General features: G+C 39.0%; 1 protein-coding gene, 1 long non-coding RNA gene and 1 pseudogene across 3 annotated transcripts; 1 reads left to right on the top strand and 2 right to left on the bottom strand.

Moving 5' to 3' along the window:
* Nucleotides 1-9,789: 9,789 nt before the first annotated feature.
* Nucleotides 9,790-10,690, bottom strand: LOC132638403 (17.3 kDa class II heat shock protein-like). The gene has a single exon (XM_060355297.1). It carries the CDS (start codon nucleotides 10,446-10,448, stop codon nucleotides 9,975-9,977), a length of 474 nt encoding a protein of 157 aa, XP_060211280.1. The 5' UTR covers nucleotides 10,449-10,690; the 3' UTR covers nucleotides 9,790-9,974.
* A 13,034-nt stretch (nucleotides 10,691-23,724) lies between these two features.
* LOC132637446 (17.1 kDa class II heat shock protein-like) lies at nucleotides 23,725-27,658 on the bottom strand (annotated as a pseudogene).
* An 11,767-nt stretch (nucleotides 27,659-39,425) lies between these two features.
* Nucleotides 39,426-48,111, top strand: LOC132635955 (uncharacterized). 2 transcript variants are annotated; one of them, XR_009580866.1, is made up of 3 exons: nucleotides 39,446-39,883; nucleotides 39,999-40,071; nucleotides 47,817-48,111. It is a non-coding gene; the product is annotated as an uncharacterized LOC132635955 (long non-coding RNA). The 2 variants fall into 2 exon arrangements; XR_009580865.1 differs by lacking the exon at nucleotides 39,999-40,071 and having other exon boundaries at nucleotides 39,426-39,883.
* The last annotated feature ends 23,978 nt before the right edge of the window (nucleotides 48,112-72,089 follow it).

Genomic DNA, 72,089 nt, shown 5'->3' on the forward strand with positions numbered 1-72,089 from the left:
GGATCTTCGGACCCATTCCCTTAGGCATGGACAATACCAAGGTAGCTGACATCTATCATGATAACAATCAACACCTTCACCTCATCCCCTTTGAGTTCCCCATCAACATCATTGAGGCAATCCAAAACACTTTCATTCCTTCCTACACAGCCAAAGATGACACCATTGCTTGGAACCTTCATAATAGTGGCAAGTTCAGTACCAAATCTGCCTATGACATCATTGACACCAATGCCAAGAACCCTCAGCAAGCTATTACTAAGGACTTTAACTAGATTTGGGAGCTTAAGATCCCTAATAAGATGAAATTCTTCATGTGGACCTTCAACCATGCCAGACTCCCAACTAGCAGCTATCGTTCCTCTATAGGAATCCCTATCCCTAACATTTTCCAGCAATGTAATACACAAAATGAATCCTTGAACCATATCTTCTTTGAATGACCCATTGCTATCTCCTTTTGGGATGAAGTGTGTGCTCAAAGCACTACTGGAGCAACCATAATTACCTTTGATCCTGGTACTTGGCAGTCCACTTCGAATACCTTAAAAAACAAGCAGTATAACACCTACTTGAAATGGAATGATCTTATTCTCTACTGTCTCTGGAACATATTGTTAAGTAGAAATAGGAACCACTACAACTACCTCCACAACCTGTTAGCTACAACACCACTCTCAGTGCTACCATGGAGTATGTAATGCTCATAAGGAACCCTACTACATCCAGCAACAATGTCACCATCAACCTGAAAAGGAACCCCCCACCCCCCGAAAGAGGTTTCTCTAAGCTTAACACTAATGAAGCCTTTGATGGAAAGCTAAGATAGGAGGGATTGGGGGAGTCATTAGAGATAGCAGTGGAAACTGGATTATAGGTTTCACCAAAGGACTGCCATTTTCTTCTATTATTCATGCAAAACTAATAACTCTAATGCAGGGATTGAAGTTAGCACATGAACATAAGCTAATACCCCTTGAAGTGGAATGTGACTCAACAGAGGTACTTACAATCCAACAGCAAGGCCACGACACTTACACTCCTTTGATTCTTGAATGCAAGTACTTGCTAGAGATGATGGGCAGGCCGGTTGTAAGAAATGAGTACAGAGAGCAGAACTCAGTAGATGATGCACTAGCCAAGAGAGGAACAAAGGAGAAGAGTTTTGGAGAAAAGAAGACATTGGTAGTTCCACCTGTGTATGCAGTAGCTAGTTTTTGGGAAGACATGGAAGGAACTACATATGCTAGATCTTTTTGTGCTTTGGATGATCCAAATGTAATTGCTACTACCAGATATTCCCGGAACCTTTCTTCGAAAGTTTTTATAAATGCTACAATGACTACTGTTGGGGTCCACCGAGGCAGGACCGCCAATTTAAATTATGAAATGAAGATCTTGATTTACCGCGAAAAAAAAAGTATGACTCCACTATAATAATGGCATCTTAATTTGAATTGGTAGTTGTTTTTGCTTTTTTGTTTTTTTGGGAGTTTGCACTTTTTATTTTATTTTTTGTTTTATAATTTTAAATTTTGATTTTTATAATGATGACACTTGTCATCCCACCATTCTTCTTTTGCTTCTCCTCTCCTATTCTATACGGATAGAAGATAGATTGGCTCTCTTCGAGTGACCCATTGAGTCCTTTTCAAAGAATAAGAATGAATGTGACCACTCTGCCTAAAAAAAGGTAATAATATATAAATTAAAGAATACCGAAGGCTTGAAAGTTCCTAGAACACTCTGCAAATTATTCGGACTCAGCTCCTCTCTAGTGACCATGGTGTCCAGTTCCTCTAGTGCCATTTTAAAAACGTGACACGTGTTCCCTTAGCAAATCAATGGATCTGATTTATTTTATTAACTGAAACATCTAAACCATGGTTAACAATTTTCTCACATTTCTCTCTCTCCGTTTTACTGTCAGATTTCGCAAATACTTTGTGAAAAATATGCTCTGCTCAGCTTAGCTCAACCGGAGCGAGAGCCTTCTCTGATTAAAAAAGAATTACTTCCATCTATTTTCTTTCCTTCACGTTCTCCGTAATTAAGGCGCACTTCTCCGTTCATCAAAGGATCTGGGTCCAGTCACCATGTCTAGTAAAAATTGTCCTATTATTCACTACACCAACACACACAAAAAAAGCTTCTTGAAGGAGTTCTTCCCAACCGTAACTTCACTTGTAAGTGTGGAATCTAAGAGGACAATTTATCAATCTACTGACTTGGAAGCAATTATACTGATGGATGCTCCTCGACACTATCAATAGAAATCCATGACAAAGTCATAGATCCTCAATTTTCAGTTCCTTCTAGATCGATTGATCGTTCCATGGAAGCAAACTCAACATTTGTTCAAGTTGAAACTTAAAATTTCATCTTGATTTGCTCCTTCTAGTTTGACTTGGTATAGGAATTCAATTTTCTATGTGAACTTTTTTTTTTTTTGGGATAAGATCAATAATTAAGAAACAAAAAGAAGTTTACTGAAGGTATTCCGGCAAGTTTCGGATTTCAACAATCGGAATTGGTAAAACGGGTTTTACCATTGGCAGAACATTAGTAAAGATTATCCTTTAACTATGATTAAAATTATTGGTTAATAAAATAAATCAGAGCCATTGATTTGCTAAGGGGACACGTGTCACGTTTTTTAAAATGACACTAGAGGAACTGGACACGATCCTCACTAGAGGGGAGCCGAGTCCGAATTATTCTTTCTGTGGTTATTTTTTCGTTAATGGAAGTAAAAAGATCTTTTCACTCTACACCTGGGGTGTCAAAAATGGAAGTCCATCCTTCCATGACAGTTGGCTTATAACTTATCGCACATTGTAGTTTAAGTTAATTTGTAAGAGGATATTATTAGCTAAGGAACTAAAAGAATAAACAGACCTCACGATATATGATGCACACAGTGCAATCGAGGTGACGAACAGATCTAGAAGTTGTGAAACTTGAAGAACTGTAATGCTAAGTCAGGGTTTCAACCGAGAGATTTATATTCATGAATGAATTGATTGTATGAGTTACAAAGTATATATGAAATGAATCTAATCAACTACTTAGCTGTTAATTGTTTTGCTAGCCACTGTAACTGAATTCTGGACTTCAACTAACTTGGGACTTTAACTAACTTCTTGAACAATACTAACTCTGCCACATCAGCCAACTAACTTGGGACTTTAACTAACTTCTTGAACAATACTAACTCTGCCACATCAGCCAACTAACTAATACAGCTAATAAAATGTTGACTTTAACTAACTTCTTGAACAATACTAACTAACTGAACAATACTAACTCTGCCACATCAGCCAACTAACTAATACAGCTAATAAAATGCTAATTCAACTACAATATTGCATCAATATATTCCTACTTGATGATAAAGGAATCATTATTTAGCAATCCGATTATAGAGTCTCATTAGAAAAAAATGTGAATGAAGAAAGTCATTTTACTTTACTACTATTTAGAAGCACCAGTTGGGTGCCTTTTCGTCGTCTGTCGTCGTCCAAAATATTGGGCTCCATATTAAACAGGCCCATAACAAAAAAAAATTGTAAAAAAAAATTGTGGGCCCCATATATATTAAACAACAACTAATATTAAAAAATAATTGTGAGTCGCATATTAAACAACAACCTGTATTAAAAAAAAAAAAGAAAACCGGTGGAACCCACCACATCCAAATTCACGGGAAAAAAAAAGTGGACCCCATATTAACAAAATCAAGCAATATTAAAAAAAAAGTGAATCCCATATTAAAAAAAAAAAATTCAAAAAAAATTGAACCAGTATTAAAAAAAAGGAGAAGAAAAAAAAGTGGAACCCACCACATCCAAACTCACGGGAAAAAAAAGTGAACCCCATATTAACAGAATCAAGAAAAAAAATTGTGGGCCCCATATTAAACACCAACCAGTATTAAAAAAAAAGGAAGAAAAAAGTGGAACCCACCACACCCAAACTCACGGGAAAAAAAGTGAACCACATATTAACAAAATCAAGCAATATTAAAAAAAAAAAAAGTGAATCTCATATTAAAAAAACAAACAATGTTAAAACAAATTGTGGGCCCCATATTAAACACCAACCAGTATTAAAAAAAAAAAAAAAAAAAGTGGAACCCACCACATCCAAACTCACGGGAAAAAAAAGTGGACCCCATATTAACAGAATCAAGTAATATTAAAAAAAAAGTGAATCCCATATTAATAAAACAAACAATGTTAAAAAACAAATGCTTAGAAAATCAAACGATTAAATCAATAATGATGGACTCATTGTCATATGTGTATCAACCTATTAGTGGGAGCAAATGAAATTATTGTACAGCAACATACTTAAAATACTTATATATTAAAATAAGATAGAATTTAATTACTTTTTCATTTTTTCCTTACTCTAATAAATGTGAAAAGAGATTAATGTCATAAAATAAAAAATAATATTAAATGGAGATCAAATAATTAATAAGCTAAATTAGTGAAATTATAATTCTAATTAATGTTTCCTTAAAAAACCGTGTAAAAAACAACATGACAAGTAAAATGAGTTAAACAAAAAATATTTAATAAAAATTAAAAAATAGAAGTTCTTCATGGCCCCATATTAAACACCAACCAGTATTAAAAAAAAAAAAAAAAAAAAAAAAAAGTGGAACCCACCACATCCAAACTCACGGGGAAAAAAAGTGGACCCCATATTAACAAAAGCAAGCAATATTAAAAAAAAAAGAAAAAGAATCTCATATTAAAAAAACAAACAATGTAAAAAAAATGCTTAGAAAATCAAACAATTAAATCAATAATGATGGATTCATTACGACATGCGTATCAACCCATTAGTGGGAGCAAATGAAATTATTGTACAGCAACATACTTAAAATACTTATATATTAAAATAAGATAGAATTTAATTACTTTTTCATTTTTTCCTTACTCTACTAAATGTGAACAGAGATTAATGTCATAAAATGAAAAAAAGAATATTAAATAGAGATCAAATAATTAAAAAGGTAAATTAGTGAAATTATAATTCTAATTGACGTTTCCTTAAAAAATCGTGTAAAAAACAACATGACAAGTAAAATGAGTTAAACAAAAAATATTTACTAAAAATTAAAAAATAGAAGTTCTTCATTTAGATAAAAAATTAAATTTCTACTTTGTTTCATCTTAAACATGTAAAATTAATATAATAATTTGAATTAGAATTATCCAAATCAAAATTTGATAAAAACATTATATGTATTACTTCACTATTACTACTATATAGAAGAGCCGGTTTATAGAAGCAAGATTGTCGTCCGTGTTCGGTCCTACTTTTTTATTTAAGAGTAAAAAAATCTTTTGTGATCCCACCCACTTTTTTATTTAAGGGAAAAAAAATGTCGTTTTATACTTTATATTACCAACTCTTCTAAAAAGTAGATAGAAATACTTTATTATATTTCTATTTTTCTACTATATAGAAGCATCGGTTTATCCATGCTTCGTCGACAGTCACTCTTAAAAAAACAAAACCTGGACCCCACCCTCCCTAAACTCATAAAAAAAAAAGATGGACCCAATATTAAAAAAAAAATGTGCACCCCATATACTAAAAAATCAAACAATATTCATGTAATTCCCAAAGTATCCCCATCAAGTCAATAATAGTGGATTCATTGCCACATGCATATTAACCCATTAGTGAGAGCAAATGAAATTATTGCACAACAAAAAACATGGACCTCATATTATTACTTTTCTTTCAAAATATTTAATTGTTGTATTTGCTTGTCACACCCTAATCTCGCTAGGGTGTGATGGGCACCCGACCCTCATTTAGGGCCGAGCGAACCCGCTGACTCTTACTACACACATAATCTCTTTGGACTCTTAAATTAAATATAGATGAAATACATTGTAAAGGCTTTCAGAACCATTCCTTTCGTCATTCTCAAATCAAGTAGAATCTATAATCATAGGAAACTTGCAACATAATGCATAATGACACATCGGCTGGTGGAGCCGCTTACAAGACTGACATTCTATACACGTGACTCTGTCTGCAAAGTCTCTAACATCAATCAGGAATCATAACATATATACTCCGACTCGGCAACACTCCGGAAGGAAATGGAGCTCGCCAAACCCGCTGGAACATCTTCTAGCAATGTCTTCTATTCATCTGGGTGTACCTGCGTGGCATGAAACGCAGCCCCCGAAGAAAGGGGGTCAATACGGAATATGTAATGAGTATGTAAAGCATGAACACAGCAAACAGAACCACAAACGGAATAAAAGTACAGAAAGTAAGTATACTACTCAGAATACCAAAATGCTTACTTTTAAAACACAAATCATGCATGTCAACATCATATATCATATATACATATAACAGATCCCAGCCCTCTAATGAGGGACGCGGTGAACAGAATCATCATATGTCATCCTGGCCGCCACCCCCATATCATCATATCATCATATACATATAACAGATCCCGACCCTCTAGTGAGGGACGCGGTGAACAATGCAGTGGAAAACGCACGATAACAGACCCTGGCCCGGGACTCAGTGAAAGATACATTGAGGCATGCACGAGCAGAGTAGTGAGAAACTGTATGCACATAAATCAATTTTTAAGACTCGATAGATAGGTACGCTAGCCGACACTTGAAGGATCACAAACACGTTTCAAGTCAATCCGAGTTAGTAATGGACATTTTAGTACAAAAACCTCTACGAACGTTCCGAAGCAATCCGAGACCGTCTACGAAAGTTAGGGACACTAATACTTACAGAACTCTTTTAGGAACAGAAACTCTTTATGCTTATTCATTAATTAATCATACGATAAAATCGACTATACTAAGCATGCTCATAACAAGAAGTGAATAAGAATCGTAAACAAGCTCGGAATCAAAGAATAGAGTAACCCCAAGGTGCATATCATACCTTACTTGGCTCTACGACATGCCAAAAGAAAGAAAGGGTAAGCCTTACATACCTGTTCCACCTCCTATTGGCTATGCTTATGTGTCCGATCTCGTAAGTCTACATTTAAAATGATTCACACTAATGTTAACCTTTTCATCGTACATTTGTACCATACTTCAAATTATACTATTTTATATTCTGCCGAAAATCGGGCAGCACCTCCCCTCTTTATGTGCCTAGCCCGAATTCTCAATTCAGCAACCAACAACTACAACAACAATACCAACATCAATCATAATGTTTCCAACTCCAAAATGTCTCATAAAACAGCCCACACGCTGTTTTCCAACTTTCATAACTAATTAACTCAGTATACAATCATTTAATCACGCTTTCTTCGTAAATAATCCCATATTAACACAAGTAGAAAGAGATTCATACCTTTCTCCCATTGATATTGTTGTATCTTCACTTTTTCACCTTAGTTTTATGCCACAACGCACCGCCATACGATTCTGCACCAATAACTATACGCTACTCGGACTGGAATTTGGAAATTATACCTGGTTTTGGGCTAAAAAGTTGGCTTGGGTGTTGGGAAGGCTCTCCAGATTTTTGGGAGTATTTAGGGGTGTTTTGATTTGAAAATAAGGGGTTAAGCCCCTTTATATAACGTTTTAGAAGCTGCCAGAACCGACTGGAAAAGTGTTCAGCGCGTTCGCGCTGGCCTTTTTTTTTTTCTGCCTGGACCTTCGTTCCGTAAAACGGTCATAACTCTTGATACCGATATCGTGTGAGGGCCCACGACCTATGGTTGGAAAGATCTTTCAATTATATACAACTTTTATTTCTGGGAGTTTTCCGAAATTCCAAACTTATAATGCCGTTTTTGCCCTTCAAAGTCAGATCATCCGAAAATGTTTCCTTAAATCGCCCCTTTGGAGGGATTATGCCCATTTTTGGCTTAAGGGTCCTTCTTAGAACTTGCTCCACTTTCCATATGCTATTCATATGTCTCATCATATGTCCTTTATGAAGCTCCGGTATGCGGTCCCCGCTTAGCTTGCCGCAGCAAGGGCTTTTCGTCAAATAACATATGAACTAATTTACACCATATGGTCTCCAAATGTCATATATATGTTATTATTACCTTCTTATAACACAACCTTCATTCCGAACTTGATTTTCAATTTTTTGTGCAGCGCGTTCGCGCCACGTGGGGGCGCGTTCGCGCTGTATTGGCCCTTTGGCCTTCTGCGCGTTCGCGCCACTCCCTGGCGCGTTCGCGCAGACCACTTTCCTGGCTTGCCCATCCAACTTGTAATGTCCATATCTCCTTACCCCGATGTCCGATTGAGCAGCCGCTTGTCCCGTTGGAAACTAGACTTCCCGAACTTCACTTTAAGCTTTTGTTTTACTTCAAAACCCTCAATATACTAGAACATATCATTTCCTCCATTTAGACCAAATTTTCGTATCAGACCTTGCCCAACTTTCTTTCAAAGCCTCGGAAGCTTAACCTCCTTAATCTTGGCATAACTTTACTCTTCCTTTGGCCCATACTAAGCCGTCTACAATTTTGGTAACACGAAATTTTTCCGGGGTGTAACATTGCTATTCCGCCATGTCATTTATTTGTTATGTTTACTAAAATAAATATACTTAAAATATATATATTTAAAAAATAAGATACAATTTAATTACTTTTTTATTTTTATTCTTACTCTAATAAATGTGAAAAGAGATTAATATCAAATGAAGATCAAATAGTGAATAAGGTAAATTAGTCAAATTATAATTCTAATTCATGTTTCCTTAAAAAACCATGCAAAAGACAACATGACAAGTAAAATGAGTTAAACTGAGAATATTTACAAAAAAATAAAAAATAGCATTTCTTCGTTTAAATAGAAAATTAATTTTACACTTTTAAATTAATCGAATTAAAATTGAAAGTATCAACTGATGCTTAAATATTGCTATTGTTTTATCTGAAAGAGAGAAAAATAGTTTTCTTATAAACAAGTCTTCTCTTTTAAAAAATATTAATAAATTTTTGTAGCAAACACGAATAAAATAAAGTTTTAGATACGGAACACAAACTACAATGTTATATTAATCGTATTTTGAACATAGTACATATATATATATATATATATATATATATATATATATATATATATATATTATCACTATCTAAACACAACTAAATATACATAGATACACTATAATCCGAAGTGTTGAGCCCGTGCTGCCATCTAGTAGAATTGAAAAAAGCCGCACTAACTTATTGTATCCCGTGACGGAGGAAGGATTTTCATAAATGAGTTCAAAATATGAAGAAATGAACACACAAAAAAGCCAAATAAATTTAACATCTACTAATACACATAAAAAATAATTTTAACCATATATAAAAAATATAATTTTTTGCCGAAAGGGGTTCGGATGAACCTTCGGCCCTTACCTGCTCTGCCCCTGCTTGTATCCTCTATTCGCCTTCTCATTTTCCGCTGTAAGTAACATAAACTAATTTGCTCCAACTTGACCTCATCTGTATAATTGACATCCCTAATCTAATTTATTACTTGGTGTAAAGTTCATTACACCTTTAATCCATTTATCTTAAACTATTTTTAAGAATGAAATTTATGAATGACAAGGACATGTTTTTTTTCTTTAGTTACAATTGGATCAATGTTACTAATTCCACTAAAAGTAGCACCACTTATACTTATCGTCCGTTATTTATGGACTCACGCACCTCAATTAGAATTATATAGAAGGGGGGAACCATCATAGGCTAAAGTAAAAGTAATGGGCATTTGATTGCCAATGAGCAAACAGAACAGAATATACTAGAAGAAGCATTTCACTGCACTAAACAAGAAACATACAAAAGATCATGCCCAATAAATGGAGTACAATATCAGTACTACATCTCTACCATTTTTATTACGTACCACATCATTCCACCGAACATCAAAACAAATAACATTTCTTTTCCATGTCCAAAAAAGAGTCATAACTTCACCAATATTTCATGCAATTTTGACCTCAATGGTTTTGGGTTTCTTGGGCTCAGGAGGAGGCAACTTCTGTACCGTGATAGTCAGAACCCCATCTTGACAAACAGCAGAAATAGCATCATTATTCGCATTCTCCGCAAGTGTAAACTTCCTCATGAATTTGCCGACCCTTCTCTCCATTCTGATATACTTTGCTCCTTCTTTCTCTTCTTGCCTTTTCCTTTCTCCACTAATCATCAGCACATTGTCAACTTCCACCTGCACTTTGATATCTCCAGATTTCAACCCTGGCATATCAACAATGAAAACATACGAATTAGGGTACTCTTTCACGTCTGCGGGTGTGGCAGCCATGGCCTTAGTGTCACGGACATAGTTCCTTGATGGGGCATTCACGGGCTTGTCGGAATCGTCGGTTTCAGCGTCCATGATGTGCTGGAGTGTGTGGAAGAGTGGTGCGTCGATACCCATCAGCCTCAAATCCATTTTTCTCTTCTTTGATCAACTGGTTTTAATTTTGATGTGTGATTTGTGTTTGTAACGTTCAAATTGTGTGTTGGATTCTGATTGCAGGGAATGTTGGGGTAGAGGGGGGTGATTATATAGCGGAAATGTGGAACTTCCGGAGGAAAATAGAAGAAGAATGACGGAAGTTTCTAGGAGCTTCTGCTCTTCACATTGTCCCTGTGCTACATTGTCTAGAACTTTGCCGATTGTTAGTCCCTCCGTTACACTTTTTTTAAGGTTTTGGTACACTCGTTAAAAAGTTACTTAAAGTGCTTGTTTGGAAGTGATTTTATAATGGAATTTTTTAAATGAGTCTTATCTTTACAACATATCGTGTATATTCACACAAATGGAGTTTATAGGATGAGATGTACAAAGGCCTTTACCTTGAAGCCTCTTTCGGGTAAACCCTCTCGGCTTAAGAAAATTATTTTTTAGAGAACATTTTGAAAGAAATGTGAGTAAAAATTACTCTTTTTATTTTAATTTACGTGAACCTATTACTATTTAGGGAGTCTTTGAGGTGGTTCTTTAACGACGTTTTTGTTACATTTTTTCTAAATTATTTGAATTATAAATTATCATGACTTATTGTATTTTTATGTAGTTTCCGAATATATAATTTTTATTTTTCTAAACTTGAAAAATTTATGTCAAAATTTACGATCAAAGTTATAAAGTTTGATTTTCGTATTGTGAAAAGGTTCACATAAATTGAAAAGTAGGATGGACCAAAATATTGAACAAAGAAAATGCAAATAATATAAAAAAAAAATTATCTTTGACTTTGACTTAATATACGTAATAATTTGCTGCCAAAAGGAAAACATAGACTTTCTGCCTAAAGTACCGAAAATTAGATATTTCAGCTATCTTGTTATTACAATTTATTCTCAAATGAGTAACTAAAACTTAGTGTCATTGGCTTAAACAGATAACGATTTTCAATTGAATGTGTAGGCGAAAAGTTGGCAGTCATCAGTTCAGAATTGCTTACCATCTTAATTCTCACAGAGATTGATAGCCGAGCTATTTATAAACAGTGGCAATCATTTCCAAGAGCACACATGTTAAAAATATGAATTTTAGTCTTGTTTACCCTGAATTTGGATAATCAATTAAATTTGTGGGTGAGGTATAAGATATGTGGTTCTGCCTTGAATCCCTTTGATAGAGAAAAGAAATATATGAATATGCTATGAAGAAGAAACTAATAATCGGTGGTTTGCTATGTACTTGTATGTTTACTAATATATGGGTGTTACTTGATTGAAGAAATGTAATAGAGATGAACACAATGAATTCGGATTGCAACACGATAATGAGAGAGATTTATATATATTTCTAGTACAAAAGAATGTTCTTGATGTTAAGGAGTCAACCCCTTAAAAGTGGGCAATGACCCTTATTTACAGTGTTGCCTCATGGGCTCCATACAATAAGAGAAAACTAAAAATAAAGAAAAACTCTGACTTGGATTAGGTTGGGTTAGGTTGGCCGTACGGTCTGACACCCGTACGATTGACAGTTGAGCATGGCAGGACGTTATCGACGCGTGGCAATCGCGCAACGGATCTCCCGGACCAACGGCCACGAATAAGCGGACTAACGGCCACCACCAAACGGACCAACGACAACGACCAACTCGGCCATGAAGAAACCGGATCAAATGATGCCCTTCCTTGGCCCCGGTCCAAGTGTTCCTCCGGTTCAGAATGAAAGTCCTCGTGCATGTTCTTGTCCCCTTCTTCCTTCGGTTCCTGGTCTCACCGGTTTAAAGCGTATCCGATTTTTACAGTATACAACTAGTCCCTACACTTCCCGGACCGTAGATTTATCGGAGTAACGGGAAGTGAATGAATCAAGAAATCGGCGACTCCGTTTGTCCGTCATTATCTTCTCACTTTGGCGGGAACAGTTGCGTCACGTCCCCTTTTCATCGGCCACGTGTCTTATCCCGGATGGTCCGCTCTGACAACCGCCGCACGCACGTCGTTTCAAGTCATTCCTCATTAATTATGGGACACGTGGCGCCCCCTATTGGCTGGAAACCGTAACCGCCTGAACCTCACGTCTATAAAACGTCTTCAACTTCTTCATTCTCTCATTTTTACGATTCATTTCTCTTCATCTTCACTCTTCACTGCATTTCTTCATCTTCACCATATCTAATTATCCTCCATATCAAGTTTGTTGCTGATTCATCGCCTATACCACGTGAAAGGAAGCAACTTTGCCACCATCTTTACTAGCTGCTCTTGTTTGAGTGTTGCTGCTTCTTACTCTGTCATTCCTTGAACCGTCTGTTCCCTTACTATTTTTTAACTTCCTTTCTGAATCCACTCAACTTCTTCTTTTCATATTTTCAAATTTCTGAAACCACTTCCCATGATATTCCCTCGGTTTCATCTCAAGGAATCGAACCTGCATCTCCAACTAAAGCAAAGAGCACATTCGAGCCCACTGCCTCGGACATCATACCGGCCAAGCCTAACTTCAACAAAGATTTTGAGGTCGAAAAACCTTCTTCGGTATCCGATAGGGGGTTTGATGTGAGGCGATATCCCTCATCCATTACTGAGGAAAAACTCGACTTAGTCCGGGCTAATTGCGGGTGGGACACCCGTCCAGTTCAAGTTTTTGCCCCCGGGCCAAGTGAATCAGTCACTGACCACCGATAAGGTTTTTTATATGTGTATACTTACCCTTTCACTCTCAAGCTCGACCCTCCGGTCGATCCGGTCATCTTGGACATGTGTCGGACCTATGACGTGACCTTGGCACAGATTGGTCCGATCGTTTGGAGGGTTGTGGCATGCCTCCGGTTGTTGGCCAACAATGCCGGGAAGGAGCTCACGCAGGCCCACTTGATACGCTTATATTCCCCGAGGTTGTTCCGGGGATGGTTGGAGCGATATGTCCGGGTGAGGACCTCGGACATCATTCCGGACAATTACATGCCTTTTCCGGAAACGTGGAACAACAAGCGTAAGCCTGAACTCTAAGTAATTGCTTTTGTATGTTTTATCGAACTTTGGTTCCACTTTCTCATCGCTTTTCTTATTTATATTAGCCAATGGATGGATTCCCCCGGTCGTCCGGGATCTGAACGAATGGGTTACTGCACTCCTTAGCCAGCATGTCCACGACGACCGAACGTGGGGCCACCTGTCACGCGGCCGATGGGTTGCCCAGAACCACGGTAATACTCTGCTGCTACCCGTGTTCACTGCATCTTCTACTACCCGTATTTATTGCGTCTTCGATTTTCAGGTTTGCCCAAGGGCTCGGTGGATCCCAGACCAGAGTCAGCAGCCGAATCCACAACGTCGGCACCGGAGTTCGATTCAGTAGGTGCATCTCGTATCCTCGCTGCTGCTGCTGCCAAGAGAAAAAGGCCCTTGGACAAAGGGCAGAAACCAAAGAAACGGGCGAGGAGCGTCGTTAGGACCTTAAGGGACGAAGCAGAGCCCGAGCTCCTCGTTCGGAGGATCAGTGAGGCCTCTTCCGTGGCCCCTATTCCGGAAGGGGTTGTCACTGTTTCACCCCTTCCTTCAGCCGGGGAAGGACTCTTGGCTCCCGTATTATACACAGGTGAGGAAGAAATTCATTTCCTAACTCCTCTAAGGTCGATTAAATTCATCGATATTTCAGGCGACGCTTCTTCCGAGGAGACCCCCCTACAAAGGACAAGAAGATCTAGGGAGGCGGTGGCTGCCGAAGACAGTCAAAAGACCGAACCGGTCGCGGAGACCGAAGTCCCTTTTGACGTTCATCCGGTGCCCGAGCACGAGCCTGCTGCGTCTTTGGAGATCCCTGCTTTTGCTGAAGCTGCTGAAGTCCTTTCGAGTTCCCCAATTCAGCCCTTGAGATCAGATGAATTCGAAGACATGTTCTTGGATACTCCTCCCGAAACCGGCGAAGCTGCTGGATTCGTTCATCTCCCGATTCCCCGGGCCACGAGGGCGGCTAGTCGGACCACCGAGTCCGGTGCTAGGAACAACTTAGTCCTCACCTTCCCGGCCCCAAGTGTGGAGCCGAGGAGGACAAGATCGGCTGTGATCACCGTTCCCGAGGATTGCAGCTTTCTTTCTCGCCCGATGGGTGTAGCCAGCTATCTCAGGCCGCTGGTTTCGGACGCGGACAAGCGGAAGATGAACGGGGTCCCTTGGCAGTGCCTCATTAACGAGGGTATGCACGCGGGTAACCGGGTAAGTTTATCAGCCTTCTTTGCAGAATTCCACCGAGAGTTTTAGCCTTGTTTGCTCAAGTTTTTAACTTGCTTCATTTGCAGAGTGTGGTGCTTGTCAATGAGGCTTTCGTCCGTGCTCAGCAAGAGGTGGACGATCTTAAGGGCCAACTGGATGCCTAAGGTCGGGAGACGGAAAATTTCAGCACCTTCTGTGGGTGAAGGAGGATGAGTTGAGCCGAGCAGTTTCTCTCTCCAACCTCCAACCCGAGCTCGATGCAACAAAGGCTGAAAACCGTCGATTGAAGGGAGAGCTGGCCGAGATGGTCGAGTACAACCGGAGTCTCGAAGTGGACAAGATCGGCCTTAGCCGAGATAACGCTCAATTTTCCTCGAGGCTTGGTGAGCTCGAAACCACCCTCTCTCAACTCCGGGGGGAGCTGGATTCGGCGAAGTCTGATGCTACGAGCTTGGCCGAGAGGAATCGGCTGCTCGAATCTCAGAGTGCCCGGGACAAAGAGCGTATGAGGGTGCTCGAGGAGAAGGCGGAGAAGAGGGCCCAGATGTGTGCTGATCTAAAATCCGAGCTCGAAGAGACAATCGGTGCAAATGACACTCTCAAGGCCGAGCTCGAGTCGGCCATTCAGATGCAAAATGTCCTCGGAGAAGCTCGGGATGTTCTGGCGGCAAAGTTAGCCCGGGCCGAGGCCGATTTGGAAGAAGCTCTAAAGAGCGTGGAGGCCGCCGAGGCTCATGCCACTATTGCTGCTGAGTACGAAAAATGAAAGTCTCGGAGGATCACCCTTGAGCAAGCCGAGCATGGCTTTACGAATCTTCCGGCCCTTATTCTCGAGGCTAGAAGAATCGAGGAAGAGGCTAAGGGTGCCCTCGGGGATGACTCCGACGACTCCGAGCGGACAGTGTCTGAACACTCCGGCTCCAGCCATTCCGGATAGATTTAGGGCCTGTACTTAGCTTTTTATTTTTTTGCCTTTGTAGGGGTCTCTGATGTAAAATCCCTTGTATAAATAGAACATGTGTTTTTCTTGATTCTTTTCTTCGAATGATTGTTTGTCATGACTTTCGCCCGAATTGCCGGTTCGTTTAAATAGTCGTTATTTCTGACTGTGCTTATATATCGGCTTTTTTCTTCATCCGGTACATGTCGTCCGGGAATGTTATGGAGATTTTGCCCATGGGACTCATCCTACACTTTGTGAATTTGGATGTCTCCGAATCACGACGGGCGTTTTTAGGGCCGGTATTTTTCGGCTATTTCTTAGGGCCGGTATATTTCAGACACCTGAGTCTCAGCCTTAGCGGGATTTTGGTGTAAAAGTCCCCGTTTGTGGGGTTAACGATTTTGGCTCGATTCGCTATGACCTTGTTGCCTTTATCGAATTTCGATCGTAGTGCCCGGTATAGGTGTATAAATGAAATAGTGCCGAAATACGGCAGTTATCATCGGGAAGCCATCCGAGATCTCGTTTATCCTAACTTTCGATAACTTTTGCATTGCAAATGTTTGTGTACATGAGACTGAATTTTTCCCTTCCGCCTTTGCCGTAGCAAATACTAAATGGACACGATTCATTCTGATCGTTTGGTCCTTACATTGGAACCTAATGCGGAAGATCCGGTTCTTGGTTTTGCCGTAGCAAGTATTATGGGGACATGATTCATTCTGATCGTTTGGTCCTTACATCGGAACCTAATGCGGAAGATCCGGTTTTGTTTTGTTGGGGGCGGCCTCCGGTTTCAACTAACCAGGGAAAACTTCGGAGTGGGTGTGATAGTCCCCTAGCTCTTATCCGAGCTGCAAGATCGGGTGAGTGCTATTAAGTCCCCACTCGTTGGTCGTGACCCCGAGTTTTCGGGCGTCTGTCTTCGTCTTTGTCGAGTAACACGTTATACTTGTTGCCTCATTAAAAAACTTGTCGGAAAACCCATTTTGGGACAAAACTGTACTAAGGAAAAGAGTGCAACATGTGTTTGCAGGCCTAAATTATAATTTTATCCGGCTCTCGATTTTTCTGCAAAAGAGAAAGGTTAAATAGACAACATGGGGAGTCCATACCTTAACAGTAGTATCTTTTCAGATGAGCCATGTTCCAATTGTTGCGCAACCGTTGCCCGTCCATGGACTCCAACTGATACGATCCTTTGCCCGTTATCCCGGTTATCTTATACGGACCTTCCCAGTTCGGACCCAGTTTTCCTTCGTTGGGATTCTTGGTGTTCAAGGTAACTTTTCGAAGCACCAAGTCCCCAACTTGGAAATGCCAAACATTGGCTCTTCGGTTGTAGTACCTTTCCATTCTCTGTTTCTGGGCTGCAATACGGACTAACGCGTTTTCGCGAAGTTCATCTGTGAGGTCGAGTTGTACGGCCATGGCCTCCTCGTTTGACTCCCAGATAGTATAGCTGAACCGGAGAGTGGGTTCACCAACCTCTACGGGAATAAGGGCTTCAGCTCCGTAGACCAACGAGAAAGGAGTTTCTCCCGTACTTGATTTTGATGTGGTTCTGTATGCCCACAACACCTCCGGTAATATTTCCCTCCAGTAATGCTTTGACGCTTCAAGATTTTTCCTGAGATTTTGGATTATTGTCTTGTTCGTGGATTCTACCTATCCGTTTGCACACGGGTGATACAGGGTTGATACAATTTTCTTGATCTTCAATCCCTCGAGAAAATCATTGACTTTGCCACCCATGAACTGGGGTCCGTTATCACAGATTATCTCAGCAGGGATGTCGAAGCGACAGACGATGTGGTCCCATATGAAGTTAATGACTTCCTTCTCTCTGATTTTCTCAAAGGCCTGCGCTTCAACCCACTTAGAGAAATAATTAGTCATAAACAGAATGAAACGGGCTTTACCTGGTGCCCATGGTAATGGACCAACGATGTCCATCCCCCACTTCATGAAAGGCCAAGGTGAAACCACCGAATGCAGCAACTCCCCGGGCTGGTGAATCATCGGAGCATGTCTCTGACACCCGTCATATTTCCGGACAAAATTTTTCGAGTCTTCGTCCATCCGGTTCTAGTAGTAACCAGCCCTGATGTTCTTTCGGACCAGAGCTTCAGCACCGGAGTGGTTGCCACAGGTTCCTTCGCGCACCTCTCTCATCACATACTCCGTCTCTCCGGGGCCCAAACACTTAGCCAGGGGGCCGAAGAAAGATCGTCGATACAATTGGCCGTTCACTAAGCAGAAACGCGCAGCTTTGGTCTTTAATGACCGTGATTCTTTTGGGTAATTCGGGAGCTTTCCATCACGCAAGTAGTCGATGTACTTGTTGCGCCAATCCCAAGTTAAACCCATTGTGTGTATCTCAGCATGTCCGTTTTCTATCGCCGTGTTCAACAAGTGCACCGTAGTCCTGGGATTGATTTCTTCCCCTTCGACCAAGGATCCCAGATTTTCCAATGCATCGGCTTGGCTGTTCTGCTCCCTCGGTATATGTTGCATGGTCCATTCTTTAAAGTGATGTAGTATCACTTGGATTTTTTCAAGATACCTCTGCATCCGTTCGTCCTTGACCTCGAAAAAACCGTTCACCTGGTTTACGACCAAGAGTGAATCGCACTTTGCCTCGATTGTTTTGGCCCCCATACTTCGAGCCAATTCCAAACCTGCAATCATGGCTTCATACTCGGCTTCATTGTTAGTCAATTTAGCAGTTCTAATGGACTACGGCATCCCCGGCCGAGGTTCTAAGGACGATCCCTAACCCGGAACCTTTGAGGTTTGAGGCTCCGTCCGTATGTAGCGGCCAAATACCCGAGGCTTCCCCCGAGGTTAGCAGAAGCTCTTTCTCAACCTCGGGGACCATAGCCGAGGTGAAATCTACCATAAAATCGGCCAAGATCTGGGACTTGATGGCCGTTCGAGGTTTGTACTCGATATCATATCCGCTAATTTCGACGACCCATTTAGTTAGTCTACCCGATAATTCCGGTTTATGCATGATGTTTTTCAGGGGGTAAGTAGTTACTACACATATTGGATGGCATTGAAAGTAGGGCTTGAGCTTTCTAGAAGCACTTACCAGTGCCAGTGCCAATTTTTCCAAGTGGGGATAACGGGTCTCCGCATCCCCCAAAGTTCTACTTACATAATAGATAAGGAATTGCGTACCTGATTCTTCTCGCACCAAAATGCCACTTACCGCTACCTCGGAGACAGCAAGGTAGAGGAAAAACGGCTCGTTCGCCTTTGGTGTGTGCAACAGCGTGGGGCTAGACAAATATCTCTTCAATTCTTGTAAAGCTCTTTGGCACTCCGGTGTCTAAACGAAGTCGTTCTTCTTCCTTAGTAAGGAGAAGAAACAATGACTCTTATCCGAGGACCTCGATATGAAGCGACTCAACGCCGCTATCCTTCCGGTGAGCCTCTATACTCCTTTGACGTTATTTACCACCTCGATATCCTCGATGGCTTTGATCTTGTCCGGGTTGATTTCGATCCCTCGGTTTGACACCATGAAATCTAAAAATTTGCCGGACCTTACCCCGAAGGAACATTTTTCCGGGTTGAGCTTCATGTTATACTTGCGGAGCACGTCGAAGGTTTCCTGCAAATGTTTTAAATGGTCCTCTGTTTCCAGGGACTTGACCACCATGTTGTCAATATAAACTTCTATTGTTTTCCCTATTTGTTCTTCGAACATCTCATTAACTAGGCGTTGGTAAGTTGCACCGGCATTTTTTAATCCAAAAGGCATGACATTATAACAGTAAGTCCTGTATCGGGTAATGAAGGATGTTTTCTTTTGATCCTCCGGGTGCATCCGAATCTGGTTATACCCGGAGTAGGCATCGAGAAAACTTAACATCTCATGCCCGGCCGTCGCATCGATCATTCTATCGATGTGAGGCAACGAGAATGAATCCTTCAGGCATGCTTTATTTAAATCCTTGTAATCAACACACATTCGAAATTTATTACCTTTCTTGGGCACCACTACCATGTTAGCTAGCCAGTCCGGGTACTTTACCTCCCGAATAGAACCAATTTTTAAAATCTTTGTTACCTCGTCTTTTACGAAGGCGGGTTTTGCTTCCGCCATGGGCCTTCTCTTCTGCTTCACCGGGGGAAACTTCCCGTCTAAGTTGAGCTTGTGAGTTGCTACCTCCGGTGATATACCTGTCATATCTATATGGGACCATGCGAAGCAATCTGCGTTAGCTCGAAAAAATTCAATTAACTTGTTCCTGAGCTCCGAGGTTAACCCCCTGCCCAGGTATACCTTTCTGTCCGGTAGATACTCGAACAAGATGATCTGCTCCAGCTCCTCTACTGTCGACTTGGTTGCATCCGAGACATCCGGCATGACGAACGATCTGGGTACGTCGAAATTATCCTTTTCGTACTCTGGATCCAGTCCCGAGTGCTTTGATTGCTATTTGGTGTTCGGTTCCCCGGTTGGATCTCCTTCTTTGTGATCCGATTTTTCGGGCTGAGGCGTCGCCTCCTCGACCGCGAACATCTCCCTTGCAGCGGGTTGTTCTCCTCGGATGGTTTTTATTCCCTCTGGGGTCGGAAATTTCAGCAGCTGATGTAATGTTGAGGGCACGACCCTCATGCTATGTATCCAAGGTCTACCCAGCAATGCATTGTACTTTATGTCCCTTTCGATTACATAGAACACCGTTTGCTGGATAGTGCTATCGATGTTGACCGGAAATGAGATCTCCCCCTTTGTGGTTTCGCTCGCCATGTTGAACCCGCTGAGTACCCGGGCTACCGGTATGACCTGATCGAGCAGCCCTAGCTGTTCGACCACTCTCCACCGGATGATGTTGGCCGAGCTACCTGGGTCAATCAAAATACGTTTAATCTGAGTTTTAAAGATAAGAATAGAAATTACCAATGCATCATTGTGCGGTTGAATGATGCCTTCTGCATCCTCGTTGCTGAAAGAGATAGAACCCTCGGGTAAATAATCCCGGCTGCGTTTTTCGCTAACAACAGAAACCTTGGCCCGTTTCATCACCGGCCCTCAAGGGGCATCGGTACCCCCAACTATCATGTTGATTATATGCTGGAATTCTACTGGCTCGTCCCTTTTATGAGTCTCCCTTTCCTTGTAGTGACTTTTGGCTCATTCACTCTGCGATTCTCGGAGATAACCGTTCTTCAGTAACCGGGCTACCTCCTCTCTTAGCTGGCGACAATCCTCGGTTCTGTGACCATGGGTTCCATGGTATTCACACACCATGCTCGGGTCCCGTTGGCACGGATCCGGCCTTAGAGGTCTCAACCATCTTACATCCGGGACACGGCCAATAGCCGAGACGAGGCCCGAGGTACTGACGTTGAAGTTTTACTCTGATATCTTTGGCAAATCCTTATTGCCGGCGGAGCTTCCGGCATCACTCCTGAACGAGAGACCCCGACTGTTCGACGGGCGCTCGACCCGTTTATTACCCCGATCGGAGAAATGGCTTGGGCTAACCCTTGATTTCTCCGACCTAAAGCTTGGCTTCTCCGAATAGGAATATGGCCGATACCTCTCCCTCGACGGCTCGGCCTTCGTTTCGTAACCTTTTCTTGGTCTCTCAAAACTTTTGTTCACATTTATTGGCCCCGGGGGAAGTTCGAATTGATCATCCTCCACCCGAATCTTCGACTCGTATCGGTTATGGACATCAGCCCATGTCACAGCCTCGTACTCCAGCAAGCTTTCCTTTAATTTGAACGAAGCCGTTGAGCTCTGAACATTGAGCCCCTTTGTGAAAGCTTGTGCAGCCCATTCTTCTGGAACCGGGGGGAGCTCCATTCGTTCCCTTTGGAATCGGTTGACAAATTCACGCAGTAATTCATAGTCTCTCTGGGTTATACGGAAAATATCTGTCTTACGGGCCTGCACCTTCTCTGCACCGGCGTGAGCTTTTATGAAGGCATCGGCGAGCATTTCGAATGAAGTGATCGAATGCTCAGGCAAATGGTCGTACCATGTTAATGCCCCTTTTGAAAAAGTTTCCCCGAACTTCTTCAGCAATACCGGTTCAATTTCATCTTCCTCCATATTATTGCCTTTTATAGCGCAGGTGTATGAGGTCACGTGCTTGTGCGGGTCCGTTGTGCTGTCATATTTCTGGATATCCGGCATTTTGAATCTCTTCGGGATTAGTTTCGGAGCTGCACTCGGAGGAAAAGGCCTCTGGATGTACCTCTTCGAATCCGGCCCTTTTAGTAAAGGCGGAGCCCCAGGGATTTGGTCCACCCGAGAGTTGTACGTTTCCACCCTTTTTTCGGTCGAGTCTACCCGTTTTGCCAAAGTCTCGAGCATTTTCAGAACCTCGGTGGAGGAACCAGCTCCGGACCCATTGCTCTCGACCATCTGTGCCTCATCTTTCCCGAGTTCGGCAGCACCCTTCGCCTCCTTTGAGGTCGTTTTATCTTTTCCGTTTTGCAACCGGGCTATCGCGATTCCCTGTTCGGCAATCGCCGCTCTCTGTTCCTGCAACATTTCAAAAATTAAACGTAAGTCAATATTATCATTTGGGGCTTCCGGTTCTTTCTGGCCCTGAGTCCGGGACAAAGTAATCGAATTGTGTGTATTTAAAGGGTCGGTAGCAGGTTGGGCGGCATTCTCCTGGTCCACGGTGTTTTGATGGTTGAGGCCCTCCCTCGAATTAACGGGGTTAGGATCAGCGGGGTTTGACAATCCTCATGGACCGCTGCCTTCGTTTTCGGCCACGATCTCGTTATTGTTGACGTGACCAGATTGCCCACTGTCAGCCATTTAGTCCATTTTTTCAGTGACGAACAGAAGATGTTTTCGTTTTTGATGGGTAAGGTAGAGATCAAGGTAAAAGACCACTATTATCCTAGCCCCACGGTGGGCGCCAAACTGTTTACCCCGAATTTGGATAATCAATTAAATTTGTGGGTGAGGTATAGGATATGTGGTTGTGCCTTGAATCCTTTGATAGAGAAAAGAAATATATGAATATGCTATGAAGAAGAAACTAATAATCGGTGGTTTGCTATGTACTTGTATGTTTACTAATATATGGGTGTTACTTGATTGAAGAAATGTAATAGAGATGAACATAATGAATTCGGATTGCAACACGATAATGAGAGAGATTTATATATATTTCTAGTACAAAAGAATGTTCTTGATGTTAAGGAGCCAACCCCTTAAAAGTGGGCAATGACCCTTATTTATAGTGTTGTCTCATGGGCTCCATACAATAAGAGAAAACTAAAAATAAAGAAAAACTCTGACTTGGATTAGGTTGGGTTAGGTTGGCCGTACGGTCTGACACCCGTACAATTGGCAGTTAAGCATAGCAGGACGTTATCGACGCGTGGCAATCGCGCAACAGATCTCCCGGACCAACGACCACGAATAAACGGACTAACGGCCACGACCTAACGGACCAACGACAACGACCAACTCGGCCATGAAGAAACCGGATCAAATGATGCCCTTCCTTGGCCCCGGTCCAAGCGTTCCTCTGGTTCAGAATGAAAGTCCTCGTGCATGTTCTTGTCCCCTTCTTCCTTCGGTTCCTGGTCTCATCGGTTTAAAGCGTATCTGATTTTTACCGTATACAAGCTTAATTTAAATAATTATGGCCCAGCTCAAAAGGTGAAAATTACCGAGCCATAATAAAAAAACCACCCATTGTACAATATTTGAAGCATAGGCAATAATTTAATAGCAATACATTAGAACCACCTTTCTTTTATCTTCCCTGCTGTCGGAAAAATCAAAATTCTACTTTCTTGAATTGTAATTGGCTCTGTAATCCTGAAGAATTTGTGTACTAACAATCCAGCAAAGGCCTAATTTCTTGAACCAGTACTCTCGAAACCTTAATTATTTTCTACATAGAACTAGTTTCTCACAGCTATAAAATTAAACATTATGGAAAATAAAACTATTCGCTCCTTGTTCAGATTTAAAAAGAAAGAAAGAACTGCACCCTATATGCTCATAGCAACTGGAGAAACAGAACAGAATACAGAGTAGCAAATCACATGATTTAAACAAGAGATCGCACACATACACATGTAGTTAATTCCTCACATTTTCCATTCAACATATTTCATAAAACATAGAAAATCTAGATGAAATGAGTAGCAATGCTAGCTCTCTATCTTTCATACCACAAACATCAAAGTAGAGAGCCTCCATTTCCATCATTCTGATGTACTTTGCCCCTTCTTTCTCTTCTTCCCTCTTCCTTTCTCCACTTATCAACAACACATTATCATCTTCCACCTGCACTTTGATATCTCCAGATTTCAACCCTGACATGTCTGCAATGAACACATAGGAATTAGGGTACTCTTTGACGTCAGCTGGTGTGGCAGCTAAGGCTTTAGCGTCACGAACATAATTCCTTGATGGGGCATTGACGGACTTTATCAGAATCATCGGTTGCAGCGTCCATGATGTGCTGGAGAGTGGAAAATTTAAAAATTTCGTTAATTTAAAAAGTAATTTGGCTAAATTTTAATCTGTTTCTCTTCAATGTAATTAAGAAGTAGAATAAAAAATCATATAAGACAAATAGAGACTACATCTCATAAATGGTCACATAATTATAACCTTTTTTTTTTTTTTTTTTTTTTAATTTATAAAAATCACATAATTATGTTTTCTAATAGAAAAATCACTAAACTTTTATCCTACTAACACAAAAGTCAGATGTAACACCCTATACTTTTACGTTAGGACGTGCCATAGCTAATTGATGCAAACATGGGGGATTAAGGTTATTCATAAGGTTATAGACGATTTAAACAATGTTAAAGAGGTTTCTTAAGGATCAGAGGCTAAACGCATCGAAGAGAATGAGTTTCAGCAAAATTTCTCTACTTGTGGAGTGACATACGAACCGTACATTGGAGGTACGGATCATATGTCCATTGTCTGATCAAGGCATAGATTCAAAGAGTTTCCTGAGGAAAATTGGTAACGTACGGTTTGTATGTTGCAACATACGGCCGCATGTTGCTCCGTATGTTGATGGCGGTGGAAATATTATATATTTGTTTCAAGCGGTGCTAAGCTCATTTATCTCAAATTTCACTTCAAGACGGACCATAAGGTTCCCAAAACTCTCCCTAAAGTGTTCTCCTATCATCAAGGGCTAAGTCCAACTAGACTTCAACGTGATTCCTCCTTCGAAAAGTTCGTGGTACTAGCATAGTTCATCTCCTTCGTTTGGTGGTTAGATCCAAGCTTTCTTCAAGGTGAAGTGAGGTGTAAAGAGTTTAGTTTGTGTCATCCAAGGTAAGGATTATCCCTTTCTCCATGTGTACGAGCTGTGTAAGCTTCAGATATGTTGTTCTACTGAGAACTCACGGGACGGACCGTGAGTTCAGTTGTTTGACGTTGCTCTACAGTGGCGGATCCAGAATTTTAAGGTCATGGGTGCTCGCCTTTAACAACAAATAATAGTCATCAAAAAAGGTAAAGTGGTAGGAAAAGAAAAACTATTGTGTTCAAGTTAAGATACTGAGGGGAAGCAGAGGCGGATCCTTTGTGGGTTCCAACCCATTTCAAATAAAAAAATACAAAGAGACAAAACAAAAATTTATAGGTGATCAAGGATTCGAACCTTGACCAAAAGAAACAAAGCTTTAAGAGTTCCTTCTTTGCCACTGAACCAACAACACACTTTATTAATGGATTCTCAAATCGTATTTTTTATATAATTATTAAATTTTTCAATACAAATATAGGATCCGCACAAATACATGGGGATTCCCGAGAACTCCCATAATATATGCTAAACCCGCCCCTGAAGGGAAGATTAGAGAACATTAATACAAGTGATAACTCTCTCTCTTTTTCACCACGATTAAACAAACTAATTAAAAAGGTAAACCCCCCCCCCCCCCCCTCTTTTTTTTTTTTTTTTTTTTTTTTTTAAGTTAGTAGTAAGAAAAGAAAAGGAAAGTCAGGTGGTAAACATAAAAAGAAGAATCTGCCCAAAAAATTGAGAAACAAAGCAGTGAAGACTTACTTAGAAACACTAACTTAATAAAGAAGTTACGAACCAGCGTTTCAAAAAGAAAATGCAGCCAGGATCGAACCCCCGAATCTCACGCAAGCAGATGCTGTGATATTTACTTTTCCACCAACGCACCAAGGGGTATGTTTATTTAATGGGTGCTTAAGCATTTTATATATCCGCTTTGTTGAGTTTTATATATAAATATATATAGCTCGAGATGCTGTCAATGGGTGCTCGAGCACTCACTTTGCTCAATGTGGGTCCGCCCCTGTTGCTCTAGACTGTTTCCCAATTCAGCACTGCCTCGTGTTACACTACCATTGATCCTCCTACTTATTGTGGTAAAAACTTTAGTTTGATCTGGACTTTTAATTGCCTCCACAAATTAAAATTTTTACATGGCAATGTTACCATAACAAAATCTCTAGTCAAGCTTACTTGCACCCAGTATTTTAAAAGACAGTTCTGGGACTCGACTCGGGGCTCGCCCCGGGGCGGGGCACTAGCAAAATGCCCCAGGGCTCACGTGCGGGGCTTAATTCCTGCGAGGCTTACGCCCTAAGCGCCCGATTGTACGCCCTAAACACGCCTAACGCTCAACGCTCGGGCTCGCCTAACAGTTCTTACACAATTATATGTTAAATTCCTTAATTAAATCCGTTGACCCTCATAATTCTTTAACAAATGATTGATACTTAATAATTTTTCATTTACCGAAATAAGAAGATTGGGTATAACTCAAATAACAAGTCGTAGTATTGCATATTTACTATATGAGAACATCGTGAGGGTGAATATCACTTAATATTTCTTTTAAGAATACATAACCGAATTGTGAATTTTCACTTGTCATTGGTCTTTTGTCCTATGTATTAAAATTATCATATTTTATTATTTCTCTATTTGAAAGTAATTTTATTTTTATTCATGAAGGAGTTACGTTTCAATTATAATACTGATAAAGTTGTTTATAGGGAGATACAATGAATAGAATGATAGTAATATTGTTTTAACAAATTGTGATTTTTCATTGTTTGAAAGTTAAGATGTTAGAGTTGATTTGCATTTCATAATAGCTTTTATTTCATTTTATTGTTTAAACTTGTAAGGTTATATATATATATATATATATATATATATACACACTTTTCTTTTATTTTTTATGTAATTTTACCTATTTAAAAATATTTATTATAATTATATTATTTATGAAATACAAAAAATTAAATACCCATGAGGCTTACGCCCCATGCCTCGGGGCTTACGCCTCATCGAGACATATGTAAAACGCCCCGCCTTACGCCCCGCCTTTTTAAACACTGCTTGCAGCACATTGGTATGAATATCGATGACCAATGTCATGTCTGTAGATCCGATAGCCGTTGAGCATATTTTCACCCAATGCACTGATTCTAAGAACATGTGGGACAAGCTTCACATAACTTTTGATCCAAATCACAGCTCACACTGGTCGGATACTATTCGAAATAGCTTTCCTACATTACCCACAAACTTAACAAACTGGGAACTATATTTCCCTTTATAAATTGCGCTATTTGGATCAATCGTAACAACGACAACCACAATAACGTGACCAATAAAATAGACCTTAAGAATACTATAAATCGTCGTATCGAATATCATCATCTTACAATGAAAGAGCCTATACAAACCCTAAGAAACAAATTCATGTGTCATGGCACAAACCACCAAGCACATGGTACAAACTCAACATTGTTGGTGCCTTCAAATCCACCACAACACTGGAGGCATTGGTGGAGTGTTTAGAGACAGTAATGGAGTTGGATCACTGGTTTTAATTGTAAATACTTTGCTAATTCCCCTATTCATGCAGAACTTAGTATTGTTTGTATTATGTAGAGAATATAGCAAAAGAAAAAGTAAATCGGGGATACCTTTTGCTAGCCCAAGATCGTTGTTAGATTAGAAGATTCAACTAAAGAAGAGGAAGCTTAGAAAGGCAAAGAAAGATTTTAGGTAGAAAACTTTGTTATGGAAGAAGACTCCTTGATTGGCTTGTATTGAGTTTGTATGGGTTGGTTACAAATCATAATGCACCCCTATTTATACTAGTCTAGGGACGATTCTAGATATTCTTCTAGATACATCCATAAGAAAAATCTAATTATCTTTGTCTTCTAACACTACTCTAGAATATCTAGATTTTTCTTCAAGATGATTATCCATGATACTACACTAGACTATTCTACAACATTTACTAAATAGCTAGGATTTTTTGTACGTGCAAAAAATCTACTTTATTATTTCACACTCCAAACTACTTACTTCAAGATCCTTCACGTCTAGACTCTTATTACTAATTTCAGGATCTGCTTCTTTGATTTCCTCGATAGCAGCTACTATATCACCAGTGTTAATGTCTTCAGAATCTTTTTGCTTCTTGTTGATGACAACAATGTCTTCCTTCACGTGATGTATTTTATTATCAGTTGTCACAATGACCTCATGGTCATTGTATTCACAAAAGGTGGAAAATTTGGACTGATCTCTAGTAAGATGGTGCCCACATCATGAATCAACAATCCAGTCTCTTTCAAAATTGATGGAGGCCATGGCATCTACTGCTCATGTCTTAGCGATAAAGCACTTTACTAGTGTTCTTCTTATTCAGCAGCTTTCCCAGTTTGAGCCACATTGCTCTCCTTGGCTCTGCAATATATTTTTATATGTCCTAATTTACCACACCGATAACATTTGAGAGTCCTCTTATAGTTATTAGTAGACTCTTTCTCAATTTATGGCGAGCTTAAACTACTTTGAGATCGAGAGTGTGTCCTATCTCTGAATGTTTTTCCTTAAAAATTCCTCTTGTTGTCTACAAGAACAATTCCTTCCCTTTCTTTAAAACATACACTAGCCATCTGTTTGGCTCGTAACTCCTGGATGAAAACAAATTCTTAAAGTCCTCCAAGGATGGTTGTTGAGCCCATCCTTGAATTGATGTAACAAAAGGTATATATTCTTTCTTCAACCCACAAATGATAATTCTTCTCATTCGTGCTTCAGATATAGCCTCGTCCAAATTTAATAAAGAAATCTCATAACTCAAGTTCGTAATCTTCAAAAAATACTTAGCAATAGAAACGCTAAATTGAGTGGTGTTAGCCAATTCATTCTCCACGATCTCTAGTCGCGCTTTATCCTTCTTACTGAACAAACGATCAAGGGTCTTCCATATTTCATGAGCTTATTTGCACCTTATAATAAGATCAAACAAGTTGTGCGAGATGAACCTCTTTAGGATGCACTCCACCTTCACATTAATCTGTTTTCACTTCTTGTATGTGCCGCTATTTTCTTGTCCGATGAAAGGAGGACTTGTGTTACTCCCATTAACAACATCCCACAAATCCTCGCCTACAAGGTATGACTTCATACATATCTTATATACCTTGTAATTAGACTGGTTTAATAATTCCATCCCAGTCCATTAACACGACCGCTCAAATCTATTTAGAAAAACAAGCTGAATCTACCACTAACATGATCTTAAATAAAATTCAGAAGCCAATCTATGACTATGACTCTGATACCATGTAGAGAATATAGTAGAAGAAAAAGTAAATCGGGGTGTAACGACCCGGTCGGTCGTTTTGAGAACCGGTGCTCCACTTTGCGTGTCGTCTATTCCAGAAGCTCCGTTATAATTATTTGACTTGCTAGCCAAATTTAAAGTCAAACGAATATCATTTGGTTCACTTCGAGAGAAGGTTTCACTTTGGAAATTCCAATATTCAATTATTTGAATAAATTGTTTACTTTGGAAAAATGTGCTTTGATTGTCAATTTGAAGATTCCGTTAGATGTGAAATATTAGTTATGATTTGTGAAAATTGACGGGGCTAATTTTAGAGTTTGTCTGGTTGGTTTTTGACAATTAAGTCGGTTAATGTTTAATATGCCTATTTATGGTATAAAGATGGTCACAGGAAGAAATTAGACCTGGATCGGAGATTTGTTGTGATGTTTATGACTTGTAGGGATGGGTGACTCCATTCCCGAGGTAATTGGATGAGAATCGAAGAAGAAAATCTAAGTTTTGGAGTTTTGAATGCTGAAGTTTGACCAAAAGTTGACTTTTGGGTAAACGTGCCCGTAATCAATTTTTGACAATTCCATTAGGTCCAGAATATCATTTATGACTTACTCGAGTCGTTGGTTCGGTTCCCGAGAGGTTCGAGTGAGATTTGGGTGGTTGGTTGAGAAACTATCTTTTGGTATGATTTGGAGTTGACCACAGTCAACATTGGGTCAAGACGGTCCGTTTGTAAGTTTTGAGAGTTCGAGCAGGTTCGTATGATGATTTTGGACTTGTTCACAAATTTTAGTTAGATTCCGATGAGTTTCGGATGTGTTTGGATTGTATAGTGTTTGTTTTTTGTTTCGACACTTTTTTGAGCAAAAAGGGTACCATAATGAGCAAACGAGCTTTGATTTGTGTTTCGATTGAACCATTAGATCCGCATCGTAATTTCAGAGCTGTAGCTACAGGAATTGTCGCGTTTCGTCATCGTATGAGGGAGATATGAGTATTTTACTAAACTTTTGCTATGCAGATTTTTCAGGTGTGATTTTTGCTGAAATTTACGAAATTACCACTGAGATCGTCCTTTAAATATCTGACTTCTCCCAAAAATTGAAATCACCATATCTCATTCATTTTAAGGCCAAATGAGGTGATTCAAAAGACTAACTTAAGTGAAATTTCGCAAGGAATCTATTGGAGTTATCAAAAGTGAGCTTTGGGATCTTTCTAGCACCACATATGGGTCAGACAGCTGGGCGTTTTCATTTTTATTATATGTTTGGGGTTTCTCATAATCTTAGAAGCTCGATTTTGGTAGACTTGAAGAGACTCTTTCAAGAATTATCATTTAGGTAAGATTCCAAACATCTTTTTATGATTATTCCACCATTTAGTAGGATTTTTCATGCTAAGATTCTTGTTTTAAGGGAGGTAAATTGGGGATTTGAAACCCTAGGCTTGAACTTGGTTTTTTTTCAATTAAACATGAATTAGTGGATGGATTTCACTCATTTTTGGTATATAGGCTCCATAAGTAATGGGTAAACTGATTTTGAACTATATTTCCTATTTTGCCCTTCGTGGCTCGGATTCCTGTTTTGGAGACTTTTTGGGTTCGAATTTTGAAGTATGTTAATATGGGTACCATTGGATTCGTACGACTTTCTAGATTAATAATTTGACCTTATTGAACCCGATCTTCCTATGAAATGACCATTTTTCCACTTGAGGTTGGGAATGAGTTTTTGAACTAACTTTATGATTCGAAATTCTTCTAAGACTATTATGGGTATCTGTCACGACCCAACCTCGTGGGCCGCGATTGGTGCCCGAGCTGGACACCCATACACACTCACTTACCAAATCGATACATCAAGGACTTATCCGTATTCAACATACATTAAGCTATACAGATATTGGAATCAGATGTCGTCTTAAGCGGTCATGTATAGCAAAATATCATACGGAAGCAGGCAAGGCTGGCGGAAAACACGTCGCCCAAATATATACATCCATACACACACATATGGGCCGATTCGGCCATCACAGCAAAAGGGACCGCTTAGGACACAAATTACAGACATAACCAAACAATAATGACCCATGACCCACATATATGTCTACAGGCCTCTACAAACAACAACAGAAACATATGACGGGACAGGGCCCTGCCGTACCCCAAATAGTCATATATATATATAGATATACAGAAACATGTACAACGAAAGATCTGTACCAAAAGTATGGGCTCCGGATTAAAGGAGCACTCCAAAGTAGCAGAATATGTATCCTACACTGGCGGGTCACCAGAACGAACGTCTGCACCTGCGGGCATGAAACGCAGCCCTCGAAGAAAGGGGGGTCAGCACGAAATAGGTACTGAGTATGTAAAGCATGAATTATACTATCCAAAATCATAACGGAAATACAAGGTATGGAAAATGAGAATAAAATCAATATACCAAGAAGCTCGTTTTAAGACACAAATAATGCAAATATAAGAGTCATGCATAGGGCTCAGGAACGTGGTCGCCACTCCGACGCTGTCGCCACAACACATCATACTCCAGAAGGTTTCAAATCTCCGTACAATCCCGAACATATCGTATCATCATAACATATCACAACATCAGAACACATCATATGCCATAACACATCATAACGCCGTATATAGCGGTACCCGGCCCTATGGCGAGGGTCTCGGGAACCGTAACACATCATACTGCCGAATATAACATAGTGCGCACGATGACAAAACCGGCCCGAGACCCGGCGAACGATATCATAGTAGTATGCACGAGCAGAGTAGTGAGAAACCACATGCACATAAATCAAGACTCAATGGATATATATACTTACCGACCCCTGAAGGCTCAGAAACAAGTTTCGGGTCGATCCGACCTAGTATGAGAAAGTTACGAACGTTTGAAGTACAGAACGTTCTATAAGCGTTTCAGGAGCCATTTTTGGAAAATCAAAGCCATAATCATGTCAAAAATCTTTTGGATATTGTTATGAATCAAATCAAATAGAACTTTTGGAGTCTTATGTACGTATCGAAACATATCAAAGGCTCGATGGAGCAATCGAATGTGTTAACATTTGGAAGGTCAAAACTATAGTCATATCATTTGTTTCTCAAATGCTATTCGGAAACATATTGGCCAAACTTCGGACATCATAGATACACGTAATCAGACATCATGGATAATATCAAAACCATACGGAACAGCTTATGAGAAATCAAGGACGTTAGATATCCTAGTGGCTCTAAGAATAAGAATCTTTCCAAAACCATACATATACATCATATGCTTATTTCATAAGGATCATGCCAAAGAAGAAAAGGTTAAGCCTTACATACCTCGCTCGCCTCCTAAGCTAATCGCAACTCAAGTCTCGGGCTCCCCACGATCTACAATAATGTTATTAATTACCAAACATTAGCTACAAGTACTTGGAAATTCAATTCTAACTAGTACTTGTCTACAAAAATTTCGGTAGCATCTCCCCTGTAAATACAACAACCCCGAGAATTCAACTCGGCCAAATTTATCAACAACCATACTAACAATCATTTCTACAATACCAACAATCAATTTGAAACATATTCTAACATTAGTAACCCGCACAACATTCAAAACAATCCAACCAACTCTATTCCACCCGAAACTCTACAAATGCAACAAAAGCTACAACAACACCTTTCCTTCTTTCAAATTCGTAAACCACAACATAAATTCATACTTTAGCAACTTCATTCTCACAACTACATAAAACCGTATTAAAATCACATAATTTCCTACAACAACCTACGACCAATTTCCATGCCAACTTGAACCATTAGTCTTTCATTGGCATCATAGAGTCCACAACAACACATCTAACATATTAAATAAAATTAATTCACCTCTCCTCCACCATTCAACAACCACACGGCTACCATTCAACACACACACCCACACGGCCACACACAACACACATTATTTCCATGATTTTCATTCAATTCTACTTACTACAACACATATAAACCTTCCATAACATATAAAAGAATATGAATTCTTACCTTTTTCCTCAACTTTTCACTTGACTAGAATTTTTGGACTTGCCACCAAGCGTAGTTTTCTTGCTTCAATAATTATACCACGTTAAAGAGGGTCTTTGAATTAGTAAGAATACTAGGAAAATATTTTTTTTTTGGATCAAGATTGTTGGCTTCAAGAATTTTTTTTTTCTTTCCTTGGCCGAAAGGCCCCTTGTTCTTGCTCTCAATTCTCTTTCTCTTGAATGTTCTTGGATAAATGATGAATAATGATATGGCCCTCTTTTTTTATTACTTGGATTTAAATTTTACAAGGGCCTTGGCCCATTCCCCCTTTGGCTGGCCACCTTGGGCCTCTTATTCTTTTTTTTTTCTTTTTCCAAGCCCAATTATTTGTGACTAATTCTTGTAATTCATGAAACTATTTTTCCAAATTTCCAATTTTGCCCTTAGCCTTCCTCAATATTTCCGCATCAATATTTTTATGAACAACTTATGTATTAAATAAGATCAAAATATTGCCTTATCTCTTACTAGTCACAATTATCTCAAATTATCCGAAGGTGCGAAATACGGGATATAACAGTATCCTTCGAATTCCCTTATTTTCCTCATTCCATGAGTTAGGGTTTGGGATTTGATTAGGAATATGGTTATTTGAGTATTTCTTCTTGATTCTAATTTCACGATTTAGATATGTTTAGACTTCCATTATCTCGAGGCTCAAAGGAAGGGAAAGTCTAAGGTGTGATTATTGGAGACTTCGCTGTTCGCTTCTCCAGGTAGGTTATGGTTTACCCTATGGTGAGACTTCGATTAGCAAAGCATATATTTAGACGATATTGTCGGAGAATGCATGGAAACCTTCAGGTATGAAGTTGGATGGGATATTGCCTTAAGTTGGGTCTTGTTATATGATTTGGGCTAGCCACTCCGTTCTGTTATGACTTATCTTGTTCTATTTTTTGTTCGCTTGTTGCCACATGGAGATAGTAGATATTGATGACTAGTGAAATATCTTGATGATGATATTGTAGCACCTTACTTGTTGCTGTTTTAAGACGAGGATTTGTAATACTATTGTGGCTTATTGTGTAGCCTTTTTATTGATAGGTACTGTTGAGATTAATTTGATTATTGACATTGAGCTCATACATTGCACGCATTCTCATCCTTCATGATATGTTGTTCATACATTGATGATATACAAGGAAACACTGTTATGAGCTAGGCTCAATTGGATGAGAGTGACATGAGGACCGATGTCCGATGTTTATCCCGGAATCGAGGTGTCACACCCCAATCCTGCTAGGGTGTGATGGGCACCCGACTCTTATTTAGGGCCTAGCGAACCCTCTGACTCTCAGTACACTCATAATCTCTTTGGACTCTTAAATCAAATAAAAAATGAAATACATAGTAAAGGGATTTTAGAAACATTCTTTTCGTCGTTCTCAAGTCAAGTAAAATCTGTAATCATATAGAATTTGTAACATAGTGCATAATGGTACATCGGCTTGCAGATCCGCTTACAAGACTGACAACCCACATACGTGACTCTGTCTGCAAAGTCTCTAACATCAATCAAGATACCCAAACATGAATACTCTGACTCGGCAACACTCCGGAAGGAAATGGAGCCCGCCAATCCCGCTGGAACCTCTTCTAACAGTATCTTTTACTCATCTGTATACACCTGCGCGGCATGAAACGCAGCGTCCACAAGAAGGGACGTCAGTACGAGCAATGTACTGAGCATGTAAAGCAAGAAATACAGTAAAGAGGAACATAACTAAAATGGAGATCTTACCAGAAACAAGTATGACTTTTTAAAAAAAAAAAACAGTAATACACTTGCCGTGTGAAATGAAAATCATGCATATCATTATCATATACCATACCCGGCCCATTATGGGACTCGGTGGATAAAATCATGTCAACATATTATCATATCATCATGTATGTATATACCGTACCCGGCCCTCTGGTGAGGGACTCGGTGAATGAAGTAATGCATGCCAACATCATATATCATATATATACCGTACCCGGCCCTCTAGTGAGGGACTCGGTGAATAAAGTCATCATATGCCCTCCTGGCCGCCATCCCCGTATCATCATATCATCATGTCATCATATACATATATGTATACCGTACCCGGCCCTCTAGTGAGGGACTCGGTGAACAATGCAATGAAGTGTGCACGATAACATACCCGGCCCGGGACTCGGTGAAAGATGTATTGAGGCATGCACGAGCAGAGTAGTGAGAAACCATATGCATATAAATCAATTTTTAAGACTCGATAGATAAGTACACTAACCGACACTGGAAGGATCATAAACACGTTTTTAGTCAATCCGAGTTAGTATAAGAAAGTTATGGACGTTATTCAATTCAGAAATCTCTATGAACATATCAAAGCCATCCGAAACCTCTTATGAAAGTTAGAGACATTAATCCTTATGGAACCTTTTTAGGGACAGGAACTATTTATGCTTTGCTCGTTATTCAATCATACAATAAGCTCGACTATATTAAGTATGCTCATGTCAAGAAGTGAATAAGAATCATAAACAAGTTCGGAATTAAGAATAGAGTTGCCCCAAGGTGCGTATCATACCTTACTTAGCTCTAGGACATGCCAAAAGAAAGAAAGGGTAAGCCTTACATACCTGTTCCACGTCTTATTAGCTACGCTTATTTGTCCAAGCTTGCTAGTCTACATTCAAGAGGATTTACACAATCATTAGACTCATCGTTATACACTTGTCTTAGTTCTTCAAATAAATTCATTTATAATCTGCCGAAATTTCGGCAGCATTTCCCCTGTAAATTCAACCAACCCCGAGAATTCAACTCGGCCAAATCATTAACAACAATACCAACAACCACATTAACAACTTCAACAATTAATTCAAAATGCATTCTAACGTTAGCAACCATTTCTACATAATTCGACAACATTCCATTTACATTCATATTAACTATAACAACTTAACTCACAATCTTCCAAACTTATTAAGAACAACAACAACACATTTCTTCCTTCCACATTCATGAATTACAACAACAATCTACACATTAGCAACTTCATTCTCATAATTACAAGAAACCATATTAAAATCACATTAACTCTTACAACAACCCACAACAGTTACAACTTCTTTTCAAGCCATCAAACCTTCATTTTTATCATGGAATCCACAACAACGACAACAATAGATACTAAATAAAATCAATTCATCACATCTTACCACACCACCCCTATTCGGCCACAACCTATACACACATATTTCATGAATTTCATCCATTTCTACATACTACAACACTCACAAATCATCTCTAACATATAAAAAGGAGATTAAACCTTACCTTTTCCTTTTCATTTCTCAACTTGGCTAGGGTTGGTAAATTGCTCAAATGAATGCTTTGCTTGCTCCAACAACTACTCCATGTTAATAAGGACCTCCCAATTGCTTGGAATACTAGAAGAAAATATATTTATTTTTTTTGATAAATTTTCCATGGCCCAAGTTCGGCTAGGCCATGGCCGAATGCCCTTTATCTTTTTTTTTTTCTTGAAGTTTCTTGAGTTGGAATGATGAATAATTGTCTTGTTTAGTAATCACTCATCTATATATACTTAGTCCCTACAAATACATAGTGAGCACATGTCCCCACTTGTGGCTTGAGGCAATTGGCCAAGCCTTGGGGGTGGGGGACCACACGGCCAAGGGTGGCCTTATCATGAACCAATTTGTGGATTTCCCATTTTGCCCCTAGTCTTCCTCAACATTACCATGAACCACCTTGTGAATTTCCCTTTTTACCCCTATCCTTTCTCAATATTACCATGAACCACATTGTGAATTTACCTTTTTACCCCTAGCCTTTCTCAATATTTCCATACCACTAATAAACAACTTGTGTGTTAAAATAAAATCGGAAAGCGAATAATAGCCTTGCCCTTAACTTATAGCGATTATCTTGAAATATCTGAATGTACAAAGTACGGGATATAACACGAGGTATGAGTGCTGGTAGTGATTACCGAGCTCTTTGCCGGAATCGTGAGGAATGGTACATGGACTTTGCCGGTCCCCCATGGGTTGTGTTGCCGAGATGTGATATTCCATCATCGGAGTGCATGTGTATCGATGCATATGCATTGCATCCATATTTCATACATTATTGCATTGCATTGTACCTTTGGCTTCTTGTGATATAGTTGTGATATACGGATTCAGATTAGATGTACTGAGACTTGGCACAGCTGGGTTTAGATGCTATAACATAGGTGATGAGTTGTACTTGATTACTGGCTCGTGTTGACTTATACCTTGTTGATTTACTTGTTTATCTTGCTTTATTGTCTTGATATATGTTAGCTAATCTTAGTCGACCTATGATACCAACCAGTACATGTTGTTTGTACTGACCTACACTTGTTGCATTCTTTTATGAATGTAGAGTATCAGGTGGGATCGATATCTACCCCTCGTGGCTGAGAGTTCGAGGTTGCTGAGTCGAGTCTGTTGGGGTCAGCATGTAGACGCTTTGCTACCCGAAGACTCTTTTTCTATTATGTCTTACTTCGCTATTCTATGACATTATTGAGACTATTGATGTATTATTATTACTTCCACACTTATAGATTTTAGTTAGATGCTCTTGTATGACCAGACCAGATACTGAGGTGGTTTTTGATTTACTTCCGCATTTATTATATATTCATATGTCAAACTTACGTTACTTTATCTTTTTTCGCTATTTGTACTGTGTTTGTGAATGTTGGGTTAAGGGCTCGCCTACAGAGGTGGGATAGGTAGGTGCCCGCACGACTTTGTGAAATTGGGTCGTGACAAGTTGGTATCAGAGCCCTAGGTTACCCGATCTATAATACAAGAGCGTGTCTAGTAGAGTCTTGTGGATCGGTTCGATGAGCTTTGTACTTATTTGCGAGAGGCTATAAGACATTTAGGAAACTTCGAATTCTTTCATTCTCTCGTGTGACTTTATTCAAATTAGTATCTAGTCGATTCCAATTGGTCTCTGAACTTTCTTATCTTAATCACCCATGGAGGATGGAAACTCGTCCTCGAACTCTTATGCGAATGCGGTGAGCATGTGGACGCTTCGCTACCCAAAGACTCTTCTTCTATTATGTCTTACTTCGGTATTCTGAGACATTATTGAGACTATTGATGTATTATTATTACTTCCAGACTTATAGATTTTAGTTAGATGCTCTTGTATGACCAGACCAGATACTGGGGTTGTTTTTGATTTACTTTCGCATTTCTTATATATTCATATGTCAGACTTACATTACTTTATCTTCTTCAGCTAGTTATACTGTGTTTGTGAATGTTGGGTTAAGGGTTCGCCTACCGAGGTGGGATAGATAGGTACCCGCGAAATTGGGTCGTGACACGGGGAGACCTTTTGTTATCCCAAGATCGTTACTAAGATCGGAAGATTCAACTAAAGAAGAGGAAGCTTAGAAAGGCAAAGAAAGAACTTAGATAGAGAACTTTGTTATGGAAGAAGACTCCTTGAATTGGCTTGTATTGAGTTTGTATGGGTTGGTTACAAATCATAATGCACCCCTATTTATACTAGTCTAGGGATGATTTCAGATATTCTTCTAAATATATCCATACGAAAAATCTAATTATCTTTATCTTCTAATACTACTCTAGAACATCTAGATTTTTCTTCAAGATAATAATCCACGTTACTACACTAGACTGTTATCGAACATTTACTAAATATCAAGGATTTTTTGTACCTCCAAAAAATCTACTTTATTATTTCAAAAGTATGTTAGGGAAGACAATGGTAACCTTTTAGCTAGTTTGGGTAATCAAATCCTACATGACACTACTAGTAGGTCTAATATGACACAACCTTTGTTTGGTGTTTAATATTAACATAACTATATTTATCGCTAAAAAAAGACATTGATTGACAAAAATGTTTATCCTTTTTTAAAAATTTCAAATGTAATAAGACCTTTTATTTGTGATTTAATTTATGTTTTAAGAATTATTAACTATGTAATAAGTGTAAGTCCACTGGTAGGACGATGGGTATTTCGATAATTTTGTCTTGCTTGTAATGGTACGTTCTGCAGTACCTAGTGTGTACAGTTTATCGAATTGACAGAATCACTGTTTAAGTATTTTCATTCGTGTCCCTACAGTCTCAAGTATCAACCACGTGTGAATTGTGATATACTTGAGTTCTTCCGAGGGAGACAATTTGGGGCTTGAAGCTTACTGGAACTCTACCAGCTATTTTCAACATGGAAAACTTTAGTCTCCATTTTCTTATTTTCAAGTTACATAGTAATTTACTCTTTCGCTCACTTACCCTATGTATTTTCTTTCCTCCAACTGTTTTTGGCCTTGACACAAACTCAAATCTTTTCCAAATGGAAGAAGCCCGGTGGATAATGCTCCACCAAAATCTCAGAGATGGAAGATTGAAGAAAAAAATGGTGAAGAAAGATGTCAATACACATCTTGAAGGCGGGCGGGGTGGGGGTTCCCTAACGTCATGGGAAGTGGAGACAAGGTTTGGATTGTGATAATCTAAGCATAATAATGGAAGGTACTTAATTACATCCTCATTTTGGTTCTATAATTTTTTTTATCCCTTCAATCTGTGTTAATTTTTGCAATTCCCAAAATGCCTTTATATTGCAAAGTTTCTCATCTTTCATTAGGGTGTTGAATCAAGATTGTGGGTGACCGAGAAAGTAGTGAACTTGGTCTATTTGATCAGTCTCATTCTTCAGGGTAGCGATTCTTTTCCTCCTTTATTATTTTGTTTTTTTATATTTACTTTATTTGACTGTACCCATGCCATGAGATTTGTTACAGCTGGTGATGTTTTGATTTTAATTGAGATGTGGATTTCAGTTTTATTTTTTACTTTTTTATGTAAAATCTTTACGAACTTGCATTTGATGAGCTCTTTCCGAGTGAATTCTCTTATCGAGATTATTTAACCCATTTGATAACTGCCAATCAATCAATCAGCTATATTTGATTCAGAACATGTTTGATAGACTGTATGAATTTTTATCTGTTTGTTCTATTTAGGGCTCATTTAGTTGTACTTCTCAAATAATTGATTCGTTTGAAACTAGACTTTTTCAAAATCTAAATGTTATCTCTAAATGAAGATACAAATCTCTAAATAGGATAGAAAGAATCTCGGAGGATCAATTGTTGTTTGCTAAAAATTAACTGATTCAGTTGATTGGGTCATTTCTAGGTGCTAAAAAGATTGCTCGGTTATGAAGCCATAGCTAAGACTAAGGCTAGGATTTTGTTTGACCTTTGTGTTTAGTGTGTATGACTTGCTTATTTTGCAGTATGTTATGAGTATCAGGAAATATTTTTGCGTTATTTCAGATTTGCTCGGTAGATTGTGAAACATGACGCAACTTCACCATTGTTGTTCTCTTTTCTGCTACAAAGTGGTTAATGTAGACTAATACCGCCAAATAAAATTGTATTCTCTTTATTGGTTAGCTGAAGATAAAGAAACTCATATGAAATAGACCTTACTCAGTTAATGATTTAATGCTTTGAGACAACTAGATTGCTTGCTTCTTTTTACTTTTTGGGTTGAGGTGAGAGTCCCTGATGTCAGATACAACATTGAGATAAGTTGCAGGACTTTTCTATCAATTTTGGTTTCATAATTGGTTCATTGCTAGCTTCTACTTGAGAAAGACACGAGATGATGTGAACATAGGTTAATGATGTAGAAATGTATGAAATTGATGGAGTATATGGTCTCCTTAGTTATAAATTGCGCTCTAGTATCCTCTAACCATGTCTCTATTGCTTTTTTAGTACGACTAAAGATAGACTTCTCAGCCGAGCTACATAGCGTCTTAAATTTACTCAATTTATGCATCCTAAATTTCTGTTTAGCGAGAAGCAAATGTCTTATGCCTCTTTCTTCTTTTCCGTTGTCATGTTAAGGTCATGCTATTAGACATGAAATGCAGATTTCATGTTTAGTTTGCTCAACATTACTAAACTTTCATTTTCAGTTGTTATTTACTTCCTTTCCTTTAAATAGACAGGGGAATCATTTGCTCTTCACAAAAGAATGGATAAGCTTTGCTCCAAATTAATTAATTAGATAGAGTTAAATAGAAAATAAAAGGTACGTTAGCAGAAACGTCAAAGAAAAAACACAAGATTCAACGTGGTTTGGATCAAAGTGATCCTATGTCCACCAGAGAACAATTGCCTTTTTATTAATAACAAAGGAATGAAAGATTTCCCATACGCCTTAGAGAATTTCTTTCTCAACTCTCTACTAACTATAATGTATTGTATGATTTTGGGGATGATGAATAAAGAAGAATTGTCTCTTCTTTTATGGGCAAACAATGACTTGGTGTAACGACCAGTTTGGTCGTTATAGTGTTTTGACACATTTACCCCCTTTGACCTTTCCCTGAGCTCTATTAGTATGATTTTGATCGTGGGGATGGTGGCATGGTTCTTGAGGTATTCAGGCGAGATTTATGATGACTTTTGTGAAATAGGACCTTAAAGTGAGAAGCGTTTGACCAATAGTTGAATTTTGGGTAAACAAATCTTTTTCGAAAATTCGTAGATTTCGAGAGGTCTGGATGGTTGATTATGACTTGGTGGGATGTTCAGTTTGGCTCCCGAGGCACTCAGGAGAGTTTTGGGTTATTGGTTGGAAAGTTGGTCCTTGGCCATTGGGTCTTGACCTGGTCAAATAGACCTCTGTTGGGAATTCCGAGATCACGAGTGAGTCTGTAGCGTATTTTTATGCGTGAATGCATGTCTGGTTTGTATTTGGGAGGTCTTGGGTGATTGTCGGATTTTGAGATCGAGTTTGGGAAAAACTAGAAGTTTTCTGGTGTCTGATGTTCGCCGTTGCGGCACCAGATGCGCCGTATTGTACCCGCCGCAGCGGGGGCCTGGTCCGCTACGACGGGTGTGTTGTGTTGGACTTATGGTAAGTCGCCACAGCAGACGGGGATCCGTTGTGGCAGATGCGTGGTAGCGAGTGAGGTGCCGCTGGCACGGTCCCGCTATAGCGGACAAGGAACCGCTGTAGCGAATGACGCATACTAGATTCTATTTAATGCATAGACAAAGCCTTTTTATTTCCTATCACTTCATTTATTATTCCTAAGCAACTTTGAGGCCATTTGAGGATATTCTTGGTTGATCCCTATTGTGGGTAAGTTCTCTAACCTAGAATTCATTCCTTTACCTTTCATAAGCTTGAATCCATGCTAGATAATCTATAGAATTTAAGAAGGAAGATGGGTTTTGATGTTTACTTCATTAAATGAGTTTTAGTCTTTCAAAATGAGATTCGTTGGTGGATTTGACTAATCCTGTCACGACCCCAACCGGAGGGCCATGACGGGTACCCGGAGTTAACCTACTGTGCACCACTGAACGTACATCTCATACTTATTTCTAGGTGGGCCACAAAGCTAGCTCATGGGCATCATACTCCATAAGGGCATATATCACAGGATAATGACACATCTCTATATAATCATCAACAACTGTGCCCATAAACATAAACCAACAAGGCAGCCACAATATTATACAACACTATGGAACGTTTAGATACATACATCTGTCTACGAGCCTCTATATAGAATACTGGAATCCATAAAAATGGGGCAGGACTCCGCCATGCCCAAGTATATATGCAAAAGAGTAATACCAATAGCCTGCGGCTCCAAAACAAATGGAGCGCTTCTGAGACTCCGCTGATGAAGCTCCTAAGGATCAAATTCGTCACCCTACTTTCCTGCGGGCATGAACGCAGCGTCCACAAGAAAGGACGTCAGTACGAGCAATGTACTGAGTATGTAAGACATGAATAGTAACATGATAAAAGCATGAAAAATAGCGTAAGATAAAAGAACCGTTTATACCTCATAACACCTCTTAAGACATTCATCATGCTTACTTAACCTTTTTTCTAGAAGAAACATTTCATATATCCACATACATACCTATACAATATCGGTACCCGACCATAACAAGGCTCGGTAATATCTGTACCCTGCCATAATAGGACTCAGTTATGTCAGTACCCGACCATAATAGGACTTGGTTATATCAGTACACGGCCATAATAGGACTCGGTTATATCGGTACCCAGTTATAATAGGACTCGGTTATATCGATATCCGGCCATAATAAGATTCGGTTATATTGGTACCCGGCCATAATAGGACTCGGTTATATCGTAAAATAGCTATATACATATATAATATAAATAGCATGCATGAGAGCCTAAATAAGAGCTACTACTTTATCGGAGTGACGTAAGGTCGGTAACCTCCGATTTATATTATGGAACAATCGTCATCGCTATATCTCACCTTGAAGGGACAACTATCATAAGGTGAGATCAACAACAATGAATAAAATCAAGAAAATCATGAAATAAACTCAATAATCCCATAATAGCATCACAACCATAAGCTTTGGAATCTCTAAAATGGAATCATCCTCATCATCATTATCATCGTAGAAAACAGCATATGCCAATTAAACAACCATTCGTCCTCGAACAGAAAAGGAAAGGAAATAAGAGGAAAAGTACCTGACTGGATGAAAAGCTGGGGATATTTATTTCGCATACTGGACTCGATCTTGTAAATATCCTCCTCAATGGGACGATTCTTCCATTGAACCTTCACTGACGCCATCTCCTTAGACCTCAACTTACGAACCCCTCTATCTAAATTAGCAATAGGCTCTTCCTCATAAGACAAGTTCTCATCCAACAAGACTAAATCCCAACGGATAATGTAAGAACCGTCACCGTGATATCTGTTCAACATAAAGACATGAAACACCGGGTGAACACCCGACAAACCTGGAGGCAAATCCAACTCATAGGCTACCTCTCCCACACAGATAAAAATCTCAATTGGACCGACGAACCTAGGACTGATTTTCCCTTCTTCCCAAACCTCATTACACCCTTCATGGGTGAGACCTTCAGTAAGACCTGCTCACTATCCATGAACTCAAGATCTCAGACCTTTCGGTCCGCATATTTCTTTTGTCTACTCTGAGCCGCCAAGAGCTTATCCTGGATCACCTTAACCTTATCTAATGCCTCTCTCAAAAGATCAATACCCCATGGCCTTACCTCAAATTCATCAAACCACCCAATAGGAGATCTACATCGCCTCCCATTAAGAGCCTCAAACGGAGCCATATTAATGCTCGAGTGGTAACTATTATTATAAGCAAATTCTGCCAATGGTAAGAACTGGTCCTAATGACCACCAAAAGTCAATCACACAGGCTCTAAGCATATCCTTGAGAACCTGAATTGTCCGCTCAGACTGATGTTACACCTCGAAATTTTTTCCGTTCATGCACAGTGAATAGACTAATGAAAGTTACGACGTATGCGATGTTTTGTTGAGTAAGAAGTAACATTTGATGATTCTAAATGAGATTTCGAAGACATTCGAAGTAAGAGTAGAAAGTTGCCGAGGAAGAGCAAAGTTATGCGAGGATCAAGGAGAAAGGTTATATTATAAAAGTGTAATAATGGTATACATATGACATTTGGAGACCATATGGGTTGAATTGGTTCATATGTCACTTGCCGAAAAGCCCTCGTTGCTATAAGCTAAGTGGGGCCCACACGCTGGAGTTTTATAAAGGACATATGAAGATATATATGAGTAGTACATGGAAATTTGAGCAAGTCCTAAGAAGGACCTATAAGCCAAATATGGGCATAAGCCATACAAAAGGATGATTTAAGGAAACATTTTCGGATGATCTGACTTGGAGGGGCCAAAACGCAATTATAAGTTTGGAATTTGGAAACACACTAAGCATGAAAGTTGTAGATAATTGAAAGATCTTTCCAACCATAGGTTTTGGGCCCTCACACGATATCGGGATCAAGAGTTATGACCTTTTTACTAAACGAAACGACGTGGACAGCTTCTTCCACGACCATGTTTCACGGTCCGTGAAACTTTCCACGGACCGTATATTGGTCCGTGGAATACCCAGCAGAGAGGATGAATTCCTGGTGGTGATCCACGACCGGATCCACGAACCATACAATATTCCACGGACCGTGGAAGTGTCCGTGGAAGTCCCGACGTGTTGAATAAGTTCTGATTATATAATGATGTTCCCACTTCATTTATTTCATTCCCACACTTCTCTTCATATCTCAAGACCTCTAGAAGGTTCCACAAACATCATATACAAGAAATCAAAGGAAATTCATGATCAAATACATCAAACCAACAAGAATCAAGAGTGTGAAACCCATTAAAGTCATCCAAGCCAAGAAATTTCAAAGGAAGTGAGTTAGGGTTTTTGGTGCAAGAAGAGTATTGCTACTCAAGGCTTGTTCCTACAATATCTAAGGTAAGTTTTATGATATTCTCATGATGTTTAAGATATTGAGAAGTTTGAACACTTGAATTGTTGAAGAATATAGAAAATGGGTCATAAATGTGGGAATAGTGCTATTGTTGAGTAGTAGTTTGGAATGAATCATAAATATAGATATGTTGTGATTGTAAGTAGATGATGAATGACATTTAGAACATTGAATGAACATTATACATGAAAGAACATAATAGTGAATTATGACCATGATTATGGGGAAATTGAAGTGAAATTGTGAAATATGAATAATATAGATGGATGATGAATGTTGTCTATTATGTTGTGAACGTTGTTATGAATGTTTGGGAGTTGATATAGAATATGGGAAAAGTTGTATAAACAAAGGAAATGCTGCCCAAATTCTCCTAGAAATAGTAGGCACATTTCAGTAATCGATTAGCTAATGTGAATGCAAATTCTCTTGAAGGTAGAAACGTGAGCATTGAAGGAGAATAATTAAGCAATGGAAATGGTTAGACGAAAGAGATATGTAAGGCTAGTCCTTTATTTCTAAGGCATGGATCCTCCTATCTCTCTATGATTTTCCTACATATTGGGAACTATGAATCTACGAGTATAAAGAACTTCATATGAGATAAATAAAAGAGATACGTTACGAACATGACAATACCGATGATGAATCTAAGTCTAGAAGTCATAAGGCTCATGATATGATGTTCCTACGAAGCTAGTGATCCCTATATGATCCCTTTAATGTTATTCCCTTACCTCTCCATGACTTTCCTACCTCCCGGAAAACTAAGAGCCTATGTTCATGAATAGCCATACGGGATAAGATAAGAGGCATGTTACGAATGCGATGGTGATGATGATGAGTCTAAGTCTAAAGATTCTAAGGCCTATAAGATTATGATTCTACAAGGATAATGATCCATACTACGATCCATTGATGTTGATTCATTGACTACACTCACCTTATATGCTAATTCGTTCAAGGTGAGGCATAATGCTTATGAATGCTCCATAATGGAAGCGGGGGCTCTTGACCTTATGTCACCCCGACATTGTTATAGATTGTTTATAAGCTCTAATACATGTCCTATGACCAATGTTTCGAAAAATTACGAGTCTATGTTCATAGAGGATTTCACATGAGATAAAGGTAAGAGATATGCTATAGATATGACGATGGTAACGATGAGCCTAAGTTAGAGATTATAAAGGCTATTATACGATATTATTACGAAGTTCGTGCTACGAATACGATTCGATTCTCATAGAATGTCTTAAAATCCAAATGTATGCTCCATGAAAGGTTATGATAAATTTATGAGACATATGTGATGATAATGACGACGATGTTGATAGTGATGATGATAATGACGACGATGTTGATAGTGATGATGATAATGATGACGATGATAATAGTGATGACGCTAAAGATATTTATGGGCTTTTATGTATATATATGTGCTTATGTATGACTATTATGAAACCCCGAGCTTATAAGGCCGGGTAGAATATATATATATTTATGTAACGCGCGCACACCTCTGCCGTTGGGTACGGATAACACTGAGCCTGGGTTGGGCCAGGTACGGATAACACTGAGCCTTGGTAGAGCCAGGTAAGGATAACACTGAGCCTTGGTAGGGCCAGGTAGACATAACCCTGAAGCCTTGGATGGCTAGGTAGACATAACCCTGAAGCCTTGGATGGCCAGGTAGGTATATGATATAAATACGTATATGCTATGATTATATATATATATATATATATATGATGTATGTATGAAAAGCCCGGAAAATATGTAGGTGATATTGTCGAAGCCACTACGTGGACGAATGCAGATAACGTTAATGTGTATAAGCGGATGCGGTGTTATGATATATATATGCGTGTGATATGACGATGTATGAGCTATGATGATACATGTAACGTGGTAGTATATGATATAGGCATGAAATGTATCCTCCCTTAATAGTTAAACAGGTTATGTCTTCATCTTAAGTCTTATGATTCTCTATTATGTTTATTTCATTCATGCCTTACATACTCAGTACAATATTCGTACTGACGTTCGTTTTCTTTGGACGCTGTGTTCATGCCCACAGGTAAGCAGGGAGGAGACCCAGATTTGTAGAAGTCGATAAGCAGAGTGTCGAAAGCACCCCATTATTCCGGAGGTGTCATTGATTTATCATTTTATGTACATGTATGTTTCGGGCACGACGGGGTCCTGTCCTGTCCATATGTCTAGCATTCTAGTAGTGGCTCGTAGATACGTATGTGTGGGTAATATGGTCTTGCGATTTTGATAAATGTATATATGTATATAGGTATGTGTGTATTACTTTGATAGCCGAAGGGCTTATGCATATAAAGGTAATTATGTTTCCAAATGAAAAATGATTTTTCTATGATTGGAGTATGAATTTGATGAATGAATGCTTAACGGGTATGATAAGTAGCAGAATGAGCGGTGCTAGGTGGGTAGCCCCGGGTACCCGTCACGACCCTTAGTCGGGTCGTGGCAAAAGTGGTATCAGAGCAGTTCAGTCCTAGGAAATGTCTACGAGCCATGTCTAGTAGAGTCTTGTTTATGGTGTGTTGCGCGCCACATCTATAAACAGGAGGCTACAGGGCATTTAGGATGGTTACTCTTCTTTCATCTCTAAGATTGTGCGATAGAGCTAAGCCATAGGAAATGAGATTCCTTATACTAACCCCTGATTGCAGCAGAAGAACGGTAATGATAGAAGAAAGTGATTGATTACATTGAAAGCTATGGAGGTAAGCCCCTTCGTTGAGGCTACGTTATCGAAATATGTAATACTATGATGATGAATTGATTGTCGTGAAAGTAAGTCAATGTTCATATGATAGAGAAATTGATTAAATGTGCCTCTTGATGATAAGTTCAACTGTAAGTTGAGAACACAGCAAATTGAATGAATCAGAACAAAGGTAAATGACGGTACGAAAGATATGTGTCGAATAAAGTAAGAATATTGACATATGATTGAAATGTAAAGCTGAAGGATGAAAGAGAAAGTAAATAGGAAGAGGTAACAGGGTAGATCGCTACAGGATCAGGTACATCTCGAAGTGCGATATATGAGGTAAGTTTCGACATCTTTGTGCTTTTACTTGAAAGTGGGAGCCCTGTGTGGCCGAGATATGTTGTATATATATACATATATATTGACCCTGTGAGGCATTGTTGATATTTGCTGCGTGCAGGTTTTGGGATAGTAAGAAATATAGAGGAAACTCTGCCGAAATTTTCCTAGAATCCAAAGGAGATAAGATATAAGCTTGTAATATGTCCTAACAAGAAAAAATGATGTGCAAAAGAGTAAAGGCAGAATGAGATTAAGCTAAGAGTATCGTTAATGACTACAAGAGTTGAGTTAGATACTATTGAATTGATAGTAATGGCAGTTATAAGAGCGACATTGATACGGTACAGAGAAATGCCAGAGTAAATTTAGGAGATCGGTAGCACTAAAGCATGACATAGAAGAGAAAGGGTAACTCCAATAGAGTGTGATACTGAAGTATTGATTGGAGGGATAAGCATGAGAAAGATACGATAAGTTTATTGGCAAAGTAAAGCAACAGCATTACGGAGACTGAGATGCGAATATGAAGGGCTATAATGAATGTGAATACATTGGTGAAATGACTTATGTGGTAAGTGAAATAGGGATAATCAGAAAGAGTAATAGGTTAAGTATGCTCACTTCGCAAGGTTTAATCTATTTTATGAGCAAGATTGGCGAATGAGACCAAGAATCGTCACTCCGTAGAGTTGATTATGATCAGGATATAATGAGGACATAGCGAGGACTGGGATACAAAGTAAGTAAAGTATAGCAAGGAAACGACTAAAGATGTGACATGTTCTTTATGAATAAAGAGTGAATGCAAGTATGAAACCAACAGGCGAGCCATGGGGCAGTAGATGAGAAAGCTAATAAGACCTTGTTAAAGAAAAGTTCAGCATAGAGGTTTTTCAATGACAAGAAATGATAGCAAGCAATGACAGAAAAGGGAAGTCAACTTGAAAAAGAAATTAGAGAAAAGTGATATGGCAAAGTCGTAGTAGTTTGTGATTGGTATAATCAATAGTAAAAGAGCATGAGGCATAAGGGGTATTAGTTACGCATGAGACTTAGGTCCCGACAAACAAAAGATGACGTTACAAGTGAACTTTGAGCACTGAAGAAGAGGGCAAGTGACATTATATGGATGGTGTGGATAACTAGACCTACAACTATTGTGAGCATCCCTATGGGGCAAGAAGTTGTGAATTGGAGCGAATTTATACATTGACTTATAACTACCAAATGAGCTAAGTAAAATACTTTCTTGTTCGGATTGCTATGCCAGTTGTATTACTTGATTACAAACTGCAAGATGAGTATGTTAAGACCTCCCACATGAATTATCGTAGTTATAAATTATGGGAAACAGCATAAATGAGATGTAGTATAGCAAGGGATATATGAATTCAAGATTTGAAGGTGAGACAACGGATTTGAGAATGGTACAAGTAAAACCCTTAAAAGGGGGAAGCGAGTAAAGAGAATACAAGTGTAAAGATTGAAACGATGGACCCTAAGATGTGACAGATATAGACTCTAAAACAAAGAGTGAGAGATGCGCAGAAATGAGCCTAATGACTAGTAAATAAACGAACACGAATTGAGCAAGCATCTGAGACTGTACGGGAAATTATTCATGAAGACCTTGAACCACGTGACATTGAGAGCAAATAACTCAAGGGGTATTGTAAAGGATGGCGATGTGATACTAGAATGGAGGCAAATGCACTAATGGTAAGGTCGTAAGTAATGATATTGCGATTTATAAGCGACAATTAAGAAAGGGACCTAAAGGTTTTCTATAGTAGCACATGAGATATGATAATCAAGGGAAAAGTAAAGGAAGGAAGAGAGCATGATGAGATAAGTTACTACAGATGGACAAAAGAGTTTTGGTATGAATGATCACCGGGCCTAGTCATGGTCGGGTACGCGAAACACCGAACCTTCGTGGTCGAGCATGCTATGTAAATGATATGCATATGAATATGACTATGGATACGATAAGTAAATGAGTACGATTACGAATACAGAGACGGATATGGATACATGTATATGTATAGATGTGTATGTAATCGAATCACGTAAGAACGATTATGTAACTTGCAAGTATTTATGCGTTGCCAATGAAACCAAGTGGGTACTTAAAAAAGAGGAGTAAGAGGTAAGCAATAATCGTGTGGTTATGATACTCCGAGTCAGTTGAAGGAAAATATATGGCGAAATTTCATAGAATCTCGAACAGTTTGACATTCGAGGACGATTGTTCCCAAGGGGGAAAGAATGTTACACCTCGGAAAATTTTCCGTTCATGCACAGTGAATAGACTGATGAAGGGTATGACGTATGCGATGTTTTGTTGAGTAAGAAGTAACATTTGATGATTCTAAATGAGATTTCGAAGACATTCGAAGTAAGAGTAGAAAGTTGCCGAGGAAGAGCAAAGTTATGCGAGGATTAAGGAGAAAGGTTATATTATAAGAGTGTAATAATGGTATACATATGACATTTGGAGACCATATGGGTTGAATTGGTTCATATGTCACTTGCCGAAAAGCCCTCGTTGCTGTAAGCTACGTGGGGCTCACATGCCGGAGTTTTATAAAGGACATATGAAGATATATATGAGTAGTACATGGAAAGTTGAGCAAGTCCTAAGAAGGACCTATAAGCCAAATATGGGCATAAGCCATCCAAAAGGACGATTTAAGGAAACATTTTCGGATGATCTGACTTGGAGGGGCCAAAACGCCATTATAAGTTTGGAATTTCGAAACACATTAAGCATGAAAGTTGTAGATAATTGAAAGATCTTTCCAACCATATGTTGTGGGCCCTCACACGATATCGGGATAAAGATTTATGACCTTTTTACTGATCGAAACGACGCGGACAGCTTCCTCCACGACCATGTTTCACGGTCCGTGAAACTTTCCACGGACCGTATATTGGTCCGTGGAATACCCAGCAGAGAGGATGAATTCCTGGTGGTGATCCACGACCGGATCCACGAACCATACAATATTCCACGGACCGTGGAAGTGTCCGTGGAAGTCCCGACGTGTTGAATAAGTTTTGATTATATAATGATGTTCCCACTTTATTTATTTCATTCCCACACTTCTCTTCATCTCTCAAGACCTCTAGAAGGTTCCACAAACATCATATACAAGAAATCAAAGGAAATCCATGATCAAATACATCAAACCAACAAGAATCAAGAGTGTGAAACCCATTAAAGTCATCTAAGCCAAGAAATTTTAAAGGAAGTGAGTTAGGGTTTTTGGTGCAAGAAGAGTATCGCTACTCAAGGCTTGTTCCTACAATATCTAAGGTAAGGTTTATGATATTATCATGATGTTTAAGATATTGAGAAGTTGGAACACTTGAATTGTTGAAGAATATAGAAAATGGGTGATAAATGTGGGAATAGTGCTATTGTTGAGTAGCAGTTTGGAATAAATCATGAATATGGATATGTTTTGATTGCAAGTAGATTATGAATGACATTTAGAACATGGAATGAACATTATACGTGAAAGAATGTAATAGTGAATTATGACCATGATTATGGGGAAATTGAAGTGAAATTGTGAAATATGAATAATATAGATAGATGATGAATGTTGTCTATTATGTTGTGAACGTTGTTATGAATGTTTGGGAGTTGATATAGAATATGGGAAAAGTTGTATAAACAAAGTAAATGCTGCCCAGATTCTCCTAGAAATAGTAGGCACATTTAAGTAATTGATTAGCTAATGTGAATGCAAATTCTCTTGAAGGTAGAAACGTGAGCATTGAAGGAAAACAATCAAGCAATAGAAATGGTTAGACGAAAGAGGTATGTAAGGCTAGTCCTTTATTTCTAAGGCATGAATCCTCCTATCTCTCTATGATTTTCCTACATATTGGGAACTATGACTCTACGAGTATAAAGAACTTCATATGAGATAAATAAAAGAGATACGTTACGAACATGACAATACCGATGATGAATCTAAGTCTAGAAGTCATAAGGCTCATGATATGATGTTCCTACGAAGCTAGTGATCCCTATATGATCCCTTTAATGTTATTCCCTTACCTCTCCATGACTTTCCTACCTCCCGGAAAACTAAGAGCCTATGTTCATGAATAGCCATACGGGATAAGATAAGAGGCATGTTACGAATGCGATGGTGATGATGATGAGTCTAAGTCTAAAGATTCTAAGGCCTATAAGATTATGATTCTACAAGGATAATGATCCATACTACGATCCATTGATGTTGATTCATTGACTACACTCACCTTATATGCTAATTCCTTCAAGGTGAGGCATAATGCTTATGAATGCTCCATAATGGAAGCGGGGGCTCTCGACCTTATGTCACCTCGACATTGTTATAGATTGTTTATAAGCTCTAATACATGTCCTATGACCAATGTTCCGAAAAATTACGTGTCTATGTTCATAGAGGATTTCACATGAGATAAAGGTAAGAGATATGGTATAGCTACGACGATGGTAACAATGAGCCTAAGTTAGATATTATAAAGGCTATTATGCGATATTATTACGAAGTTCGTGCTACGAATACGATGCGATTCTCATAGATTGTCTTAAAATCCAAATGTATGCTCCATGAAAGGTTATGATAAGTTTATGAGACATATGTGATGATAATGACGACGATGTTGATAGTGATGATGATAATGACGACGATGTTGATAGTGATGATGATGATGATGATGATAATGACGACGATGTTGATAGTGATGATGATAATGACGACGATGTTGATAGTGATGATGATAATGATGACGATGATAATAGTGATGATGCTAAAGATATTTATGGACTTTTATGTATATATATATATATATATATGTGCTTATGTATGACTAATATGAAACCCCGAGCTTATAAGGTCGGGTAGAATATGTATATATTTATGTAACGCGCGCACACCTCTGTAGTTGGGTACGGATAACACTGAGCCTTGGTATGGCAAGGTACGGATAACCCTGAGCCTTGGTATGGCCAGGTACGGATAACACTGAGCCTTGGTAGGGCCAGGTAGACATAACACTGAAGCCTTGGTTGGCCAGGTAGGTATATGATATACGTATATGCTATGATTATATATATATATATGATGTATGTATGAAAAGCCCGGAAAATATGTAGGTGATATTATCGAAGCCACTACGTGGCCGAATGCGGATAACGTTAATGTGTATGAGCGGATGTGGTGTTATGATATATATATATATATATATATATATATATATATATATATATATATATATATATATATGTGATACGACGATGTATGAGCTATGATGATACATGTACCGTGGTAGTATATGATATAGGCATGAAAGGTATCCTCCCTTAAAAGTTAAGCAGGTTATGTCTTCATCTTAAGTCTTATGATTATCTATTATGTTTATTTCATTCATGCCTTACATACTAAGTACAATATTCGTACTAACGTCTGTTTTCTTTGGACGCTGTGTTCATGCCCACAGGTAAGCAGGGAGGAGACCCAAATTTGTAGAAGTCGATAAGCAGAGTGTCGAAAGCATCCCATTATTCCGGAGGTGCCATTGATTTATCATTTTATGTACATGTATGTTTCGGGCACGACGGGGTCCTGTCGCATCCATATGTCTAGCATTCTAGTAGAGGCTCGTAGATACGTATGTGTGGGTAATATGGTCTCGCGATTTTGATAAACGTATATATGTATATAGGTATGTGTGTATTACTTTGATAGCCGAAGGGCTTATGCATATAAAGGTAATTATGTTTCCAAATGAAAAATGATTTCTATGATTGAAGTATGAATTTGATGAATGAATGCTTAACGGGTATGATAAGTAGCAGAATGAGCGGTGCTCGGTGGGTAGCCCCGGGTACCCGTCATGGCCCCTAGTCGGGTCGTGGCAACTGACCATCTGTCGGAGAGAGAAAAGTTGCACTGAGATCCAATCGAATGCCCAACTCGGCCTGCAAAGCCTTCTAAAACCGGGATGTAAACTGCGTGGCTCTATCAGATATGATGGAAATAGGGACCCCATGCAAATGAACACTCTCACAGATATAAATCTAGGCCAACTTCTGAGTAATGTAGGTGATTTGAGCCGGCATGAAATTAGCAGACGTAGTCAACCTATCAACAATGACCCAAATCGACAGACTTAGTCAACCTATCAACAATGACCCAAATCGAATCAAACTTACCCAAGGTCTCCGGAAGACTAATCATAAAATCCATGGCTATCCGCTCCCACTTCCACTCAGGAATGGGTATCCTCTGAAGCGTATCTCCGGGTCTCTGGTGCGCGTACTTAACCTGTTGACAATTTAAACACTGAAAAACAGACTCAGCAATATCACGCTTCATCCTAGCCCATCAATAATGCTGCCTCAGATCACGGTACATCTTGGTTGCACCAAGATGAATAGAATATCTAGAACTGTAGGACTCCTATAGAATTGCCGAGTCAAGTCATCGACACGAGGAACGCAAACACTTCCTTTAATCCTGAGGACCCCCTGACTATCAATCATAGCCTCCTTGGCCTCACCACTCAACACCTTATCACGAATCTTGCATCCTCAAACTTCGTTGATTTAATCTGGTCCAGAAGCGTTGATCTCGATACAACACAAGCCAACACACTACCTGAATCGGACATATTAAGCCTCACGAAACTGTTAGACAGAGAGTGAACCTCTATGGCTAACGGACGATCCAAAACGATCAAGCAAGCCAAACTACCCATACTAGCTGATTTCCTGCTCATGGCATCCGCTACCATGTTTGCCTTAACAGGATGATATAAAATGGTAATGTCATAATCCTTAAGCAACTCCACCCATCTCTACTGCTTAAAATTAAGATCCCTCTGAGTAAACACATGTTGAAGACTGTGATGACCGGTGAATGCCTCACAATGGATACCATAAAGATAGTGCCTCCAAATCTTCAAAGAAAATACCACCGCCGCCAACTTCAAATCGTGCATAGGATAGTTCTTTCATGAATATTTAGTTGTTTGGAAGCATAGGCAATAACCTTTTTTCCTGCATCAACATAGCACCCAACCAGAATAAAAAGCGTCACAATACACCATAAAGTCTTTGCCCTCCACGGCAAGGCTAGAATCGGAGTTGTAGTCAATAAAGTCTTCAACTTTTGAAAGCACTCCTCATACTCATCGAACCGCTGAAAAATACTTCTTTCTGAGTCAAACGGGTCAAATGCGAGGCAACAGAAGCAAACCCCTTCGCGAACCGATGGTAGTAGCTAGCCAAACCCACGAAACTGTGAATCTCTGTCACTGAAATGGGCCTAGCCTAATCTCTCACTGCCTCAATCTTCTTAGGATCCACTATAATCCCCTCTTTCGAAACCACATTACCTATGAAAGATATAGTCTCCAGCCAAAACTCACATTTTGAAAACTTAGCATACAACTCCTTGTCTCTCGGCAACCCAAGAACAATCCTCAAGTGTTTCTCTTGATCCTCTCTACTCCGCGAGTAAACCAAAATGTCATCAATGAACACAATTACAAAGGAATCTAAGTATGGCTTAAAGATGCTATTCATCAAATCCATAAAAGCAGTTGGGGCATTGGTAAGCCCAAATGACATAACAAGAAACTCGTAGTGGCCATAGCGAGCCTGAAAAGCTGTCTTAGGAATATCTTCAGCTCAGATCTCTAATTGATGTTACCCCGATCTCAAGTCAATCTTAGAAAACACATAAGCCCCTGAAGCTGGTCAAATAGATCATCAATACGAGGAATGGGGTACTTCTTTAGAATGGTGACTTTTTTCAACTGGCGGTAATCAATGTACATCCGCATAGTCCCATCCTTCTTCTTCACAAACAATACAGGAGTGCCCCAAGGGGAGACGCTCGGTCTGATAAATCCCTTACTCAAAAGATCCTGAAGCTTCTCTTTCAACTCCCTCATATTTGCTGGTGCCATCCGATATGGCAGAATAGAAATAGGGCGAGTCCCTAGCTCTAAGTCAATACAAAAGTCAATATCACGGTGGGTGGCATACCTGGCAAGTCCATGCGAAACACCTAGGAAAAATCACACACCATAGAAACTGACTCAAGAGATGGAACGTCAGCACTAGTATCACGAATATGCGCCAAATAAGCCCAGCACCATCTATTAAATAGCTTTTTGGCACGAAGAAAAGAAATTATCTTCTTTAGGGAGGGACTAGGGGTACTTTTCCACTCAAGTCTAGACATACCTGGCATAACTAAGGTAACTGTCTTGGTATGACAGTCTAGAATCGCAGGTAAGGAGCTAGCCAACTTATACCCAAAATAACATCAAAATCTACCATGTCAAGAATCACTAAATCAACCCATGTACGATACCCTAAAAATGTGATAGTATAAGACCGATATACTCTATCTACAACCACAGAGTGTCCAACTGGAGTAGATACATAAATAGGGGCATCAAGCAAATCACAGACCATATCAAGACCCATAGAGAAGTATGTAGACACATAAGAGAATGTAGAACCCGGATCAAACAACACAGAAACCATCCGGTGACAGACTGAGATGTTACCTGTAATGACTGCATCTGAACCCTCAGACTCTGATCTACAAGGAAAGGCATAGCAATGAACCCATCCTCCACTAGCTTGTGAACCTCCACAATCAACCTGTATTGTCTGAGCTCTGCCCCTACCGGGCTGATGTCCACATCTTCCTGAATAAGATCCGCCTCTGCTAGGCTGGGTGCTACCTCTACCTATTTTTACAATTCCCCTTTATGCAGGTTAAAGGATAAAAGCTACTACGAGGTTGTTGGTGCTTTAATTGGATTTTAGTAATTTAGAGTCGCCACCTAATTTACTAAGGAAAATTAGGAAACGTGGGTAAAAGATTTTTCAAGCAAGAGAGAAATCCTTTTGTACTAAAGTTCGAGGTAAGGGTTCTGGTGATCCCTTAGGGAAGGTTTTGCGTGCTCTAGTATTAAAGATCTATAGAATATGATTGACCTACGAGCTTCAATGTGTGATTAATGTATTATTTGCTTAAGTGTTTAATTTTTCGCAAAAAATTCATTTATTTTATATCATGAACTCAAAAGAAATTTTAGCATAAAAGGGGGTTTTGGGTTGGAAAATCCGCATAAGTGTTCAACTCACTTTATTGCCAGACTAGGACACACCCGGAATTTCTCCCGAGTAAAGTCGCTACTATTCTAGTCCAAATAAAATGAGTTTAGTACTTATGGGTTTTATACATATAATATAAGAAACTATGGAGTATATCTCCGATTTTTATACATATATAAGAATAATGGAAGTGTTTTTTTTTTCAAAAAATTCAAGTCCGATTTTAACTCACTTTGAAGCCCATATAGTCAATTTGTATTCCAACTCCCGAACCAATCTTTCCTCAAAATTGGCCCAAATGAATTTCCTTTACTTTTTTAATCCACAGGTTTTTGGGCTTTTGGCCTATCAAGTCTCAAATTTCACTCAACTTTTCAAAGTCCAAATTTACAATCTTTTTAGTTTCTGGAAAATGTCCAAGATTTTGGTATCTCTTTTATTAAACAATCAACCCAAGTTTAAATTTATCATTTGTAACCACATAATCACCTTTGAAATCAATTTATTTTTTTATTTCCAATTCAAATTCGATTTTAAAGTCCATTAAGCAATTTATAATTTTAATGATGGGCTTGAGGTCCAAAACAGGTATCTATCAGATTTTTGCTAAGGACGAAAGGTCCAAAATTTGCTACTTAGCCTTTTGAAAACCATTTAGCCTTTATTACCGCATTTATCCAGTTTAAACTTAACCAATTTGAATTAAGAATCCAATTCACACGATTTGAGAACGGTTAAGTTTGAAAATGTTGGAGGCGACTTTCCTAAAATACTATGTGTTTTCCTAGGTTCTAGCATACATAAGGGTTTCATTATCACATTGTTACACATATAATATATGTACATGCAAGATATATATGAAGTAAAGGAAGAGAGAAAAAATGTGAATTTTAACTGATGGGCCTACCCTATCCCATCAGTGCCATTTTCACCCATGACTGGGCCTTCAATATATTAGCTTTCCTTTCTATCTTTCTCTCGGACTCAATCAAGAAGTGATGTTGGGCCTCTGGCCCACAAAGGTTTTATGCCAGAAAAAGCCCAAATGGCCCGATATTACATCACATGCGACATATAAAAATGATATGGATTAGAGGTTGTTTACACTAAGTATGAAAATAATTGAGTATATGTGATTCATGTATACAAATAAACAAGACATGACATAAGGACAGTCCTTAAATTAAACCAAGTAATGTAAACAAAAACCAAATTTCAATCCTTAGCAAAGTGTAAACAACGACCCAAAATGCAAGGAAACGAACATGACTAAATGAGGCCCAAAATGTAAAGATATACACAGTCCCAGCACCAAAACAAACTCAGTCTTGGACACTCAAATGAAACTAAGACCAAATGCAAATAAATGCAGATTTTAAACTCAAGCCCACATGACTGTACTTAGAGAAGGGTCGAAATGGCCTAATCTTTAACCAAATGAAAACAATCTTATATTTGTCCAAGCATATACAAAATATTATTCTTTGTATACACTTCCAGTGTATACAAGTCATGTATACTTCGTATACATTCAACTCATGACACTAACATAAACAACACATAGAAGGCAAATGTAAAGTTTTCATGGAATTAACACTAAGTTTTTACACGGAGGTCCATGCAAGAACAAGTTAAGAAATTCCAGAAAAAAGAAGAAATGCAATTAATTATCCCTTTTAGCCATAACCAATTAACCAAAATCTTTTTAACATTACAAAGTTTCTAATTCTTTTCAAAGTAGAGGACTGTGTATGCTAAGTGACTTGTTCCTTACAATAAGCAGTTATGTATCAATACCAAACTATATTCACCTTCATACTTATTTTAGATATAGCAACAGACCACTTAAGTGTGAAGATACTGATTTAGATCAAATTCAAGAGGGTGTACTAGACTGATCCCTTTAAAGGTTTATTAATGGTTAGTTGAATATTTATATTATCAAGTGTAGGATTTACCCATTATGCCCATTTTAGATAGCAAGCCAACGATTAAACAGTATCAAATAAGACTCAAAATCATATAAAATACTTAGACATGTACAAAAACAGAACCAACTTTCCTTTTTTAAAATCTGGGTAAATAAATATAAGTGCAAACAGTCCATGAAGGTAAATAATAACTCCTAAATGAGATTGAGAACCTGGACCTTTTTTTTTCTTTAAACAAAAGGGGTAAACATAGGCATAAGATTCAGACAAAGAAACCAACTATCTTAGTTAAACCAAATGCTCATTTTAACAGTGCCCAAATAAAGGGTGACGAGTGAAATGGGTCTTGGATTAAAGTCTAATTCTCTATTACTTTGAAATCCCTTTTAACAGAAAAAACAAAACTCACCATAACAAGAAACGGTACATGATCACTAGCCTTCAATGTTGGTTTAAAATATAGACCATCACATTACAAAAACCCTTCTCTAAAATAGTGAAAACTCACATTACAGATTAGTGGACTCCAACAAAACACAGACCAAGACTCAACAATGCAAGACCTTCTTAGTTTTCATTTAAGACAAGTGATTAAAGACAATCCAAGCTAAGTTCAAGCCTATATGACCCTAGATAGAGATTAGACAAATGCCCCCATTTTATATTGATTAACACATGACATATAGAGTGTAACAGTTTTAGCCTTTAACAAATTTAACATGGTGTTGCTCATTTAAGAAAGTTATGACTTAGATAACAACGGGGTCTAGGCAGCTCGATCATGTTTCAAAGCATACACATGTATAGCACAGTTTCTTAACCTTAAAGACAAACCACACAATCTCAAAGTAGAATCATTCCTTATTACATGGAAATCATATTAATCAACCTGTTAACAAGGAATTTCAAGCAACTATTGTATACTACCATAGCCATTAGTACATATTTTGATCTTACTTGTAATGAACAGGATTCTAAACAGCCTAAATTACAAAATTAAACCAAAGCAGAGAAAGCTAAACTAAGCATAGTTTCATACTAAGCTACTATGTTAAATTAATTAAACAAGCTAAACCACCTTGAGTATAATTTTATACTAACTACAATACTAAGCAAAATAGACTAAATAAGTAAACAAAGTTTCATACCAACTACAATACTAAACAAATTAGACTAAATAACTAAACACATAACAAATAGCCCATGATTAAATAGAAACCAAGACCAAAAATAAAATAAAATAAAGGGATGGAATATTACCTTTTTCGAGTGCAGCCTTAGTCGAGTGTTGGAATTGGAGATCCTTGTGCTCCTTCACATCACACTCAGCCACCAAACCACACAAAGAAAACAAATATTAAAATTTTACTTAAACTCGAAAATTGAAGTTTCAGAGCAATGTTTTGCCAAAACTTAAAAGGAATCGAGTTCTTTTAGTGAATATATGTGTATATCCATTTCAAGTCTTGCCAAATAGTGAGAAATAGGGTCTTTATATAGAACCCCAGATCTGAAAAAACCCTAATCTCAACTCGATGTGGGACTTTGCAAATATGAGAATTGCTTACTTTGAAAACCACATTCAAAGGCTGAGATTTAATGAACAAACAAACAGAAGGAAAAATTTGACCAAAAAATTGATCAATCCTTTCGGCTCCTCATGAGCCAATACAACTTGAGGATTTAAATGAAGGTAAGACAAAATCCATTAAGGATTTGTACCTTCTTGAACGTTACAATGTAGAAAAAGCAAAGGGAAAAGAGGGATAATACCTCGTTTGGGTTGAAATGAGGTAGATTTAGTTGAGAAATGGCAGAGCAATAAATGCTCTTGCCATTCTCAGCCATACCAAGTCAACATGGGGCCTCAAGGGCCCGTAAATCTTGTCGTTTCCGACATATGATTCAAGAAAGATAAAAGGAACGAAGGGCGGCGCCTCTAGGGTTTGCTCTCAAACCCTGGTCTTTCAACTGAAAGACTTTAGGGTTTGTTTGGTCTGTGTATGTGTGTATATATGGAAGTGGCCCGAGTCTTGGTCATTTGAGCCTGGACTCGACCAAATTTAAAGGGATCGTGGAATTGTAACGACCCTCCTGGTTTGTTATGGAAAATCTAGGATCACTCTACCAAATAGAGTCCTTCCAAGGGTAGAGCGAGCTGATAGAAACTCGAATGTAGAAGTCTAAGAACTGAAAACTTGGCTTGTTTGTGATCACTGTTTGGTTGTGTTGAGTTCATTTGGGGGTGAAGTAGGAAATTAGACCTCCATTGGGGATTCTGAGGCCACGGGTGAGTCCGTATGGTGTTTTACATTAATGTGCATGTTTGGTTTGTGTTTGTGAGGCCTCGGATGAAGTATAGTGTGGTAGAGTGGAAAACTGTGAAAATTAGCGAGTTCACTGGTCTAGTGGCACCGCTGGCCGCTGTAGCGGTATATCTCTCACCGCCACTGACAAATGGGAATTGGGGGTGTCTGCTATGGCGGACACTGGACCACTGTAGCAGTTGTGCTATAGCGGGACCGTGCTCGCCTCCGCGGAGGTAAGCTTTTAGTCAAGGGATAGCTGTAGCGAGACCGCTACAATGACAGAATCACCGCCTCAGCGATCGACGGGGGCAGAATCCCTATTTTTAAACACCTAGTTCTGAATTCTTTATTCATAAAACTTCAAAACAGTTGACAAGGAGCATCTAGGGTAAAATTCTAAGGCTAGGGTAAGAATATTCTTGAGAGGTAAGTCTCAACCATTCCTTCCTTCATTATGCTTTCATCACTAAGATTATCATCATTCTAATAGGTCTACAATGGTGAATTGAGACTAGAAACCCTAGAACCTAATAGACCTTTAATCGTGGTGGGTTATGAACATTATTATGTGATTATCATCTAAAGGCTTGGGTTATCACTTTCTAATCAAGAATTGAACTATTAGAGACATGAACTAAGTGAATTGAGACTTAGGATTTCATAAAGATGGTAGCTTGACCATAGAAATTGCTTGGAAGAGATAACTTGAATGAATAACCTTATGAATTGATAGTTTATGGTTGCTAAGGCCAATGTTAGGACGATTTACACCTAGTAAGCATTCACCCATTAGAAAGGGGTAAAGTGGAAGGGTGTTCATTGAATTGATATTGTTGACTAAAGTGATTGTGACTTATTTAGCATCTTAATTGCTAGACTTTGAGAGTTCTGAGGCATTATGGAAGGGAAAGGCTATAGCGGAGTGATTTATAGTGTTCCAGCTCTGCAGTTGAGGTAGGTTGCGGTCTACTTGAGTTAGACTTTGATTAGTTTATTGTATGTGTTATGAGATTGATAGGAGAACACATGTCTAGTCTTCGGGCATAATGTGTCGTAGGAATTCCTATATGCTATTGATTGAGTGATAATGTGGGCTTAATGCCATTATTCGATGTGTTATGATCTATATTTTGATGACAATTGTGGTGAGAACTTAATATGATCATCTTGATGAAAATGAGATACTACTTGATAATCGATCATTGAAAGTGATGTGACCATTTGACAGGGGTAAGGATGTGACCTAGATTATGGGCACATTTGACGGGGGTGAAGATATGACCCAGATTATGGGCACATTTGACTGGGGGTGAGGATGTGACCCAGATTATGGCCTCGTGGTCCGAGGTTCGTTCCAAAACGAGTGGTACATAGACACCATGGGTCCCCTGCAGGTCATGGCTATTGGGCTAAGACACCAATTAGCACGTATGTACATAAGTGATCAGTGGCTAAGTAAGTGAGAATGTTGTTGGGAGGTTTATTCCATTTCTTGTTTCCGTTGACTTGATTATTAATATCTTTAGTTGACTTGATGTGGGCTATCTGATTATATGTTGTTGACTGGTTTGTCTATTTTATTGATTTAATGATGCATGCATGATACTAATCTTAGTCGGCCTATGATATCTACCGATACATAGTGTTTGTACTGATACTACCTTGTTGGATTCTTTTGAGTGCAGATTGTGATCCAGAGACTGCTACTCGACCTCACATTTTGCTTGAGGCCATTTGCGGACAGATTGAGGGTGAGCTTTTATCCATGCCAGGCCGCCCGAAGATCTTCCTTGTCTAATGTCTATTTCCATTCCAGACATTGATGTTTATTTATTTCAAATAGTATGAATTCCTTAAACATGTTTTTGGATTAGAGTCCTTGTATGGTGACTTTCGGATTTTGGGGTTGTCATAGTTAGGACTTCCGCATTTACATTATTATTTTATGACATGACTACTTTTGATTTAATGTTGCATTTAATTTATTGTGAACTGAATGAATTGGCTAAGTAATAATGAACTTGAAATGAGTAGATGGTTAAGCGTATTGGTTCACCCACTAGGAGTTAGTGTGGGTGCCAATCATGGCGGGTTGGCTCGTGACAGGAATGGGACATTATATATATATGCGTGGTATACATGTGCCAGTGTATATATGTGTGTATGCACGAGAATTTTGACACCTAATTTTAATAACTGGCCACAATTAAGAAAAGACCAGTTAATTTAACCTCCTTATTTCATGGTCAACTCAAGATTAATTAACCAAATAATCATGGTTAATTAAGCAGAGGGACTTAAATTGCGAACGTAGCCTCAAATTGACCTTGACCTATGCAATAGGCTATTTCAATTGTGGCCATATTCGGCTTAATTAATCAAATAAACTAATTGCATTTATGACCTAATTGAATTTCAACCATGAATCTAGTTGTTTCAATCCTGGAAAATTAAACTTAATTAAACAATTAAGGGCTAGTTTTTTTTTGTTTTTTGTTTTTGCAATAATGGTCTTAATTGGCTTAAAAACATAGAATTGGTTTTCAATCAAGGCAAGCATTTAAAATATTTCAATTATAACCACTACTAGCCTCATAACCAACAATTTGTGGAATTAAACATAATTAAATACCCAATTAATTATGATAAATGCCAAATTAAGAATTGAGGAGTAAAATAATTAATTCATTTGATTAACCAGATTTTTTGGATTAAACAGGGTAAAATATTTGCCAATTGATTTATGATAATTCAAACAATTAAAATAAATAATTATTTTAATTCATTTCCTTGATTAAATTTAGCAAATATATCATAATTGTTGAAAATTAATTTTCAAATGATTTATAACATTATAGAATTTATTTTACCAAAGAAGAATGGTAAAATATTATCTAAATAATTTTGTTAAATCATTTTGACTTCTAAAATACATATTCCACCCCATTTAACATTCAAGGACTCTGGGTAATAAAAATAAATTATGAGAGGTCAAATATTAGGTGTCAACACCCGTTGTGTGACCGCCACACCCAGTCTGAGCACGGTTCCCACCATAAGTTCCTCCTCCTCTAGCTGATGAAACTAGAGTCTTGGGAGGCTGATACTGAGCACCCTGGCCATCGTGTCTAAGTCTGGGACAATTTCTATTGAAATGCCCCTACCGCACTTAAAACATCCACGGTCTAGTATAGGCCGCTGAACATAAATGGATGAAGCCGAATAACCACCATGGTCTGAAAATCAGGGTTGTGAATCCCCTTGCTGACTGGAAGAGTAATGACCGGCCCCTAATAGTCCTCTAGCAGAAACCTGCATAACTGACTGAATAGGACGTCTTGAATAAACCTGGGAACTCTGTCCTCGGGAGAATGAACCACTGAAACCACCACCCTTACGGGCCATTTTCTCTGCATACTTATTAGAGAAAAGACGTCATTTAACCCTTGAACTTTACACGAAAACTCACTTTAGCAACTAAACTTAAGTTGTATTTATATACCCCCCTTAACAACTTTCATTTCAATTATTTTCCACCCTAAAAAAATAATACCACTCTCACAAGGTGAGGTGTATTACACTCGCGCCACGTCATTACCATATCGTTGCCACGTCATTTCCACATCGTTGCCACGTCATTTCCATGTAAAAAATTACCAACACTTCATTTTTTGTTTTTCTTTTATTATTTTTTCTCTTTCTCTTTCTTCTTCTTCACCATTTTCTCTTTCTTCTTCTTTCTCCTCATCCTCACCCTACTTTAGCAACCACTACGCCGCTGCCGACGCCACCGCTGCCGCCAAAAAAAAAATTATTATTATCAGTCCAAATTGGACAAATTTCCCTTAAAAAAAAATCATCACCATCATCTTTAACCCACACCCACCACCACCACCATCATCTCCCCACCGAATTTCATCCAATTCCTTCTCAAATTAGTCCCACTTACACTCAAATTCGTCCAAATTGATTGTTTTGGTTGTTATTGTTGGCCATTATTAGTTTGGACGAATTGCCCTTAAAAGAAAAAACAATCACCACCACCATCATCTCCCCCAACAAATTTCATCCAACTCCTTCTCAAATTAGTCCCACTTACACTCAAATTCGTTCAAATTGGTTGTTTTGGTTGTTATTGTTGGCCATTATGATTATTATTAGCAACCCTATTTCTTCCATAATCATTATTCCATAACTTTATTTTTGAAAGAAAACAAAAATCAAAATCAAGAAATCAAAAGATGGTGAAAATGAAAAGAAAAGAATGATGAGAATATAGAGAGAAAGAGGGATTTGTGAAGAAGAAGAAGAAGGAGGAAGGTGGTGGGGGCGGGGCTGTGGGGTGGAGAAGAAGGTGGTGGGGAGGGGCTGTGGGGGTGGAAACGGCGGAGAGAGGGCGGGGCTGTGGGGCGTGGAAACGGGGGAGGAGGGCGGGGGTTGTGAAGAAGGGGAAGAAGGAGAGGATGAAGAAAGGAGGTTGAAATAATGGGGAAGAAGGAGAGGAGGGGTGGGTTAGAAGAAGGTAGAAAGGCTGAAAATGTTAGGATTATGGGACCCATTTTATTTTTTAATTGTATATTATTTTTATTTTATTTTTTAATTGTATAATAATATATATATATATATATCAGTGGGTCCACTTTTTGTGTTGTTTACTCTCTATTTTTTTTTTTGCCACGTCAGCATTTGGGGTGGAAAATAATTGAAATGAAAGTTGTTAAGGGGGGGGGGGGGGGGTATATAAATACAACTTAAGTTTAGTTGCTAAAGTGAGTTTTCGTGCCAAGTTCAAGGGTTAAATGATGTCTTTTCTCTACTTATTATAACTATCCTGCCTAACAGCTTTGACGGTCCTAACATGATCCACCACCTCCTGGAAGGAAGAGCCTGAAGCCATAAGCTGAAGAGCTGACAACTGAAGAGAAGTGTTCAACCTTTTCACATATCTTCTAACTCTCTCCTTCTTAATAGGTAATGGCTGAAGAGCATAAGGAGACAAAGAATCGAACCGAGCCTCATAAGCAGCAACTGACGTATTACCCTGCTCAATGTTATTAAACTCATTACGTCTCATATCCCTTATAGTATGCGTGACGTACTTCTCCAAGAATACTGAATAGAACTGAGCCCAAGTCAACGGAGGCAACCCAGCTGGTCTACACTCCATATAGGCCTTCCACCACAACTTGGTGTCACCTAAGAGGTGGAAGGTCACGAACTCAACACCATGCTTGTCAACCACCCCTAACTTATAGAGCCTCTGATGACAATCAATAAAAAACTCGTAAGCATCCTCAGTCTCAGTGTCATAGAAAACTGGAGGCTTCACCTTAGTAAACCTCCAAAACAAATCATACTCCTTACCAATCATCACCGGCCCTGCCACTGGTCTAGAAAATACTTCAGGTCCTGGAGCCTCATCTAAATGTGGGGCCACAACTGCAGCATGTTGCGCCCCTGGAGCACGGACTCTGTCTGGAGCCTGATCACCTAATCTCACACCCTGGCCAGCTGGAACGGCTGGTAACACACCTGTCTCAGTCAAACCGTTCAGTAGGTTTAACACTCGTCCCGTAACATCTGTCAACACTGGAGCAGCCACAGCGTCTAGCGGAGCTAGTGCTGCTGCAAACTCTGCTTCCTCATCTGGATCTACTTGAGGCGCGGGGGACCCAGCATGAGCCTGACCAGCCGCAGGAGGCTTGCTTCTGGCTGGTGCTGCTCTCCGGCCTCTATCTCAACTACCGCCTTTAACCTGACCTCTACCTCGAGCTACGGCCCCACGGTCGGCTCGGGCACCTCATCCACGGCTGCCCTCACACCAGCCCTCACCATCTGTGAGAGAATAGAAAGAAAAGTCAGATACTAGTTTGATTCATGCAGATACCAATTGGAATCAAGTAGCATGAAAGAAAGAACCAACTTGAATTTTCCTAGTGTCGCATAGCCTCTCGAAGATAAGTACAGACGTCTCCGTAGCTATCCGTAAGATTCTAGTAGACATGTTCTTGTACACGAGATCGACAAACCTAGAGCTCTGATACTAACTTTTTCATGACCCAACCCGTCGTGATGGCACCCACACTAACCCTCCTAGTGGGCGAACCATTCCTCTAACCAAATTCTCATTCATTAAACCGATTATAAATCAATAACAAGAATATATTCATAAAACTGTCTAGTCATGCCATAATAAAATAAAAGTGCGGAATCCTAACTATTACAACCCCAAAGATCCGCTTGTCATCATACAAGGACTCTAAAACATAAAGCTGTCTAAAGAATAAATATCTGTCTATAAATATCATAAATGTCTGGAAAGGAAATAGACATCAATAAAAAAAGATCTTCAGGCGGCATGTCATAGATAGGAGCTCACCCACGGAACTGATCTAAAAATGGCATCAGGCTAAATGTGAGGTTTGGACGAAGTCTCTGGCACACAATCTGCACTAAAAAAACGGTGCAACAAGGTAGTGTCAGTACAAACACTATGTACTGGTAGAAATCATAGGCCGACTAAGATTAGTATTGTTACGGTTCGCATTTTGCGGGCGAGGTTAGCGCTCGAAAAGCTACTAGGAGGTTGTTGGTGCTCTTTCGGATTTTGTTTTGGAAAAGAATCGCCACCTAATTGATGGGTGAACTAGGAAAACCAAGTTCAAAGGATTATTCAAATGCAAGACTTTGTGACGAAAGTTCTAGGTAAGGATTCTGGTGATTCCCTAGGAAAGGTTTTAAGCACCCTAGTATTAAGGATCCGTATTATATGGTTGACTTTCGAGCTTCAATGTGTGATTTTGTACGAACTGTTTATGTTTTGTTTAGTTTCCCATATAAAATACAGTCATGGCATATCTTCTTTTTTTTGGAAGAGTTAAAGAAATTTCCTTTATGTGAGCGTACTTTAAGTTCGGATTTAAGATATCCAGATAAGAGTAGTTTTTTGTCCTTTCACTTATAAGGATAATGTACATCGGGTATATCCCGTATATATATATATATATATATATATATATGTGTATAGTCTTTTATTCATAGATTGTCCACATCGAAACCTGTCGGTCCAACCATACACTGTTCCAAAACATCTTTCCAGAATTCCAAGTCACAAATATGATTCCATTCATTTTTTGGATAAGTCTGATTTTAGTTGTAAAAATGGTTTAGTCTTTAAAAACCTTTATTATGTTATCCAAAAATTGTCTTTTATCCGCATTGGTCCTGGCCCAAAAATCTGGTTCGTTTCTTCTCTTTATTTATATTATCTTTCTCATCATAATGTATTTCCATTCCACAATCAATAAGGAATGTGAACAATCAATAAATTGATATCAAGGAACACAAGTCACCACGTCACAAGTCATATCAGGACTCAGGAAATCAACCTCCTAACAATGTGAATGTTGCATGAGGATATATAAAATTAGAATACACGTCATCACACAATAGCCACGCCAAGACTCAAACTCGACCCGTCAATAACACACGTAAGGAATCACTCTGAATCGACAAGAAAGTAAATACTGACGATTCCCGTATGATCAGTACATAGAATAACAACAACATGAATACTCATTGAGGATACCTACAATTTAGCAACAGGTCGTTCCACCCATGGTGCAACTAGACTCTATTCTAGCCAACTCGATAATTGCATATTGCCCACCCTTTACCTAGATCAATAACAAACCATATTCACTACTTTACTTCCCTTTTTGGCATATCAACTACGCATCTTGGTTCACTCATTCAATTAATGGCACGATTCCCACAAAAATCAGCATATATCTTAACCTAAGCAATATTCAACCGAACTCCATGTTTGAAGACCTAATCATGCTTTTTCTCGTTAATTCTATAGCATGTATATGACTTAATAATCAAAGTCTAACTCAAGCAAACCATAACCTACCTCGTTGCCGAACAACTTTCACGAACGTTCATGGAATATCCACCATCTCGTCTTTGAGCCGAAAATCGTGATAGAGGAATCTTTAGGGAAGATAGCACGAAGGATGTTTGAAGGGCTACTTTTACCTAGTCATCAAGTATTTTACTATGGAAATACCCTAATGAAGGCTTAGTAGACGAGTTTTATGGACAAAGGGGGTTAAATCCCGAAATAAAGTCATTACACACAAGTACTGGTCCGCATATACCGCTGCAAGTGGACTACTAGTCCGCTACAGCAGGATCGCTATGGCGGTCATCTATCCACTGTAGCGAAGACGTCTTGCCCGGGCCCACAACTTTTAACTCTCATCTAATTCAATTACGAGTAAATATTACACTTAAAAACTCCCTCGTGGACCAATCTTACGATGATACACTTGGTTTTTGTACGCGGGTTGCGGAAGGTCCAATAACGACCTGGTGGGTCGTTACATGAAATGAAACCTTTTATTTCTAGTCTTAACCTTAACTCCTACCTCTTGACTAATCTATGTTTTCTTTGTGTATGCAGAACATTAAGGATCAAAACCAAACAGACACAGGCTAAGCATATCACATTTTAGGCCAAATCCTCAGGATTAACAAATAAATGCAAGGCTAATCAGCTAACAACATGTGACACCCCAACTTAGGACGGAAGTCCCACATCAGCATAACACAGGAGAAGTTCTGGGTATATAAGTAAGCATGCTTTACCTCCTAGTGGCACGTTTTAAAGCCATGCGAACCTATGCCTGAAGCAGACAATATCACTAGTGGGTTGGGCTGTTACACATGGTATCATAGCCACTCATGTGTCAGCCTTGTCGATGGTGGGCTAGAGTTCAACTGAGTTTAGGCAAATCCTAGGTAGGCGGGGCAAACCTCAGTACTGAGTCTAGGAAAATCCCATGATGTGGGGCAAACCTCAGCGAGGACGCTGAGTCCATAAGAGGGGGTGTATGTGACACCCCAGCTTAGGAGGAAAGTCTCACATCGGCATTATATAGGAGAGGTGCTGGGTATATAAGTAAGCATGCCTTACCTCCTAGTGACGTGTTTTAAAGCCGTGCGGACCTAGGCCCAAAGCGGACAATATCACTAGTGGGCTGGGCTGTTATAGAGTTGGAATGATCAAGTATCGGCTACCTGGTTACTATTATCAACACCTGCACACATACAAACATCAACAAGCGTGAGTCTAAAAAACCCAACAAGATCATCGACACACTCTCAGCTTACCCCTGGGGCAAGTCTTAGAAATTCTTGATAATGCATAAAAGCAATTAAATAGTACAAGTATATTAAATGTATATATGAACACTGAAGATGAAGCTGAAATCATGAAGTATAAACAAGCAATACAGGAGATACACTATGTCTGAATCTGTGCTCACGGGACACGGTACTTATATGTCCATTTGTTACCCCGTCTTCCGGAGTAGGGATTACTTACCCACATCTTACCCAGGTCACTTATATGAAATACATTGAATCTGAATCTATTCTCATGGGACACGATACGTATTTGTCCATGTCTTACCCCGTCTTTCGGTGTGGGGATTATTTACCCACATCTTACCCGGGTCACTTATAAATCTGGCATGTACCTCCGACTGAACCCAATGGGGCTTGCCAGAGTATGCTCCTTTGAAGATATGATACATTGGAATAAACATCCAATCAATACCAAGTCAAGACTATATATGTATAGCAAATATCTATTTAAGCGAATTTACGCTAAATGACTCATAAGGTCGTTACTTTAGACTCTTGGAAATTATCCAATTTATATCATGCTTGCCCACCCACACGAACTAAATGGTTTAAATGCGTACATAAAATACAATTCATATGCTTTTTTATGAAAAGCAAGTAAACTAAGAGTTTAAGTCTCACTTGCCTTATAACCGGAACGCAACCTCTCTTGAAATGCCAAATTCTC

The sequence above is a fragment of the Lycium barbarum genome, chromosome 4, assembly GCF_019175385.1.
Source record: "Lycium barbarum isolate Lr01 chromosome 4, ASM1917538v2, whole genome shotgun sequence".
Taxonomy (NCBI): domain Eukaryota; kingdom Viridiplantae; phylum Streptophyta; class Magnoliopsida; order Solanales; family Solanaceae; genus Lycium; species Lycium barbarum.

What these genes read in the sequence shown, in the direction of transcription:
- LOC132638403 (XM_060355297.1), bottom strand. Translation starts at nt 10,448, where the DNA reads ATGGATTTGAGGCTGATGGGTATCGACGCACCACTCTTCCACACACTC.